Source organism: Anolis carolinensis, chromosome 2 (genome assembly GCF_035594765.1).
Source record: "Anolis carolinensis isolate JA03-04 chromosome 2, rAnoCar3.1.pri, whole genome shotgun sequence".
Classification (NCBI taxonomy): Eukaryota; Metazoa; Chordata; class Lepidosauria; order Squamata; family Dactyloidae; genus Anolis; species Anolis carolinensis.
The window spans coordinates 61,429,178-61,493,636 of NC_085842.1; the positions used below are offsets into that span (position 1 = coordinate 61,429,178).

Genomic DNA, 64,459 nt, shown 5'->3' on the forward strand with positions numbered 1-64,459 from the left:
CAAGCTAAAACAGTTAGAACTAGATGTTACTGTATATACTCATGTATAACTCTAACAATTTTAATTTAAAATGTCAGCCCATAGGTGTACTTATCCATGAGTCAATGTGAGTATTGTACCTTAACTCTCACACAAAAGGAAACAGTGGTGAAAGATAAGAGCTTATTTCATCCAAGGAGAACTTAAAAGAAGCACCAATTACTCTATCACAGAACTACTTCAGATCTTCTTGAATGCCTGGATGGGAAAATCATGCCCTCAAATTAAGTATATATGGTATTTACACATTTCCAGAAGTGGAGCTGTGTTTGCATGTGGCAGAAAAGATATCTCAAAGACAAACACATTTTATTTTGTGGATTATAGTCCATTTAAAAAATGCCCATGAAAACCTGTGCAAAACCAAACTGGTTTTTTACATAGCTAGCTGGTGACCAGAGATTGCTCTCTCTTTCCCTTGGGATATTTCCCAAGTTACTTCTCAGATGATTTCTTGATGTTTGGCTGTAATTGAAAAGTGATCACATAGGAGATATCCAGGCTAAATGTGTCTAGCTAAGGCTGCTATTTTTAACAGCCCGGTTCACTACCTCCACTCAGCGATCCTGCCTAAGCCTTTCCCCGTAACCACTCCTGTAAGCAAGATGGAACTCCATGTAACTACTGGGGATCCAGTGACTTCTCAGAGAGAGGGCGGGGGACCTTCTCTTACCACGGCCCGTGCAATGGGAAGCATCACTTGTGAAAATACAGAGGTACATAATCATGCCGAACAAGCGGAAATTTAAGCCTGGCTGGTTTAAAAATGACACCCTGAAATGATGCAAGCTCCGGAGCGCAACAGCTGTAGGGTTTAGCAACTGTCACTTGCAAGATCTTGCAACTCTTTGGGGGCTGCAGAGTTCCAGCCTTAATCTTCTGGGACTGTTTAAGACAAGTTTAAGGACCTTTTCACCTAGCAACCCTGTTTCCTGAAATGGGCTTCTTTTAGAGTGCAAAGGTAACAATTCTCAATCTGAAAATGTTCAAAGTACATAAACATCATGATTCCAATTCATTGAGGAGGTATTTGGCTGGCAAAATGTTTCTTCTGTTTATATAAGTTTCATTGTGCTGTACTAGTTAGGGATATATATGTGATTACAAAGAAATAAGTAATAGAGAAAATATGCTCCTTTTCTAATCAAGGAATGTTTTAGCTTCATATTTACTTATGATTTCAATGTGTGCTTCTGATTCTAAATATTATCTCCATTCAGTAATCTCCATGCTGTATATTTCCTTGTGCAAAAATGTTTCAGAGTCTAAAATTCTGGGTTTTAAAATATCTATCATGTAGGTTGTATTGAGACTACATTTTAGGGTCAGGTGTATGAGGATTTTCTTCAATTTATATATAGAAAGAATTTTAACATTTACTGAATATTATTTTACTCTTTGAGTACTCTTTGGATATACTTACAATGTGCCCTAATTTGATTACAATAAAATTACTGTAATTTAATAAACTCTACATATTTAGGGTTTTTTTATGTATAGATATAGACACCCCACCTACTATATATGCACACATATTTAAATGAGTTTAGTGGCACAGTTATTTTGGGAAGCATGACTTTTACATCTTGACCCCAGAATCCTCATTTTTCCCCAGAATATTGTGGATAAACTAATATTTTTATTTATCCAGGGCAACAAAGATGTAATTTACTCATTTCTTATTTTAATACATGGTCAGGAACAACTGTTTTAGATGTGGAAACTCTTGAGCCTCCAAATATTTCCCAAACAAAGTTGGATTTTGAACTGGATGAGCCAAAGCTCCAGTTGGAGAGATGCTCCATTCTGAAGCATAAACAATACCAAGCCTGATATTATCTGTCCATTCATTCATTCATTGCCTCTAAACCCACATTAAATATAACAAACAAATATCATTTAAATACACCAGGTTTCTCTTTAAAATAGTTTTAAAATCCAATAATTGTTTGAAAAGGATTAAATAACCAAAGCAGTTAATCTTTCTAATGGCAACCACATTAACAGTCCTTGGATTAAGTGCTACAAATCAATACACATGGACAGTATTATAATATCATTTCCCACACTGATCTCTCCAACTAGTTTTGCACACTAGTTGGAAGGGACTACAAAGGCCATTCAGTCCAACCCCCTGCCATTAATGGTAAAGATCAACCCTAAAGACTTTCTGCTTTTTTGTCCTTATAAACATTTCCTTCAAAGTTGCTGAACTGTCTTCTTCCATGTCAATTCATTCTTTAGCAAAGTATAAATTCTCTTCTACATTTAACTGAGGAGGATTCATGTCAAATCCATGGTTTTTTTTTTGTTTTGAAAGGATTAGTTCCCATCATGGATTTATGAGCTATCATCTCTGTTGTAAATCCCACTACAATACTTGAGATACGTGTAGAGAACACAAACATTTTAAATGCTATAAAATCATGCATCAAATTTTGAACTCATAAAAATGATTACAAATAGCTTAGTACATGGAAATTAGACAATACAAAAAACGTATGTGCAACAGATAGCAATGTATAGTTGGTAGAAAATTCATTGCATCCACACTGGTCGTCTTCATGAAAAAAAAAAGGTCAATCAGAAATTCTTACAATTATGTCCAGTATATGATAAATAGACGGTGCCATGTAGCTGAAAATGTGAAATAACATAATCATACAGCATTGGTGTCATCAATAAAGGAAGGGTAGTATTATGTCAAATGGACGAACGCTCCAATTTTAAAACAAGCAATTATATATTAAGAAATTGACTCACCATCTAAAAATAGCTGTCATGGTCATGTAGAAGCCAAGACTGACAAACACTAAACTTATTTTCACAACACAAATGAGGAAATAATTCCAAGTGAGAGAAGTTCAAAGCATACATTGGTTACTAATAAGACAAACACACACAACGATAAATATTTCCCATAAATATTTACTCCAACTCCTATTGGGATGCCAATAGGGAGCAGACTGTTGGTGACATAAGGAAGGGAGGGAAAGAAAGGAGAATATATATTGGCTTGCAGAAATACTGAACTCCCCTCTTTTTCAAAATGTTGCTTTCTAACAACTTGGAATTGAAATAGCTCTATCTGGCACAATTACCACACAAAATACTCAACATTCTGGAAAGGCAAAATTTTGTGTGTGCAAGAGATACTACAGTTAAGTAAACAAAAGCGAACTAGCACTTCACACCAAGTCAAGCTATGTGTTTTTGGGTTGCTGTGTGTTTTTTGGACTGTATAGCCAAATACCAGTAGCATTCTCTCCTGATGTTTCACCTTCATCTGTGGCTGGCATCTTCAAGGCAGGTCTGTAGCCAGGATTTTGATTGGGGTGGGGGGGGGGATTTTAGTTCGGGAGGGGGGGGGCTGAGTCTGCAAGAGAGAGGATCCACCCTAGCAAACCTTTTGTATCGTTATCCCAATACCCCCATGCATATGGGATATATTGAGCATGGTGATCAGATCATGATATGAATAAACATAACAGTTTAAATAATAAATGTAAGGCCTTCTCATGGACCACCCTCCGGCTACGTGCCTGTTCAGAGGTATGTACTTTTGATAGCATCTATACCTCACCATTCCTCCAATGAGTTCTGGGCAAACTACCACATGTGGCTCTCTACTGGTATAATCATGGCAGTTGTAGTTTGACAAGGTCTTCAAGTTTCTCTGCCAAAAAGTGTGGTGCCTCATTCAACTACAACACCTTTGATTCCATAGCATTGAGCAATGGCAGTTAAAATGATGTCAAATTGCATTAATTTCACAATATAGATGCACTGTCAGGCACAGCATGGAACTTTGTTCATGTACATCTATTACTTCAGATCTTTAAGGTGTCACCTACTTATGGCTTACTTTGAAAAGAGATTCTAAGCATGAGATTTTGTTCAGTTTTGGCAATAACATTTGCCAGGAATGTGGGCTTCTTATCTGTGATAATACTTTATTCCTAGTTTATTAACTTGTTGGGTGTTCTGAGAATCTTCAGCTGTTAAAGAGGGTAGATACTTTCAAAATAACTTTTTTTAAAATGACAAGGTAGAAATGTAAGGGTTGCAGAGGTGCAACAAACAGGGAAACATGCCATGAAAAGATGGAAAGATTGAAAATGGGATTGGATGTTTTGAAAGCCGCATTTCTCCGGCTTTCTGGTGTGCAGGACTGGTAACTATTTTTATTATGGTATAAATCAGGACCACATGTATGCTCATTGTTTACAACCATGTCTTGCATTCTTGGAAATTCTCAGATACCAACAGGTCATAGATTGGCCCCTTTTAAAATAAGGGGAAATGAGAACTTGTGGTAAGCTCTGGAATGACAGAAGATGCAATACAATTTGGGAATGGATGAGGGATAAAAGTTTGCTTTATGAAATGAGAATGGGTGGCACCCTAAAACCTGCAGTGTTGGTAGGTTAAGGTAAAAAGAGACTGGGGAACCATGATAGTAGTCAAGTGGGGATGTGATATGTAGAAAGATTAACACAAACTATTCACAATATTATCAATACCGTAGAGTCTCACTTATCCAAGCCTTGCTTATCCAAGTTTCTGGATTATCCAAGCCATTTTTGTAGTCAATGTTTTCAATATACAGTAGAGTCTCACTTATCCAACATAAACGGGCCGGCAGAATGTTGGATAAGCGAATATGTTGGATAATAAGGAGGCATTAAGGAAAAGCCTATTAAACATCAAATTAGGTTATGATTTTACAAATTAAGCACCAAAACATCATGTTATACAACAAATTTGACAGAAAAAGTAGTTCAATACGCAGTAATGCTATGTAGTAATCGCTGTATTTATGAATTTAGCACCAAAATATCACGATATATTGAAAACATTGACTACAAAAATGTGTTGGATAATTCAGAATGTTGGATAAGCGAGTGTTGGATAAGTGAGACTCTACTGTACCATGATATTTTGCTGCTAAATTTATAAATACAGTAATTACAACATAACATTACTGCGTATTGAACTGCTTTTTCTGTCAAATTTGTTGTAAAACATGATGTTTTGGTGCTTAATTTGTAAAATAATAACTTAATTTGATGTTTAATAGGCTTTTTTCCTTAATCCCTCCTTATTATCCAAGATATTCGCTTATCCAAGCTTCTGCCGGCCCGTTTAGCTTGGATAAGTGAGACTCTACTGTATGTTTAAAATGCAATCTTACATCTATTTTACTGGCTTATAAAGATGGTTTTCAAGTTATGAACAAGATATGTTCTGTAGGTTTGTTATTAAGTTGTTTTGAATATTAGTCGAGGCAGGTATATTTTTAAGTGTAACTCCAGATATATATACATACACATACATATATATGCACATACATGCTTCAGATAGCATAGAGAAAGGTTAGCACCCCTGTGGCTGGTTGTGGAATCAAGGATTGATTATAAAGCTTCAGTGGAGACCCCTTTTCCCTCGTCCAAGAGTAAATTTGACTTCCGAGGGGTAGATTTCTCTCACTTCCTGTTATCTCTCACCCATTCTTAACTATGAGTCATTTGTAATTTAGATGTTTGTAACTCAGGGACTGCCTCTATTAATACCACTGCATGCTCGTACGTATATTGCAGTCAGCACTTCATGTTCCCCTGGGTCAAGGGCACAAAAAACCATGAACTGAATATAAAACATTCCTATATTTTTTATCTGAGGCAATGTTCTCTAGGGATTTCTAGATCTAAGCCACCTAGATTCAAAAACAACTTTAGCCCAAAATGCTGCCTCCTAGAGCAGAGCAATTTTTTTTCAAATATTAGAGCAGTGCAGACCTTCAGGTCTTTCATAGGGGCTAAGACAACCTCTTTGCTTTTCACAATTGCCCAAACCTGATTTATAGGGTTGACTTTTAGTCTGCATTTAATCTTTTTCTTTGTTTTAGTGTTTGTTTGATATCCTCCAGCTTCCTGTGTTAGGAACTGTTCAGTATTCCATACTGGCTCTTTACCTAGAAGCTTCATTGAACCTTAATGTGCTTTTATGACTACTCTGTGATGAATGGAAGATAATTTTCACGATTTAAGAAGCAATAGTTCCTTTTTCATTACTTCACAGGACTTTTCCATTTATATGCCACTACACAATTGATTGGCTCCTTTGAGAGCCAAGTCAAGAAATGTTCCTCCTGTTAACAATGATGGCCAAGAGATTCTGGTAACTGTAGCCTAAAAAAGAGAAAGTGTCATTTCCATGTTTTACCCATGGTCCAGTGGCCACCAACATAAGAAGGTCCACAGAAAGTACTTTGCTAAATGTTCCCTTGACACAGAGTCAACCCTGATTAAATTGCTTCTTGGTCAACCACACTTCATGCATAGATGTCTTTTGTTCTGGGAAACTATTGAATTCTTTCTAACAATACGGCAGCCTAAAGTAATTTAAATAATAACAACAACAACAACAACAACAACAACAAATTGAATTTGTTACCACCACCCCCATCCCCACCCATAATGGCTTAAGGCAGGGTCTAACATGGTGAAAACAAAGAGATAAAATATAATCATATCCAAATGCACACATTACACAGAACAAAGACTGGCATCAATAACAATACAATGTAAATTTAAAATTCACATTTAAAAATTGACTGGTTAGGCCTGCCTAAAGAAACAGACCTTTAATTGTATCTTGAATGTTGACAGTTCATTTAGCTGTTGGAACTCTTCTGGCAGGTTGTTCGACAGTCTTGGGGCGGCCGATGAAAAGGTCATCTAGGTGATGGTTGTCAGTTGGATTCTGGATGGTTTGAGTAACTGTCCCTCAAAGGACCTCAGTGTCCAAAGGGGCCATGGGAGAAGGCAATCCTGTTGGTCAAGTGGACCCAAACCATGTAGAGCTTTAAATATCAAAACCAACACTTTGTACTTTGCCCAGAAACTAATTGGCAACCAGTGGAGTAACTTTAGTGTGGGTGTGATATGCTCACTCCTAGATGTCCTTGTAACTACTCTGGCTGCCGTGTTTTGAACTAAATCAAGTTTCTGAATTTGTGACTTCATCACACTCAATAAAATCAATGTGTTGTCGAAGGCTTTCATGGCCGGGATCACAGGGTTGTTGTATGTCTTTCGGGCTGTGTGGCCATGTTCCAGAATGCTTCTGGAACATGGCCACACAGCCCGAAAGACATACAACAACCCCAATAAAATCAATGTTTCTACACTTTTAGGAAATTGCTTCACACGATGCAAGTTTCAACTGTGGAAGTAAGATATTTGGCATTTCTAAAGTGTTGGTTTTTCCAATGATTCTTGAGTTGATTGGCAAGTGACTTACTTTTAGGGACAAACCAAATGGCCAGTTTCCAAGTGTGATATTAATCACTGTTGCCTGCTGTTATTGCTCGCTTATAAATAAAACGATGTGTGTGTGGGAGGAGCCGGAATGGCCATTTCCCTAGATTGCCAATGCAGAGGCTTGGGGAAAGGGTTAATTTAAAGCCACTTTCTACCATCAGGTGCGATGCTTTTTTTTTTTTTCCTTCAAAAGATAGTGAAATCTTGGAGGGACAATGGGTGGAAATCTCAGTGCAAATGACCCCAGGGAAAGTGCCACTTTAAGAAAGGTGCCTCTGTTTCAGCCAAGGGTCTTGAGTGCAAACGACCCTGGTGCTACCTTAAGAAAGGTGCTTCTGTTTCAGTCTAAGAGGTTTGAAGACAGGGGTGCTTTAAAGGATGCTTGTTTTAAAAAGTGTATTGGTATCTTTAAATGGGAGAAGTCATCACCTGCCCATGTGATTGAAACAAAACGGATAGTTGAGTTAGAAGCTGGAGGAGGCAATTTTAATCTGATGGGAGTGAGTAAATTCTTTGTCTTCTTTAAAGACAGAACCCCATGAAACTCCATCCTTTCCCTTGCTTTCTCCAGCTTAATGTGATGAAGTCTTTGGTACAGAGATAGCCCAATGTAAAGTGTATTGCAGAAGTCCAGCCTTGAGGTTAACAGCTTGTTCCTCCAGTTCTAGGAAGGGACACCGCTGGAGTATCAGCTAAAGCTGGTAGCAAGCACTTCTGGCCATTGTATCTATCTGAGCTAACAAGATGCATCCAGGGGCACTCCCAAGCTACTATGTTTTGAACTAATTGTAGTGTTAATGACTGTTCCTGGAACAGGCAATGGATTCTATTGATCTTGGAACCCAAGCATGGTCAGTACTTGGTTTCCAAGAGACCGCCAACAAATACCAAGTGCTGTAAGCTATATTTCAGAGGAAGGAACTGGCAAAACTGCTCCTGAACATTCCTTGCCTTAAAACCCTGTGAAATCCATAAAGTCATCATAAGTTGACAGGGGACACACAAATACACCATGACGTGACAGCCGAAAGGAGCTTCATCATTACTACTACTGAGGTGACTTGGTGATCATAGCCTTTGTCCCAAAGATGTATTAGATGCAAAATGTATTCTGATTTTGCAGTTCTTCTGCAGGGAAGAACTGCAATCGGTTACAGGAATCACATAAATGAATGAGTTGGACACACAGCACTATAGAAAAGAAATAGCTTATCAGACATATCCAATATTTCTAATAGATCATTAAATATAAGTTGCAGAACAGAAGCTATTAATGAACTGGGAGTTCAGTGTGTGGTCAAACAGGCTCTTTTAAACCAAAACACACACACATACTTTCTGCCTTCCTTCTTGGTACATTAATTTTGTTTTCTAAAGCCTATAAATTCTGGGCTAGCACACATGGAACATGATGTTCTCAATTCAGAAATGATGAAGTTTCACCACATCAGACTTATTAAATCCATTACTCTTGAGTTTATTAATCCCGTAAGGTCCACAGTACTGGGTTTCATTGGAATCTCCACTCTCTCAGTCCAAAGCCAAATGCACCAGGAATTAAGCATGAATGATATTTTTTAAAGAAAGACTATTGTATTTCAGAATATCTATCTATCTATCTATCTATCTATCTCATTTCATAAATACAGATCACAAACTAATGTTGTGCCAGGATTTTCCCTCCCAGATGAGACATTTAAATTCTACATTTGGCAAATTATTATGTATTGGCTTCCAATCAGAATGTGAAAATATCATCAAATTGCCAAAATAGCTCCCAAAGGTGCTGCTTAATTTAGCAGAAATGTGTTTGCCTAAAGCATTGTAAAGTAGTACTAGAATATGTTTTTTTAAAAAAATCTGTGTTTTTCAATGTAGAGATATTATGGTATAGTGATTTGAGAGTTGGGCTGTGAGTCTGGAGAACAGAGTTTGAATCCCTGCTTGGCCATGGAAACACATTGGGCAATCTTGAAACTGCATTATATGGCAGTGTAGATAGGTCATAGATGCACCATGTTGGTAAGCAGGAACTCTTTGCCTCAGGGTGTGGTGGAAGCTCCTTCCTTGGAGGCTTTTAAACAGAGGCTGGATGGCCATCTGTCGAGGGTATTCTGATTGTGCTTTTCCTGCATAGCAGGGGGTTGGACTAGATGGCCTATGTGATCTCTTCCAACTCTATGATTTTATGAATGCTAACACAACACTGACCAAAACTGATAAAACTGTTAATCACGATGGATATACAGTACTCAGTTTTTTGAAACTGTCCTTCACACAGTGTCCCATGGCCATAGACCATCTTGTTCATATATTATTCTTTCCATTGAGTAGAGCTGTAGCAGCATTGGAGAAAATTGACCAAACCAGCCACCAAATCTTTCTAGTCTTCCACCTCTGGCCATGCTGTTGATCTCAGTGAGCTGTGCTCATTTTGCCCTATGTCCCTATTTATTTTCTGATGGAGTTTATTAAATAATGTATTTATAAATATCACACCTACCCTATATTTCATTTTAACTATGCTAGACATCTTTTACAGTCAAACCATCCCAAACTTTTTTTTCATGTCAGGAGCAACTTGAGTTGCTTCTGGAGTGAGAGAATTGGCCGTCTGCAAGGACGTTGCCCAGAGGACGCCCGGATGTTTTGATGTTTTTACCATCTTTGTGGGAGGCTTCTCTCATGTCCTCGCATGGAGCTGGAGCTGATAGAGGGAGCTCATCTGCGCTCTCCCCGGGTGGGATTTGAACCTGGCAGCTTTCAGGTCAGCAACCCAAACTCAAAAACTGCAGGCTACAGATCAGGAATGGAACACAATGAGTAGCTTTCATTGATTCTTCCTTTTTATCTGGTCCTTTATTTTCCATATTCAGATTCAACAGGCTGACATAGTGCCAGATGTTTAGGAAATACATATAACCATATACTTTTTGTTCTGGAACTGGTTTGCAAGCTAAACATTCAATTTTCCTGGTTTTTGTGATGTAAACATAAAGCCAACTCAGCCTACAAACATGTGAAATGTAGTTTTCTTTCATAACTAAGAAGCCATAAGGTGCCTGCCCACAGGCGTATTAGACAGGGAGTTATTAAGGCTTTGATAGATCTTACTTGTAAAAGCCAATGTGGTCTAGAGGTCAGGCCTAGAGCTGAGAAAGACCCAGGTTCAAATCCCTCCTGGATGACCTTGGAGCACCCTATGCTTTCCTGGAGGAGCCACACATTCTCTTTCCACATCATTCGCTACCTGTATTCATTGCCAAAGGGCATCTAGTTATCCATCATTAAGGAGCTTTTCTCCAGCCTGCGCTTCCTCTCATTTTCACTGTAAACAAAGTATACCACAAAAGCAATTTTCAAACACTCCCTCCTTTCACGGCAGGCTTCCCTCCCTGTTTACAGCACCAGCCTCCTTGTATCTCTGGCTTGGCATTTATTACTTAGCCTGAAAATGTCTACCCTGCTGTATAGCTAAGAGTCTCTCGAAGCATCCAACTTGAAGTTAAAAGGCAAAATAATAATAAAACAGCAATGTGACAACTGTTTACAGCAATGAATTGGGGAAAGGGATTCTTCAGGGTTGTTTAAAGATGCTGCTTGATCTTGTTTTGATAACACAATTTAAAAATGCTCACAGCATGCAGAAACGCACCGCTTCATTTACCCTGTGAATTCAACCACCGGAGGCTCCTAAGATAAAAATAATACTTATTTATAACTCGCCCTATCTCCCCGAAGAGACTCAGGTCAATATAAAACATGGTGGGAAACATTCAATGCCAACACCAAACATTCAATGAGTTTGCCTTCGGGTCCCTACAAGTCAAAAACGACCAGAAGGCATACAACAAAACAATAAAAAGGGGAAAAAAATCCAGGATATTACTATGACAGTGAGATCATAGCACTATAACTGGGAGATTATGGGACCTAGAATCTCCAAGTACAAACCTTCCCCAGGCTCTACTGTTGCTGTGTGCTTTCAAAAGTGTTTTCTTGTTCAGAAGTAGAGCGTATATGTAACTCGCTTAAGGGAAATGGGTTTCTATGTCCTTCTGCGGATTCGAACCTGCGACCTACAGAATGTTAGACTAACACTGAAACCACTATGCCACGCTGGCTGTGTTATAGCAAACAAACGAAGGGATTGGATTGTGTTTAGCCACGCCCCCTCTCTGGCTGTGCCTCTCGCCCTGCCCGCTTCGCCTATTCAGCGTGGGCTTTCCCTTCTCACCCCCCCCCCTTGTTACGCGTCGAGGGGGCGCTTCCCTTTCCGCTCGTAGAGCTCCGTTAAAGGGGCGGAACCATTTCTGGCAACCGGGGGTGGGGGGACTTGGAAGCGGCCCGTTCCAGGTGTAGGCGAGGAGGCCACGCCCCCGTCATTTGCATCCGGCTCGCCGGGCTTTGCATGGCCCCGCCAGAGGTGCGCGATGCCGGGTTTGGATCCCAGGGGGCGATAGATCGTGGCGGGGAAAGACAAAGGAGCCGGGTGAGTGCCGCGGGATTGCGAGTCCCGTTCTCCCCCCCCCCCTCCCTTTCTGCTTGCGGCTTTAGATAGACAGCTGCCAGTGCGCTCCCTACTAGGATAATAGATGTTCCGTTATTTTATTCACTCCGTTTTGTGTCCTCTTCTTCTCTTTTCGTGATCATAATAAAGAAGGAGTGGTTTTGCTTTCCTGTATGATATATTTAGGACTGCAAAAAGCCAACACAACACACACATTTATATCTATGTCTATATAATCTATCTGTATATACTGTTTGTGTGTATATATTATACTATGAGTGTATATATATATATATATGGAGAGAGAGTATATAGTCCAGACTATAGATATATAGTAATGATTTCCTGTAGGAATTTATTATTATTATTTTATTATGACACAGCAAACAAGATAGATATGCTGGATTTCGTATCACAAAATCACAAGTCAAACACTTCCCAAACGTCTATGACTGTGTGATGTATTTTCGGATGATGTGTGCAGATCCCAGTAGGGTGGCCTTTTGCAGTTGGGAGATCGTGATTTTTATTATTATTATTATTATTATTATTATTATTATTATTATTATTATTAGAGATTGCAAAAAGCCAGCATACAAACATTTATATATATATCTACATAATCTATCTGTATATATCGTTTGTATATAGATATATACTATGTATATATATATATATATAGAGAGAGAGAGAGAGAGAGAGAGATAGTATATTGTACAGACTATAGATATATAGTAATCTTATATTGTGTGTATGTGTGTATATATATATATATATATATATATACACTCACACATGCACAAGGTGTCCCAAAAGTCTCTGTACATAAGAAAAATTAACAAACTCATATTTTATATATGTATATTATATTTTGTATTTATATTGATTTATATTTTTATGTTTTCAGATATACAACACGTAGAAATTATTTTGTAAACATTTTGTTATGAATATTATGTAAATGAAGCTACATTTGGCTACAATTTCCCAGTGTATGGCAGCTTTTGGGATACCCTGTATGTGTGTGTGTTTATATGTGTATATCCATCTATCTATCTGTATGGGCCGGAGCCCCCAATAGCACAGCAGGTTAAACTGCTGAGCTGCTGAACTTCCTGACTGAAAGAGCGGCAGTTTGAATCCGGGTGCGGGGTGAGCTCCCGCTGTTACCCCAGCTTCTGCCAACCTAGCAGTTTGAAAACAGTTTGAATAATGTGAGTAGATAGGTACTGCTCCAGCAGAAAGGTAACTGCGCACTATGTAGTCATGCCAGCCACATGAACTTGGAAGTGTCTATGGACAACGCCAGCTCTTTGACTTAGAAATGGAGATGAGCACCATCCCCCAGAGTCGGACACGACTGGACTTAATGTCAGGGGAAAACCTTTACCTTATACATAGTCTTTTTACAATCTCTAAATGGATGAAGATTAGGATTATCACTGTTTATATTCATTATCTAGTTAGACACACATTTACATCTATAATAAGCCTTTTTGTGTGGTTAAGAAAGGACTTCCTAAACCAGGAAGGATTTGCTTCAAAAGAGAAAAGGTTTTTATAACAAAGGAACAAAAAAATGGAGGAATGATGAAAGATGCTCAAAAAGTGTGAAGGAATCACATCATCTACCCATTCCTTTTTCTTACTGAAGGTTTTGAAATCTGTGTCAGACTATTATTAGGCCGCTCAAAAGGGCACAGAAATGTGTGCCAGATTTCCAGATCAGATATCGCCACAAAGGACTTGGGAAACACACCCACACAAAGTGTGAGCCTTCAATATTGTGTCAAATATTTGAGGAGGGTAAGTGTGCCCAGCAGGAAAAATTGCACAGATGTGCCAAGGCCAGACATCTTGTCATTGCAGTTCCCAGCACTTCTAAACCTGACCTGTGTTGAGGGACAGTGATGGGAGAAGGAGCTGAAATGCATCTGCTCACAGGCTTCCCACCCCTAATTTAGACTGCATCTGCACGGCCCTATAACCCAGTTTTAGAATGTGAATTAACTGCATTGATCTGGATTTTAGGGCAATGTAGACAGATATAATCCAGTTCAATGCAGTTAATCCACTTTCTCAAGATGGATTATAGGGCAGTGTATATCCAGCCTTAGAGGATCTTTCTGGACCATAGAGGGGCAGCTGTGGTACATCCACATAGACTCCCAAAATTATCCCTGCCCCAAGGCCTGGAAGAAGGCCTTGAAAAGTAGATATATTTGATTTGGAGGTCCATTTTTCATATGGTTGTCATATGCTGACTTGACCTTAGTTCACACACACACACACACACACACACATATATATAAACAGTGTATGCTGCACTCTGCAACCCATGTGAAATATTAATTGCTTTTTGGTCAGAAAAAGGGTGATCCAAGGAATCTGATAGTGTGGAGGACCAAAAAGTAGTTTTGAGAAGGCCACATGTGATCCAGTGGCCACACTGTTGCCCATTTCCATCTACTTACACAAATAAATAAATGCTACTACCAATGCTAAAGTTTTGGATAAGTACAGTTGTATGTAGAGTAACAGTGTAGCATGGAGAATTCAGGTTGATCTTTGGCTGGTTGCATTTGATGTGTAAACTTTACAAAACTGGTGTACCCGCATTTGATCCAGCTTTGTTAGTGGTTTGAGCATAGGGATATGATTCTAGAGACCAGCTTGGCCATGGAAGACTACCTTGGGCAAGTAACACTCTCTCAGCCTCAGAGGAAAACAAAAGCTAAGAACAAATATTGCCTAGAAAACCCCTTTGGAGGTTCATGTTAGGATCGCTGTAAATCAGAAACACCTTGAAGCCACACAAGAACAACAAAGCTTTTCCTTTAAGAAACTTAAGCAGATTGAATTTGAGATATGGACAGTTGAAACCAATTAAGTTTAACAGTATAATAGTGTCATGTGCCCTGAGACTTAGCTCCCTTCTACACTACCATATAAAATCCAGATTATGAACTGGATTATATGGCAGTGTAGACTCAGATGATCCAGTTCAAAGATGATAATGTGGATTATCTGCTTTGATAATCTGGATTATATGGCAGTGTAGAAGGGGCCCCAACTGAATGGATTGGGTGTTGTGTTGTCTGTGTTTACGAATTTCTCTGATGAAAAGTATACAAATGAAAATTTCTCGCTACTGGTATCAGTTGTTGCTGAGGTTATGTTTTTAATGATGGTTTACATGTTTTTATGTGGTTATGCCTTGTAATGTAAATGTATTTTATGATGTATTTTAATTCTTGTTCTATTGGGCTTGGTCCCCATGTAAGCTGCTCTGAGTCCCTTCAGGGAGATGGGGTGGGATATAAGAATAAAGTTATTATTATTATTATTATTATTCTCAAGGAAACAGGATGTTCAATTACCAAGATAAATCAGGTTACATTGGGAATAACACCAGGATGTTCACGCTCCCAAGTTCTGAATGCACCATGAAAAATATTCTCTAATGATCTCTCTATTTCTCTCTCTCTCTCTCTCCACCTCCCCCCCCCCCCCCCCAGCCCCTGCCTCAATTGAATGCCCATCTCACTGTTGACCCAAAAAGAAATCTTGAATTGGAAGGAGCAAAATGAAAGGTGAAGAGACCCGGCAACGAAGAAAAGAAGGTCGGACGCGCAATGGAGAGCGTTCGAGACACAAAGCTAAGAGCAAGAGTAAACAGAAAGAGAGCAAACTTGGCAGCCATGGGACGGAGGATGGCCCTTTGCTCCGTCCTCCAAAGCAGCCTGCTGAAGCCAAAGTGGCGATGGCAAAGCTTCAGGAGGAATCTTCCCTCGCCATTGGCCTGCAGGTGCTCCTGCCATACATGCTGGCGGGCATGGGCATGGTCCTAGCCGGGATGGTCCTGGATTACGTTCAGGTAGGAAGAACAGGAAGCCTTCTGTAGTGTGTCTGCGCCAGTGTGTTTCATTACTAAAGAATGGGCTTTGCCATGTGTCTTCTTAAGGTACTGCCAGCCTGGGACAAGTAAACCATCTAAACCCATCTTGTTTTGAGTGGACAATAAATTTTCTTTTTGCTATATTGACTATGGAAGTGTGACTTCAGATGACTTTCTTTGACTATATTTCTCTTGAAGTTGCAGCTCTGTATATTTAGGGATTGATTGGCTGAACTTAGTATATTTGCATCTGGATGAACATTTGTGGGTGCATCTTCACTGTAGAATTCATGCAGTTTGACACCACTTCCATGGTTCGGTGTTATGGAATCAGGGAAGTTGTAGTTTGGTGAGACAGCAGCACTCTTTGGCAGAGAAGGCTAAAGATCTTGCAAAAACTACAACTCCAATTATTCCACAGCATTGAGCCATAGTACGTAGTTATAATGGGTTCAAACTACTGTAATTCTACAGTGTAGTTGTGACCTGTAAGACCTCAATCTTACGTGCACTTATTTGAAAATGTACTTAGTATGAAGGCATGCAGTTATTCAGCCCACATATTTTTGTTCCAAGACAGAGCTTCTCAGTGGAGATAGGATTAGAACACTGCATTAGAAACCTGTCTGACTAGATACAAGCCAGGTAGAAAATAATCTAGGCTGAGTCCCTTTTATAGATTTCTTTTTCTAATGGATAACTTTGCTTTTCTCTATGTTTTTCTTAACTAATCTCTGGTGATTTGCTCTGTTTCTTGCATATTGTTTTCAATTGATTTTTGGAATTGCCTTGAATGCAAGATGTGTAGAAAGTGGCAAGGAATATATGAAATAAGGAGCTATTCTTAAAGTATAATTCTAAATACAAACAATGTCATCTTTAAAATTAACCTGGTTTAATTAGCATAAACATTTTTGACTGTAGCATAAATAAACGGTTAGTCTTTAACGCACCACAAGATTCTTTGCTGCCACATGTCTATTACCAATTCTGGAACTGTAAAAAGAAATATCTGAATAACTAGAAAAAGTGGAATGGCACCCTTACAGCGACAGGTTTAAAGTTTAAGAGCTTCAGGCCCATTCTAGGTGCAGTGGGTCAAACCAGTGGTTCTCAACCTGTGGGTCCCCAGGTGTTTTGGCCTACAACTCCTAGAAATCCCGGCCAGTTTACCAGCTGTTATGATTTCTGGGAGTTGAAGGCCAAAGCATCCGGGGACCGACAGGTTGAGAACCACTGGGTTAAACTCTTGTGCTTGCAGGACTGCTGACCAAAAGGTTGGCTGTTTGAATCCAGAGAGCGGGGTGAGCTCCCATCTGTCAGTTCCAGCTTCCCATGCGAGAAGTACATGAGAGAAGTCTCCCACAGGATGGTAAACATCAAACATCCGAATGTCCCCTGGGCAATGTCCTTGCAGATAGCCAATTCTTTCATGCTAGAAGCGACTTGCAGTTTCTCAAGTCACTCCTGACACAAAAAAAATCTAGGCTTCTACACTGCCATATAAAATCCAGATTATCTGCTTTGAACTGGATTATATGGCAGTGTAGAAGGGGCCCGTGTCAGGAGATGAAAGAACCAATAGAAAAAAGGGGGACCTTTTCCCCAGCACTTTATGTTGAGATTTAATATTCCTTTTCTAAAACTAAACAAGAATCATCACAGTCAGTCCCTTTCCTCCACCATTTGATTTATTTAACTGGTGCAGAAGCGGGTCAGGCTGCCCCTTATCTGTTTGACAGAATGACACTAAATGCCTTGTTGATTCTCCTGACAGCTTTCTCGGAGCTGGAGTTAATATTTCCCTCTGGCATTAGCCTTGTGCTGCTCTTCAGCATGAAGGAAAATCCAGTCGTTCCATAGGATTAGAGGTTCCACATGGTTCAAATTGGCATTACGTTCCATACTTCTAGGTGTTGATTTTGTTAAGAATTTCATATTAATTGGCACTGACCAGTAATAAGCTGGCACCAGGTTTTTAATTATATGCCCTTTTGAAATTATTAAAATAATTTTCTTGAATTACACCAGTGGTTGGTTGTTGTTGTTTTTTAAGTAAAATAACTAAGGGCAATCATAATGGATATTACAGAACTGTCTTGGAACTAGGGTCTTGCTTTGGTGTTATCTTTGATTCAGTCCTTGTTGATGCACAATCCAGTGACTTCACTTACCTGTGCTCCAAAAATATTCCCTCCCATCCCAGAAGTATTTGTGGGCCCTCTATGGCCCCTTCCACACAGCTGTATAAAATCCACATTGAACTGGATTATATGGCAGTGTGGACTCAGATAATCCAGTTCAAAGAAGATATTGTGGATTATCTGCCTTGATATTCTCGCTTATATGACTGTGTTGAAAGGCCCTAAGCAGGGCCGGCTGGAGAAAATTTAAAATATTAAGCGGTGGTGGGGAAAAGCGCCCCCCCCGCCGGCGCCGCAGGAGGCGTGGCCATGTGTCACGGGAGGCACATGGCCCCGCCTCCTGCGGCGCTGGCGGGCCCCGCCTCCCGCACCCTGGCCCCACCTCCCGCCCAGCGTCCCCTGGCCCCGCCTCCCACGCAGCGTGGGAGGCGGGGTCAGGGCTAGTAGCGCGGGAGGCGGGGCCAGGGTTGGCCCCACCTCCCACCCAGCGTGCCCTGGCCCCACCTCCCATGCTGAGTGGGAGGCGGGGTCAGGTCTAGTAGCGTGGGAGGCGGGGCCAGGGCACTCTGGGCGGGAGGCGCCCAGCAATTTAGGGCGACATGGCCGATCTGAGCTGTGCGCACTGGGCGGGAGGCAGGGCACCGTCAGGGCGGTGCCCCTCCTCCTGCCCAGCGTGCCCTGGCCCCGCCTCCCAGCGCTTTGCTGGGCGGCACGGCGGCAGCGGCGGCACTACGGGGCGCTGTCCAGGCGTCGACAGCGCCCCCTAGCGGCGTGCGCCCGAGGCCGTGGCTTAACCAGCCTCATAGGTTAAACCGGCCCTGGCCCTAAGTCATCTATTACACTCCTATGCTGTCCCTCCAGTAAAGTTAAATATAGGGTTTGCTCTTCTCTTCAGATATGTATTGTATTGTAATTGACAATTGACTCTTCTCTTCTTCATCTTTACCAAGCTTGCTGTTCTCATTTTCCTTCTAATCTATATAGTTTCTTCAATGTTGGTGTCCTCTTAGAACAGGCAGAAGGGCAGGCCCCTGCCCCAATAAGTTCATTATCTAAACCAGATATGAGAGATGGTTGCCCTCCAGAGGTTTCTGGACTGCAACTCCATCAGCCAGGCCATATCTGCCCACTTTTGACCTAAAGCTTGAAGCAAAAGAAAAGACAAAGAAGAAAAGGAAGGGGTGTCCTGGATAAGTGGACAAGCAATGTCCTTCCTTGGTTATTTCATTTGCCTCTGATTGGGCTTAATTTTCTACTCTGTTGGTTGATGCAAACTTGGAATAGTTCCTCTCTTTTTCGGGACAACAGTTCTCAGTTTCTCAAAGTGAGTGGGTCATGTTGACTGGACAATTTGGGGAATTGTAATCACCAAAAAGTATTTTGTCAATGCTTTAATGTAGGATTTTTTTTTGGGGGGGGGGGGGGAGTTGCCAAAAATTTCAGCAAGGGATTTTTGAAGAAAGTAAAAATAAGCAGCCTCAAACAGATGTTTTCATATGTGGTTTAAAACATATGGCTTAATAAATTTGAGTTATAATACTCTTTTAGGGCCAGTTCACAGGGCAAAATTGTACTTGAGGATGTGTTGAAACATTCTTCTGATTCTTTTCACTAGAACATCTAGAAATTACAGAAAATACAGACAGCAAATCAGAAGCTCGTGTAAATTGGTTGTAAGGATATGTACACGTTTTAGTGTTTAAGTGGGTAAGGAGTTTCAGACCCCTTCTATACTGCTGTATAATTCAGATTATCAATGCAGATAATCCACGTTAACTTCTTTGGACTGGATTATATGAGTCTACACTGCCATATAATTCAGTTCAAAGCAGTATAGGACCCTCAGTTGAATATTCTGCCTTCTCCACCTCACTGATGTGTTAATATCAGGTTAGTGTTTGTTGTTATATCAACCCCTATATATATATATCTATGATGTGAAAGATTATATAAGTATGGGGTTTTTTTTAGAAATAAAAGAATAACAGATAGAGCAGGTTATGTCAAAACAGACACATGAATTGATCTTGCTTCAACAAGATCAATTTGGAAGTTGCATGATAGACATCAGAGTAACTATCCCAGGCATGGGCAAACTTTGGCCCTCCAGGTGTTTTGGACTTCAACTCCCACAACTCCTAATATCCAGTAGGCTGTTAGGAATTGTTGGAATTGAAATCCAAAACACCTGAAGGGCCGAAGTTTGCCCATGCCTGAACTATCCCATTGCTGGCCAGAGCTTTCTCTCAGCTTTCATAGCAACTGGAGATTTGGAAGAGATCAGATCAGACCAGACAAGAGTGTTGATAACTCCGAACTAATAGCTAAATGCACATAGTCACTAATGCTACTCTTTCTACTTGGCTCCCTCGCCTTTGCAGAACACTTGACAGGGCATTATCTGGAGAGTCAGGAAAGGAGCAGGAAGAATAATGAATAATAGATAGTAGCTGCCAAAGCGACTAGAATTACATGTTCAGTAATTGTGCGTATGGTGTGCGTGGGTGGTTGAGAGAGAAAGAAAGAGATAATGTGCTGCCTCCTAGGACTCTTCCTATGCTTTTACCACAACTGCTTCCTTCTCTCTTAGTTGAAAGAGGATTATCTTTCGAGGGGGGGACAGAGGAGCCTGTGTTCATTCCCTTTCATACACTTGGCTGTGATTCTTCAGCTCACAAGAGATGATGCCCTGTGACAGCAATTCTTGGCTTTGACGGTTTTCATTGAAAGAGAATTTAATCACCACCCCTTTAAGATTATTTAATAGGCTTTTAATTTTAGAGCAAAGGAAGATGCCACCTTTGAAAATGACCTTTTCCCAGCTTGAGAGTAGAGGTGAGGGGGGTCACTTTTTACAAGCTGATTTGCCTCAAGGTAGTAGTTTTTCTGCTGGAATATATTGCAATCTCACCAAATGACCACAGTTCTTTTGGATTGGATTGGATTAAACCCTTTCCCACACTTAGAGTGGAGCTTGTAATAATCTTGTCTGTCTTCACCCCTCTAGCACATGACACTCACTCTTTCTCCCTTGGACCCTGTTTGCAAACTGCTTTAATGGCTATCTGCACAGTGGGACAATAAATGTAAAGTAGTTTGAAACTCTAGAATATACAACAAATGATTAGTATACTTTCTTCTAAGAATAGGATTCAACTTTTGAATTGGTCTAGGATGTTGATAGAACCAGCATTGTGTTCCATCAATAGATCTAGAAACTAGACAATAACTCTAGAAACCAAAGTTTTAAGCCACATTCAGCTATGGTAACCCACTAGGTAACTTTCAGAAAGTCACATTCTCTCAACCAAGGCAAAAAGCAAACCTTCTCTGAATAGATTTTACAAATAAAACTTCTTGATACAATGGCCTTGGGGTCACCATAAGTTGGTAACTGCTTGAAGTCATGCAACAAGAAACGATGTTACAGTATATAGAGAATGGAATGTGTATGTGTGCTAACTTAGGTGTGTTATTTTGTAACTAGTGCTTTGTATTTTGTAGCGACTCTTATGTCTTTTTAAACAGCCTATTCAATGGTTTAGGATGCTGGTTCCTTATAGGGGGATTGTGATAAAAATAAAATGTTCATTTCCAGTTATTAATAAATTCACAGGTTTCTTATTTCTGTGTTAAAGAAGTCTGCCTCTTTCCTGGAGACACCTTAAATCAGTAATAAAAAAATAATTAATTGTACACTGAGATCTTATGAGTCAATTGCCATTTTCTGACTGTTGATTTGCTGTCTGAGTTCTTTTTATGGTCCTGACGTATTGGTGGAGAGAGAGAAAGAGCAATAAACTCATTCACCCCAGACTGTTGAACCTTTTTATAAGGGACATGTGCTACTGCTTCCTTTCCTGACACCCAGCTTTAATCATTACTTGTTCCGCAAAACCACTAAGACAGAAAGAAATAGAAATCCCCTCACCTGAGAACAGCTAGTCATCAGTGCTGTACTACAAGGAGGCACTATTGTGGGCAGAAAAGACAAGATTCATCGTGAAGGTTGACAGTGTTAGATTTGTTAATGAATGGCATCTGGGAACCAAGGCATAGGCGTGCCCTTTTGGAGAGGATTCTGTGCTATATACTACTAGCTTGGGTTCTCAGTGGTGCCTGGGTTATTTGAAGAAGGCATTGGTTGTTTTGGGGTGTTAGGTAATATCATTTAGTTAATTAGTAACAGTATTTATTAGAAAAAAGCCAGTCTTGGCTTTTGTTTGTTATGAATGCTTCCATTAGAAAATACATAACAATGTGGGTGAACTACACTTCCCAGAATTTTGTGTCAATCCTCCCTAAACCAGGCCTATATGCACAACTAGCCATCTTGGGTTTGGTCCAGATCCGGCATTGCCTGGGTTCAGTGCTCTCTGGATGAGGGCGAACTCCCAAAATCAAGGTCACTTCCTACAAACCCCTGCAGTATGTTCAGTTGGTCATGGGGCTTCTCTGTGCCAAGTTTACTCCCAGTCCATTGTTGGTGTGGGTCACAGTATTGCAGAAGGCACTACAAGTCCCATAATCCATGGCAAGTTTGGTCCAGATCCATTGTTGTTTGGGTTAACAGTGCTCTCTGGATGTAGGTCAAGTACAACTCTTGTAAATCATGGTTAATTCTCCCCAAACCTCTTGTTCAGTTCTTGGTCAGTTTCTGTGTTAACTGTGTGCCACAGGAAAGGGTTAAGGTGGAGGCAGTGGGCAGGATCATGCAAATTAAGGAACCTTGGGATATCCATTCTGGAGGAAAAGCAGAACATCTAGGATGAAATTGTCTCCACATGAAAGCCTTTGGTAGGATGGGGAGCAGGATGGTGTTTGTGGAGAACACTGCCAGGGTTTGGGCTACATATTCATGGCACTCACTGTAACCTGCAATGTCAGGTGAGGGAGGGCCATTGGTGTCTCCTGCTCAGTGGGAATTATAGCTGTTTGTGGAGGCGGAAGGCTGTCTGTGTAAGTGGATACCTCCTCCACATACACCCATACACATTTTCACTTTTATTATGTGTATAAATAATGACCCCATCCACTGGTCAGAGAAGGAGCAGCAGAAAAGAACTTTTTCTCTATCCCCTTGCAGAAAGCATGTTCAGCCCCAATTGCTATTTACTCCTCTGTTTCCCCATCTGAAGGGAAATCCATTCTTGCCCCATGCATATGCAAAGAACCAAAGCAGTGCTGTGTGTCTCAAGTGCAAGAAAAAAAAAGAGTGCCTCTACCCCTGCATTCCACTTAGAGAGAAGGGGGGATCTGAAAACTTATTCAAAGAAGTGAAATTGTTCCATAGGAAGAGGAAATTGGGAGAGGCCTGTTCCTGTGCGGCACAGTAATTTCTAAAGGTTACCCTGTGAATTTCCATCTCAGCTGATATAGAGGTGATAGACTGAAGCATTTTTGAAAATATCTGTAGAAAGGAAAGTAGCTAGAGAAGATTAATCCTGTGATGTAATCCCAAGATATATGTTATTACAGAAAACATTAGCTAGACTAACCAGCCTCCACCAAGACATCTTACAGTATTTTAATTGGTCAACTGTTGCATTTTGGAGTAAACAGACTACCACAGAATGAGGTTAATGTATCCTCTGTGAAGTGGAGCCTGTGGGCAGAATATGGCCTAAGGGACCCCAACATAGGGCCCTACAGCCTCCCACAAAGACCCCAGATTTCTTATTATTTGGGTGGGCAGTTTTCCATCTGAAAACTGGCCAAAAATGCATACAATATGAATCAAATGGCAGTTTGTCTCCCTCAACCACTCACCAATCTCCCAACAAAATAGTCCAAAATCGGCCCAAATCCTAAAGTGATGTAACATCATTTCCACCATGCTGAAACACAATGGTGCGGGCAGAAAATAACCCTCACCCACTCTGTATTTGCCCACCCCTGTTTTGCAGTTCTGTTCTTAATGAGAAACTGGATCCTAATTGTGGCTAGTGGTAAAGCCCATTGGGGCACCCCAAAGCAGTCCTGGTCTTGTAACCTAACCAACCATACAGTCGCAGCAAATGAGGCCATGTGTGCTTTGAAGAAAAAAATAACCCTTTAAAAAAAAAACCCGGGTATATAAGCAGGTTTTAATTGGAATGTCTAATAATCCAAATTCTGTTTTAACCCACATAAAGCTCTTTTTACTTGGTTCATTACTGATCATATCAAGACTATTTATGATCATTACTGTTGACTTCCTACATTTGTGGGTTTAACTTTTGTGGACTATTTGTGAGTTTGATTAATATGGTCTTGCCAGCAATAGGTTCTCTAATGCAACTCTCTGGCAGAAGTTGACCATAGAGTCGCACTGGGGGACCTATAGATTTATAGAGAGGTGCTCTCTCAGGCTAAACATGTTTTTTTTTAAAAAAATTAGGGCTTTCCCATTCTCATGGGGGGTTGCACCCTTAACTAAACCCAGTAGATTTGGAATGGTGACTATATATCCTACCAGTGGAAAATTAGATTCTCAAGCCTTGAACAGGCAAGCTATGTCACAAACAATTTGCCATTCAGTATCCATGATGGCACAAAGTTCTTTATTCTTCATAGGAATATGCACTGAAATTTGCTCTTAAAGATTCAGATATAATAAAATCTCCCAACCAGAGAACTCCAAGTATTTAAACTCCCACACAGCTGACACAGTTTAAGCAATCTGGACCAAAACTTTCTGTTCCAATGCTGTCAAGGTCTTGGACCGATAGGATTCCTCTAGCCATCGTCATGCTTGTGCCCTTGCTTATGGATTGTAACAACACCATGGAGACAGTTACTTTTTGTGCCTTTAAAAGTAATGCATTACAACCCCTTGCAGACTTGTTGAATGGAAAGTAAAAACCTACGGAGAAAACTTTCCCCTTGCCTGGAGAACTACCTTAAATAGAATTTGTGCAGAGACTCTTATCATGGCCTTTGCATAGTAGCTGAAAGTTGAAGTGATGACAGCAGATAAGAGGATTAGCCTTTGAAGCTCATTGGCTTTTACCGTTTTTTTTTCTTTCTTCTACAAGTCAGTCATTTAGAGATAGAGACCGCATACTTCTGAACTCATACAACCTTAACACAGCTGGGGAAATGGACAGAAGAAAAGGGAACTGAGGGATAAAAATGCCCTTCCAGCCAGTACCTATTCCTGGCTTTTCCTGTTGACCTCTTCTATAATATCCGTAGCTTCAGTAGGATTAAATTCACTTTCTGGGTGACCTTTCTTAACCTTGAGGAAACAAGAGGGAAAACAAAAGAAAACTGAGGAATCAACCTACCCTCCGTCTCCTCGTCTAAGGGACTGTGAGAAAAGTTCAGCGTTTGGCATGGTGAGCCTGAAGGAGTTGTGCCTGTTGCAACAGTGCAGGCAAACGCTTTAAACCACCTTATTGTAACTTGAGGAGAAAGGACATCAGTGGCTGATGTATTCCTAGACAACCTCACACTCCTTGCACTAGTAATTCTGAATACTGTCGCTTAAGCAGGTCTCTCTGATTTCCAGCCAAGTGGAGATAGCCGAAGAATTTCTTTTGAATGTATTTATCCATTCGCATTTTAGCCATCCGATCCATTCCTCTGGATTTTTTTCCCTCGCTGGAGCTGTCCCAAAGCATAGTGGAATTGTGTTCCATTAAGTCAAGGGCATTTTGGAAAGTAATATCCATGCTGTTTGGTGGAGGACAAGAAGGACCTCAGACTTGAATGCTGGCACAATCATGACTGAAAAGAACCTTCAACTTTGAACTGTGCAGCCAAAAGGTGAGGCCACCTCCTTTTCTGGATCTCCTCTTGCTCTTCTGTTTTCAGAGCATGGGTTAATAACATTCAACCATGGTGGTCACCCAGTTGAAATTGGAGCTGTGTTTCCGTGGAAATAAACTCAGGGGTTTCACCTGTAAGTTCATCAGATCAGCCAGTGGATTCCTTCCAGAAACAGCCATCTCCATCGCTTCACAGATCTTTGGGCCATTCATCCTGGCAGGGTTGGGCATGGTCTTTGCTGGTTTGGTAATGGATCTTATTCAAGTATGTATGTTTTTATTTTGTTTTTCTAAGTGCACTGGTAACGAGAAAGTAAATGGCTGGCCTGCCTTAGTGGCATTGAACATCCATTTTTAACATGGCTATTTGATATCTAAGAGTAATGTAGTGTGGGGGAAGTGTCTTCTGTAAGTATGCCAAAGGCTTAAAGAGAGCCTAACAGACAGGGTCGATGAGATAAAACACCTCTCATTCATTTTTCAGGCATATTGCTGCACCTTACTGTCTTGGAGCAAAGACACAAAAGCTCAACTGATCAAAGAGTGTCTTCATTAGTTGTGTAATAATAATAGGTTGGGATAAAAGTAGTCATGTATGATGATATAAATTATTGAGAAATGCCACCTACACAAGGTTACTGATCTCTCAGGATCACTGCCAGGTAACCAAGGCTACTTTTACTCCCCTGAATTAAAGGGTTCAGCTGAAGGGGTGTCAGGGAATCTTCTACAGGGATATCAGAGGGTTAGAGGAGGCATACCGTCTTCTCCTGCCTTCTAGGATGCTCTTCCGGAGCAACAGGCCTACTCTGCCCCCTGCTTTTTCCTTTTCAAGGGACATTCAACTGACCTCCAGGGTAAGGAGCTTCCTCAGTCCTCATAGGACTATTTTTTGAATAGAGGAATATTTATGTCCATACAGTTTCATATAATTGCATATGCAACCTCCTTGAATAAGCAAATATTATTACTTTGTTTGGGAGCCAGTCTGTTTCACTTCTCTGTTGAGATATGGGGCAATCCTCCAGCCGTCTATTTTTACTTAAAGGTAGGAAGAATTACCCCTTCACAGGACAAACCTAGGTAGGAACCACCCATTGAGTGAGACTTATTGCATAGCATTGTCCTGTTAATTTTGGAAATCTTAGTATCCGCTGAGGTTTTGTTCCAAGACACATACACACATTTCATGGAGACCAAAATCCATGGATTCTCAAGTCCCATTGTATACAATAGTATAGTAAAGTGGTGTCCCTTATAAAAATGGCAAAATCTGTGTTTACTTTATTTCCAAGCCATGGGTGGCTGAATCTGTGGATGCAGAATCTGGGTATGGAGGCCCAGTTGTACAGATTCCCTGGCTTAATCTAATCAGCATCAGATTCTAGAAAAGAAAGCTCATTCCTGCATCTTAGGCCTTGTTTTGTATGTGTGTGTGTGGTGTATGTTTTGGAACAACACTGAAGATAATCTTTAGATGTTTAATGAACTAAGGATGTTCTTGCTATTTGTCCCTGAGCATCAACTGATGTGCTGCAATACAATAGGGGGAGGGGAACAGCTGTTTCATACATTACATATAAGGAATGGAAATCAAGAACTATTTACTTCTGGCAGCCTTGACCTAGCTATTTTTCTGCCCTGTTTTTTTGTGTTCACGCTCAGTCATTAAAGCCATACATTAAAAGGACATCACACTCTTGAACTTTGTATTCATTAATCTAGACTAAGTGTCCTGCATGGTTTTAAGCCACATGAATCACAAAACACCCAAGCTGTACTAGATACAAGGAATCACAAAATACGTTCACACAATTTATCACATACAGGTATACATTTCTTGTGTTATGAAAGGGCAGCCCGTGTTTATCACCACTTTGTGTAATAAACAGTGTCATAAGTGAGGCAAAGAACGAGCAATGCCCGGCTCTCATTTGAACTCATGTGCCTTCACTGGACTATTGGAAATTCACATTTCTTGCTAAGAGGATTTAAACTTGAACAGGTAACATTAAGGGTGAATTTGGTGAATTTTTAAAAAATCCAAATTATATATACCAGTAACTGTATGTTGGAAAGGGAAGCATTTGCCCCCTTGGAATTAACCATGTGGGATTGGATTGTTATGAGTTCTCTGGGCTGTATGGCCATGTTCCAGAAGCATTCTCTCCTGACATTTCACCCACATCTATGGCAGGTTGTGAGGTATATTGCAAACTAAGCAAGGGAGGCTTATATATCTGTGAAAGGTCCAGGGTGGGAGAAAGAACTCTTGTCTGTTGGAGGCCAGTGTGAATATTGTAATTAATCACCTTGATTAGCATTAATGGCCTTGCCAGCTTCAAGGCTTGGCTGATTCCTGCCTGGGGGAATCCTTTATTCAGAGGTGTTAGCTGCCCCTGATTAATTCATGTCTGTAATTCCTCTGTTTTCTGAATGGCATTCTTTATTTACTGTTCTGATTTTAGAGTTTTTTTTAATACTGATAGCCAGATTTTGCTCATTTTCATGGTTTCCTCCTTTCTGTTGAAATTGTCCAAATGCTTGTGGATTTCAATGGCTTCTCTGTGTAGTCTGACATGTGGTATTGCTTGATTTTTCCATTACAGCATTACCCACACCCATGTGCATACGTAACTTAGTATTGTTACTGCACTCAGCACTCAATATATCAAGCAGGTTCTGACAATCTTTTGTGATACATCTGATGTAGATCCCAGGCAAATAGCAAAGCTCTTTATGCTGCTTTAGGATGACTAAGAGGTAGGATCCTTCATTTCATCTAAGGAATAAACCCAAGGTCATCACAAGCCTTTTCATTATGAAGTGATGTTTGGTTTTTTCCTGAGTTTTGTGAAAATGACAAGGGTTTTTTTTCCTTTTTGAATTATACACATATTATTACAGGTAATTATACAGTAAGCTGATTTGCTAACCATTTATTGCTGATTGTATCATGTTTCCTAATTCAGTGGTTCTCAACCTTCCTAATGCCGTGGCCCAATACAGTTCCTCATGTTGAAGTGACCCCAACCATAAAATTATTTTCATATTGTATTGTTCTGGGCATGGCCCCATGTAAGCCGCCCCGAGTCCCCGTTGGGGAGATGGTGGCGGGGTATAAATAAAGATTATTATTATTATTATTATTATTATTATTATTATTATTATTATCCTTTGTCTGAACTGCCTGTGTTTATATATATGTACTATCTTGGAGATGTGACCCACGTGTAAACATGAAATTCATTTATTCTCCATATACACATAACCTGAAGACAATTTCATACAATATTGTTACATGTTACATGAAACAATGTAGGTGTACATTGAACCATTAGAAAGCACAGGTGTCACTGTCTCAGTCACCCATATGAACAAATTTGGATTTTGGAGTAGTTCAGATTTTGTAATTTCAGATAAGGGATTCTCAGCCTGTACCAAATTGATGGCCCATCTTTACAATGTACTAAAACGTTTCTTATTTCTTCCATTGAGTATAATCTCTGGTTTGTGCATCTTTATATCTTTAAAATAACCTTTCTCAACCTTTTTACGATGGAGGAATCCCTGAAGTATTTTCCAGATTTGCAGCTTTTTTTTCTTTTCTTTTTTTCTTTTTCTTTTGCAATCACATCCTCTCAGCTAATCTGTAGTGACTTTTCACAGAACACTAGTATTTCTGGAGATCCTGGTTGAAAAATCCTGATTTAAAAATTCATCTATGTCCTGATCAGAATGGTGGTTCACTGAACGATGTTGGTCCATACACCACTGGCTACAAGTTCTTAGTGAGTATCTGGGAAAGAAAGAAACTATTTTGTCTAGGTGGCCCACATTCAGTGCTGGTCTCTAGTGTGCCAATCCTTCACCTCATGTAAATCTTTTTGCTGGCATTGGCAATGCAGAACCATTGATGGTGGTTCTACATTCTGCAGTACAGGACCAATGAGAAAGGCCACTTACGTTTGTGGTAAAATATCAGGGAATACATGTATCACCCAACCTTTTGCTGTTCCTAACAGCTGCAGATCGGGAATGTTTGTTACTTTCCCCCTCAAGGCTTAATATAGCAACTCTAGCAGAAGAACATCATGTCCTTGAACTAGTAGCCAAAGTTTCCTACAAAGCTGGTCCTAGGAGTCACTAACCAGGAGGATTTTCAAAGGTGCCCACTCTGTTCTTGATAGAGTTCTTTAGCAAATGGGAACTTTCTTTGCCCATACATTGAAAAAAGTTGGGACAAGAATGCTGTTGGGAGATGAAGTTTGAATTTAGCTAGGTGAATTGCAGAGGAGAGAAGCTCTGGCAGTATACGTTGTCTATGTCCAATAGAATATGTCCTCTTTAGGTATTTTCTAGGTCCTCTGGTTTGACTATGATATTCTTGTACCAGAAGTCCTTCATTTCAATAGGGTTTACTATATACTCTGTAGATATGTGGGTCATATTGTATTAGCAAGGGATGGATCCTGGAGAGAAGACAAATGAAGAAGCAAGATTAAGTAAGCATAGAGAGATTTAGAGGAGGGAAATAAGATAGGCAGGCATGTGGAAGACAGAGAGATAAGCAAGCAGGAGGGTATAGATAAAAGTTACAAAAGAGAAGAAGGGAACTGGGTGAGAATTGAAGAAGGCAAGTGGAGAGCACAAGGTGCATAGTGCACACCGAGTCCAGGGGACCTGAAAGAAGCAACCTACCCTGTTTCCCCGAAAATAAGACAGGGTCTTATATTAATTTTTGCTCCCAAAGATGCACTAGGTCTTATTTTCAGGGGATGTCTTATTTTTCCATGAAGAAGAATTCACATTTATGGTTGAACAACAAAATGAACATTTATTATATACTGTAAAGTAGTTGTCATCACAAACCAGCATAATCAGACAAACTATGAATCCTATCAAGAATTTCTTGTTACTACCATTATTTACATGTACAACAATCTATGGTACCTCTTGCAGTTTAGGTTTCACAAGGTTTCCACGCTGATTTCTCTCTATTCTAGTTTCAATGTAGTCATGAATGATGAATAATATAATATACTATAATAATAATATGATAATATAATAATAATATAATTATATACAATATATTAATGAGATAATATAATATAGGATATAATATAACAGAAAATGATAATAATATGGTATTAATAGGATAATATAATAATGGGATATAATAACAGAATAGCATAATAATATAATAATAATAGGATAATATAATAGAATAATAGAATGGAATAGAATGATATAAAATATATTAATAGGATAATATAAAATGGAATATAATAATAATAACAGAATATGCTAATAATAATAAAATAATAATATGATAATATAATAGAATAATAGTATAGAATATAATGATATAAAATATATTAATAGGGTAATATAAAATGGAATTTAATAACAGAATAATAATATAATAATATGAAAATATAATAGAATAATAATAGAATAATAATATAATGATATAATAATAATAGAAAATATAATATAATGATTTAAAATATATTAATAGGATAATATAATAATGGGATATAATAATAGTAACAGAATATGATGATAATAATATGGCAATAGAATAATAGTATAAAATAATCCGTTTCATGGCATAGGATAGGAAGATGAGAGGATAATCCCAATGCGTCCTGTACCTTTAAGGAGCAAAAGCAGCAGGACGAAAGCCCTCTTCCTTCCCTCCCTCCCACCCTCCCTTGCCCTGGCTCCAGGAGCCAATCAGAAGCCTCTGGGAAGAAGGCAGCATGGCCAGGAGGGAGACGGAAGGAAGGAAGAAAGGGCAGCGCAGTAGCAGCCACGGAAGGTTTTTCAAGCCTCGGCTGGGGGACAGGCAAGGAAAGGCAAGGCAGGCAGGGAGGGAGGGAGGCACAGAAAGCAAACACTTTCCCTCCCTCCCTCCCTCCGGTGTGTGTATGAGTGCTGGTTCTGCCCGGCAGCCATGCTTCCCAATGGAACTCTGCTGCAGCCTTAGTTGCTAGGTCTTACTTTCAGGGGAGGCCTTATATTTGGCAATCCCCCCAAAACCCTGCTAGGTCTTATTCTTTGGGGAGGTCTTATTTTAGGGGAAACACGGTATGTGTTGTAGGGAGGCTAGAACAATGCCCTTGCTCTCCCTCTGTTTCTTAGTGATTCTCATTTGTAAACTTAGAATTCTGACTCTCCTTTCAGCATTCTTATCTTTTGATCTAATTCTTTGTTTTGGTCACATTTTTTCCAGAAGGTCATTTGGAACATAATGTTCAGCCACTGGTTTATATTTTATTTGTTTTCTAAAATGAATAGTCCACAATTCATATGACTGACATTATTTTGCCAGCTGTCAGTTGTCCCTGTGATTAGGCAAATCAAGTAGCATTAAATACAACAGTGTTACAATTTCCGGTATTGCTCCTCCATTAAGTAACACCCAAGAAGGAAGCAGAAATGAAGTGTGAAAATCAAAAGGGATGGAAAGCTTTGCTCAAATGTTTAACACTTCCTAGGCAGTTGAGACTTCCTAACATTTAGACAGAGAGCAAAGGCACTTCCATCAGCCTTATAATAGGTAAAAATAATATTTATCTTTATTTCACCTGCATTAAAATCTATCTTTTTTTAAAATAAATAACCATTATTAATTTTCTACAATTCAGAATACATTGATAGATAGGTGTTCAAAAATCACAAAAAGAGGGGTAGTGATGGTAGGGATATAACAAGGGAAAATAGATAGGAAGGTAAGGTAGGCCGGAGAGGGAAAGGTGAAGAACGGGAGGGAGAAAGAAAGGGAAAAATAGAGAGAGAGAGAGAGAAAGAAAGAAAAAAGAAAAAAGGGTAATAATAATAGAAATAAGATGAGATAAAAATAAGGGAGGATAAAGGGAGGAATAAAAACCAGTATAAAAAATGGCTTCCTGGCATCTTCTTCAGGGTGTTCACCTTTTCCTTCTTCTTCGAATCTAATCTTTCCTTTCATATTCATCTCTCCTTTCCTTCCCCCCCCCCCACACGTTTCCCTTCTGATGGATGCTGTTTTCTTGTTTCATCTATCTCTCACTTTTATTATATATATATATATATATATATATATATATATATATATATATATTCTTCCCCCCATCTGTTTGTTTTAAATATTCCATTATTCTACTCCAGTCGACTAAACGACTGAGCAGCAGCAGCTGTTTCTTTTATTGGATCTCCTCTATTTGTCAGCATTATTTTATCCCAAAATTTATTTTGATCTGTAAAGCCTATTTTTTATCTTTTTTGAAATGTTCTCCTATTTGCCAATATTGATACCATGAAATGTTTTTATCTAGTCTGTTCATTTCTTGTTGGGGAGAAATTTTCCATTCTCCTCTTTGTTTTTCTAATATATCTTTATATCCTAACCATTTATTCCATCCCAATATTCTTCTTTGTGAGGTTTCTAGGGGTGATATAATATAGTTTGTTTTTATATTTCTCCCAGATCTTAATTATAGTGGATCTCACAAAATGAATCCCAATTTTTTTTGTTCATTCCATACCAGATGTAGGAATGCCAACCTTGTCTTAAGTCGAATCCTTCCAAATTCAAAATTTTTTGGTTTTCTAATTTAATCCAGTCTTTTGCCCACATTAGGGCACAGGCCTCAAAGTATAATTTTTTGGTGTGGCCAGTCCACCTCTCTTTGTTTCGTTAATAATATCCTTAAATTTTATTTTTGCTTTTTCTTTTGCCATATAAATTTCATTATATCCCTGTTCCACTTGTTTAGTAATTTTTGATTCCTTATTATTGGCAGGTTTTGGAATAGAAAGATCATTTTTGGTAATATATCCATTTTGACACGGGCACTTCTTCCTAATAAGGACAAATTTAAGTTTCTCCAATTTTCTCGGTCGTTCTTTATTTCTTTCCATTTTGCTATATAATTATTTTGTAGCAATTGTAGATTTTTGGATGTCAGTGTGATTCCTAGGTATTTTAGTTTTGTCTCTATTTGAATATTCAATTTTTCTTTTAATTTTTCTTATTCCTTCTTTGATATGTTTTTTGTTAGTGCTTTTGTTTTTTCCATGTTAATTTTAAATCCCGCTACTTCCCTGAATTCTTTTATTATTTTTAGCCAATTCCCTATATTTTTCTCTGGTTCTTCAATTATACATATTATATCATTGGCGAAAGTACTGATTTTATACTCCTGCCTTTCTATTGTTGCACCTTTCAATTCTGTTTTCTCCCTTATTTTATTTAATAATATTTCTAATGTTAGGATAAATATTAATGATGACAGGGGACATCCCTGTCTAGTTCCTTTTTCTATTTTTTATTGTATCAGTCTCCTGTCTGTTTACTAGTATTTTTGCTTCTTGGGTATTGCAAATTGCTCCTATTATGTTTTGAAAATAGTATCCCATATCCATTTCCCTAATTATAGATTTGAAAAATTCCCAATTTACGTTATCAAAAGCCTTTTCGGCATCTAAGGCGAGGAAGAGAACTTTTTTATTTTTTTGTTCATAATATTCTATCAAATCAACTATAATTCTAACATTATTGCTTTGGTGTCTATTGGGGAGGAATCCCAATTGTTCCTATTTTATCCAATGGGTCAGGAAGCCATTAAGTCTCTCTGCAATGATACTGCTAAATATGTTATAATCCACATTTAGCAGGGATATTGGTCTATTGTTTTTAACCTTTTCCTTGTCTAAATTTTCTTTGTGTATTATGCATATCTTAAGTAGCTTTGTGGGAGAAACATCATTTTGGAGGGATTGAAGACTTATTTATATATTTATTATTTACATTTAAACCCCACCTTTCCTTGAGTGAGTTCAAGAGGATAGTATGGATCTCTCAGCAAATCATGAAGAATAGCTCCATAATGCAAAATAATTTAGTAACCAGGCTCCGACAATAAGCTTCAGTGGACACTTATGGAGATTTGGTTAACCAGTTAAAATTCATGAGTAAACCAGTTTTTAAAAAAAACTGAAAAGTTTCAGGAGGGGGAGTGAACCCTTAACCCCCCCCCCCCCCTTGGCTACAGCCCTGGCCCCAGATCACCTAGTTAATTTCATGGCTCTGTTGGGATTTGAATCTGGATCTTCCAAGTCACAGTCTAACCATATTTTATCATACATCAAATATACACATTCAAAAATCAGAATTGTACCACATTTCACATTTCATTTCTTCTAGTTCTGTTTTTTTCTGGAAAATGATATCACTGGTATGGGTTCTTAGAATTCTGCTCTAAAGAAAGCATATAATAGTAGAATTGAACCAAAGCTTTTTTAAGTTAGTTTTGACATAGCTCTTTATCCACTCCTCTTTTTCTTCTGTGTTTGATTTCTCCATATTTCACTCACTCTGTATCCTACTTGTAAATTTGATTTCAGGCTGAATAAAACTGCTTTAGTAGCACTAACTGAATATTTTATTTCACTAAGTAATGAATGTATATATGCTGTACTGGCTTATGACAATTTGTCTTGGTTACCTTCATCCTTACAGATCAACTAAGGCTCGTGTTCTTTGTAGTTCAACCATAACATAATAGCTCTACATACAGAACTTCTCTACGAATTGTATGGGAGATAAAACATGTCACTGGAAACATTTTCATCCCACATCTCTTGTGATTACAACTATTAGTAAATCAGAAATGCTGGAAAGCCATTAATATTTTCCCCATGGTCTAAGCAGCCTGGAAGTGACAAACCTGCAATCAGTGGATGGCCAAACTCTGCAGTCCAACAGCACTCAGAGGGACACAAATTTTCCACTCCTGTTGTAACGCATAAGGATCAATAGTGCTGGGCGAATCAATATCCTGCACTATTCCTCCAACAGTTCCATTTCAAACTGAGAAAAACTGATTCAATAAAACTAGTTGAACATATTTCAATAAAGTATATGATAGCTATTTACATGGGCAACATATCACATTTGACTACTTGTAACTGATTGAGAAGCAAGAGATTTTGCGAAACAGAACAAAGTTTACTAGTGCATTCCTCGTGTTTAGCCTATTTGTCAATGCTTATCTCTTTAGAAGAATAACTAGAATTTCATGTCTTGTATTTAGCCATCTAACATGATTGATGACTGAACAGCAGCCTACAGAACAGCGAAAAAACATACAAATTTTCCACCCCATATCTCTGATCAATATGACCATTCTCATTTTATTACAATAATCTTTTTAATAGAGACTTGTGTTTTTAAGAAAACATCTTAAAGAGAACTACAACAAATGTTCATTATAGATGTATTTTTGTTGCTCTGACAAAGAATCTGCTGAGGTCAAGGAACAGAATTGTTGTATGTTACATTCTTTGGAAAAAGACAGGTTGCGGTTATTCCTTGGAGTTACATTGTGGGGAAATGCAAAGGTCATTAAAATTTTACATTCCCCCCACAGTGTAACTCCAAGGAAGATCTGCAATCTCTTTTTTACTAAAGAATTATAGGTTTTTCCAAAGATCAGAAAATGGTATGTACAGAAGGAAAGGTGGAGCCCATGGTGATCTCATTGGTACTACTCAATATCTTCCCATGACTTAAATGCACTCATCCATGATATCCCTAAATGCGTGTGCACAATTTCAAGTTGGTGACAAAGCTTAGTGCTGTGTGTTGAGGCTTACTTTTGCATACATGTTTATTACTGCAAAAGGTTGTGGTTGATATGACAGTGGAGCTACATCCTCTCTGTTCTATTTCTTTCAGCACTGGACAGTGTTTAAGACAATCACAGAAATATTTATCCTGATTCCAGCTCTGGTTGGCTTAAAGGGCAACCTGGAAATGACTTTGGCCTCTAGACTTTCTACAGCTGTAAGTATCATTATTGAGATTGTTTCTTCAACATGCAGACCTGTGTTCGTGATAGATACTTGGCAAGGAAAAATGTGACATTTAATCAAGAGGGCCCTCAATGGCTTATTTGTAAAAGTGGATTGTATTTGTTTCTTGTGGACTTCAAGGACTATGTTTTTGGCGGCCATTAATAGTAGAGTAGACATTATCATGTTTGTGTAGGATGGGCATGAATTGTTTTCCCATTCTTTTGAGCATAAACAGTACTTCTGCCATTATTCATTTATTATGAAAAGTATTTATGTATCACCTCCCAGTCCACAAGTGCTTCCCAGGCAACAAACAAGTAAAACCCGATTGAAGCAATACCAAGATAAAAAAATATTAATGCACATTAAAATATCTTCATTGAATGCCATGTTGAACAACATTGTTTTGGTTGCCCACCAGAGGCTTAAAAGAGATGGAGTTAACCTAACTTCTTTGGATAGGGAGTTTCACAGTCTCCAATTGCTCTCTCTTGCTCTAGTTCATTGTTTATTATAGATGCTTATTTGAAAAGAAGAAAAATGTTAGGAACCTGTAGTATTTTTCAAAGCATGGCAGGGTAACAGGAGGAAATATCAACAGTTCCTCCCATGGTAGCACAGCGATTAAAGTCGCTAGCTGCAGGAAAGGCTGGTGACCTACAGTTCGAAGCCGTAAGTCAGGACGAGCTCCTGCTAGTCAGTCCTAGCTTCTGTCAACCTAGCACTTCAAAAGCATGCAATGCAAGTAGATCAATAGGTACCACTTTAGCAGGAAGATAAAGGGGTGCTTCACATGCCAGCAAAAAAAAAAAAAAAGACTGGGGATGTCTATGGACAGCAAGGCTCCTTTGGCATGAAAAATGGCACAAGAGCACCTCCCTATGGCTGGAAGTTGAGTAATTCTTATCAGATTCTGGAGATGGAAAAAGGGGGAAGGCCTTTACCTTATCTGTGTATTGTATGTCAATTTTCATGTAAAAAGGCATTGAATGTTTGCCTTATATGGGTACTGTAATCCGCTCTGAATCCCTCTGGGGAGATAAAGCGGAATATAAATAAAGTATATTATTATTATTGACACAACGACATTGTATGACACAGCAAACAAGATAGATATGCTGGATTTCGTTTCACAAAACCACAAGTCGAACACTTCCCAAGTGTCTAGGACTGTGTGATGTATTTTCGGATGATGCGTGCAGATCCCAGCAGGGTGGCCTTTTGCAGTTGGCAGATCGTAATTTTGTCAATGTCTATTGTTTCCAAATGCCGGCTGAGATCTTTTGGCACGGCACCCAGTGTGCCCATCACCACCGGGACCACCTGCACTGGTTTCTGCCAGAGTCTTTGAAGTTCAATCTTGAGGTCCTGATAGTGGCTGAGTTTTTCATGTTGTTTTTCATCAATGCGACTGTCACCTGGGATGGCAACATCAATTATCCAAACCTTGTTCTTTTCCACAACTGTGATGTCTGGCGTGTTGTGTTCCAGAACTTTGTCAGTCTGGATTCGGAAGTCCCACAGTATCTTTGCGTGTTCATTTTCCACGACCTTTGCTGGTTTGTGATCCCACCAGTTCTTTGCTGCTTGCAGGTGGTACTTGAGGCATAAGTTCCAGTGGATCATTTGGGCCACACAGTTGTGCCTCTGTTTGTAGTCTGTCTGTGCAATTTTCTTACAGCAGCTGAGGATATGATCAATGGTTTCGTCAGCTTCCTTGCACAGTCTGCATTTTGGGTCATCAGCTGATTTTTCGATCTTGGCCTTAATTGCATTTGTTCTGATGGCTTGCTCCTGGGCTGCAAAGATCAGGCCTTCTGTCTCCTTCTTCAGGGTCCCATTCGTGAGCCAGAGCCAGGTCTTCTCCTTATCAGCTTTTCCTTCAATTTTGTCAAGGAACTTTCCATGCAGTATTTTGTTGTGCCAGCTGTCAGCTCTAGTTTGTAGTGCAGTTTTCTTGTACTGGTTTTTTGTCTGTTGTGTTTTGAGGAGTTTCTGATTTTTGACTTCAATCAAAGCAGGTTTTTCACTTTGCTTTACATATTCTGCCAGGGCATGTTCTTCTTCTTTGACTGCTTGTTTTACTTGTAAGAGTCCTCTGCCCCCTGATCTTCTAGGCAGATATAGCCGGTCAACATCACTGCAAGTGTGCAGAGAATGATGAATAGTCATGAGTTTTCTTGTTTTTCTGTCCAAATTGCCCAGTTCCGCCTGTGTCCAATTTATAATGCCAGCAGTATATCTTATGACAGGTATGGCCCAGGTGTTTATGGCCTTGATTGTGTTGCCTCCATTGAGCTTGCTTTTGAGAATTTTTCTGAGCCTTTGTGTGTATTCTTTGCTGACCACAGTTTTCACATGTTCATGCTTGATGTTGTCCAGCTGTAATATGCCCAGATATTTATAGGCCTCTGGCTGGTGACACTTTATTGTTTGGCCATTGGGCATATTTATGCCCTCACTTTCAATGATTTTTCCCTTCTTCAATGCCACTGTCGAACATTTGTCCAAACCAAACTCCATGTTGATATCAGTGCTAAAAATTCGGACAGTGTTGGTCAGAGACTGGATTTCAGTTTGCGTTTTCCCATATAGCTTCAGATCATCCATGTACATCAAATGTGAAATTTTGTGAGAATTCTTAGATGTTTGGTAGCCGAGATTTGTTTTTTGTAAGATTGTTGACAGAGGGATCATGGCAATAATGAAAAGCAGAGGGGACAATGAATCTCCCTGGAAAATTCCTCTTCTGATGTTGACAAGTCCATAGCTTTCATTTCCAACAAACAGTTCAGTTTTCCAGTGCTCCATCATGTTTTCAATGAAGGTGCCAATGTTTTTACTAATCCCGATGGCGTCCAGGCTGTAATTTGTTCTTTCACGAGTTCCAAAGCTTCTTCAATTTTTCTGGTGTTCAGCCAGTGCTTTCGAATCAGGTATTGCTTGATTTTGTATATTATTATTAATATACAAAATCATTGTATATTATTATTAATATACAAAATAAGTATATTATTATTATTATTATTATTATTAGCTTACAAGGAGGCGATTCAGGGTTAGATTTTTTTAAAGAGATATTGGTGAGATGCTATAAAAAACAATATCAAATATTCTGTTTGTTAGTCTGGACAGGACTTCAGACTGATCAAACTCTGGCCTATAAGTTTGTCTTTTCTTTTTCATTTGTGCTATAACTACTTTTTCTGGACAGTAAAACTTTTTATAGCCTGAGCAGAACAGTTTTGTTTGTTTCCCTTCTTATGTACTGATGATGAATAGATTAATATTTCAGATCCATCTGTCTTGGGCAAGATATTTGCAGCAACTGCAGTCTGTGTCCTTGACAATCTGGCTTCATGTATCAGTTTCTCTCATGCTTCTGCTCCTGATAGAAAGAGAAGAAAATGCATGCCCTGAAGAGGGCCAGTGTAAAAGGAGGCTGGAAGTTCCAGGGTGGGAACAGTGAGCAGCATCTTCAATATTGCAGGTTCAGTCTTCTGGTTGGCACTTTCCCCTATCATACCTGTCTGTTTGTGAGATATAAGTGTTTCCTCTTTTGTCTTTGAGGCTAACACTGGAAGAATGGATGATACACAGGAACAGTGGAAAATGGCTACCTGTAATTTGGCCTTGATTCAGGTAAGCACATCTGAACTTTTCCTTGAGACATCTGGATGATATTGCTAACATTCTACCTTCTGGGTGGGCTGATGTTTTTTTTTTTTTTGAGGGGGGGGATGCAGAAACTACAGTTAGGAGTCCAAATAGCCAAGCCCTTATCTAGGCTTCTGTGCTAGCTTCATTTCTGCAGCTGACAATGTGCTCCTAAATGTACACTAAGTACTGTACATTTAATCTAAATCCCATGGAATTTAATGTATCTTATTCCACTTAGGTGCTCTACACCACTGCTTCTTAAACTGTGGGTCCCGAACCCAATTGAAATCCCCACACCTCAATGCTGGGGTCCCAATTTTTATTAATGTCACCTAATTGCTGTTTTAGACATTTACATGAATTTGCAGTGTTAAAAGGGGACTCTGCAGAAAATGCTTCAGCTGTACCTCATAAAAAACAAAAATCAGCCTGTTTAGCAAGCTTTGCAAATGCTGTCTTGTTATCAGTAAATGTGTGATTTTCGTTCTTATTTTATTAGCTATATACCCAGGGTCATTAAAAAAAATCTTGGGCCAAAAAGGGACTCAAGTGGGAAAGTTTAGGAAACTCAGGTGTAGGTGATATTTTAGAGAAAGAGCTCTCAAAACCACCCCGGGTATTCCTTGTCTAAGAAAACGCTGTGAAATCCATGGGATCACCAAAAGTCAACAGACAACTTGAAGATACATACATATTACGAATACATCCATGTGTACCAAAAAAGGAATATACCTGTATTCTTTGATAGTTGTGTCCCTCTAGAAATTCATTGGTACAGTAGAGTCTTGCGTATCCAACATAAACAGGCCAGCAAAACGTTGGAAAAGCAAAAACGTTGGATAACAAGGAGGGGTTAAGGAAAAACCTATTAAATTTCAAATTATGTTGGGATTTTACAATTTAAGCATCAAAACATTATGTTTTACAACAAATCAACAAAAAATGCAGTTCGATACACGGTAACGTTATTTAGGAATTACTGTATTTAAGAATTTAGCACCAAAACATTACAATATATTGAAAAAAGGACTAAAATTGGCTACTAAAAATTGACTACAAATAAAGATAGAATTGCATAAAATGAACTTACAGTAGCAACATCATTGGAAATTAAATCCATAAAAAGCTCAGTCCTTGCTGCCTAGAGAAACAGCTGTGGATCAGGGCAGGAGGCAAACTGCGTTGGATAATCCAGAACGTTGGATGAGTGAATGTTGGATAAGTGAGACTCTACTGTACTCCATTCTGTATACTGTTGTTGGTCAGCATGAGTCTGAAAACTGACCCAGATCCCTTGGTTTCCATTCTCCAAAAGCAAACACCCCATTAATTGAACATTACTATTTGTTGGTGTTGGTTGAATTTATTCCCTGGCCTTCCTATTAGAGTTCAATGTAGTTAATAATTTACACAAAATCACAGTTATAACCATAGATTTTAACATTAATAGAAATCCTTTATTATAACAATATCAAATTATCAATATATAAAAATCACAAATTGAAGTATCTTCTAAAATGCAATAAAAATAATAGAAAACCACAAAATAAGACATATATTAAATACTTGATTATACCCTAAGAACTCATTCTTAAGAAAACATGATTATTATTTTTAAAGGGACAATTTATTCTATGTAATTTTTTCAAAGGAAGCCTTCTTTCGTATCTAAATATCATTTTAAAATCATTTGAGCTTAATTGTTCAATTGAAAGAGGATACCTTTGAAAATACAAGATTACTGTATATTATGGGAACTATGTCATCATATGGATATGTTAATCACAATTGAAAAGTGACTGTACAACTCAAATATGTTTGGTTTTTTACCATCAGTTTCCACTAAGAAGTGCTCTCACAAGACAGGTTAAAAGATGACAGAAATACAAAGAAGCAATTAAAATAGAATTACACACATACAAAAACACCAACAGAAACATCTGTATTAAGAAATGTGAATTATTTTAAATAGCTAGCATCCCTACTACATTTTACATATTTTCACTGAAGATTAGCACTTTTTCAAAGATCATTTTCCAATCTCAGAAAGTCCTAAGAACTGGAGGAAAGTGAGGAAAGAGTGAATGGCAGAGCTTTCCAAACTGTGTGTCATGACATGTTAATGTGTTGTCTGCAGTGTATAGTGTCATGAGAACATAACGAGAAATAACAGATCATGGAAATCATTTTAAAAAAATATATAAATAAAATCAAATATTTTTCAATTATAAAGGTCTTTATGAGATGCATTTTGTTCCCAAACATTTCATTATTACGATTTTATATATGTATTATTATCTCTTATAAAGAGTTAATTTAACCACAGGTTTGCTGATAAAACTGAATTACTGTGTCTTAAAATGGTGCCAGTCTAAAAAGTGTGTCACCAACATAAAATGTTTGGAAAACTCTGGTGTATGGTGTAGAGGTCCTCAATTCTGACTCCAACTAGAATTGCCAGGATCAATAGTAAGGTTTTCAGTGTAGAGAAGCGGCCATAGTACAACCTATTTAACATAGTGCCACTTCTGATAGAAAATGTCCGTCTTTATTCACCAGAGGGCAGTCGTGCACTTTTTGAAATAGATGTTATGCATGCAGACAGATAGTAGTCATCAGACAATGCTTCCCTAAATCTTTCTGTCCTTTGCTGTTTTGGCTCTCAACAGGTTCAGGCCACAGTGGTGGGACTCCTGGCAGCTATAGCGGCAGTTTTTCTGGGTGCTTTGTCCAAGGGGTATGTGGAGCTGAACCAAGCCGCCGTGTTATGTGCAAGCAGTTTGACAACTGCCTTCATAGCTGCCCTCTCACTGGGTGAGTTTGTTCGAACTCCCTTTATTCCTCAGTCTCAGCGTCTGACTGCCAGCACCGATGAAAGTGTGTTTCTATTCCTTTCCACAGAGGGTTTATTCTCTTCTTTGGTAACAGTTCCACAGAAATGTCAAAATTCATCTGGAGCTGTTTTGTGTGCCATCTCTGGAGGGAAGAGCCTGGCACCTGAAATGTATCACTATCAGATAGTGCAACACCCATACATAATAATAAATAATAATAAACTTTATTTTTATATCCCGCCCCATCTCCCCGAAGGGACTCGGGGCGGCTCACAACAGGGACAAGCCCGAAACAACAACACAACTATTTGACAAAAATTTAAAACATTCCAACGATACACAAAATAAAATAATGGACAATACATTAAAATCCAAGCAGATAAAATCAGAGTAATTAAAAGCATCTCAGCATGTCACACTATCCCTAAGTAGGAAAGCATATAAACATAGGATACTGCCCTACACTAAGTCAGAACATTGGTCTGTTTAGCTTAATCTTCTCTACATTAATTGTAAGTGGTTCTCCAGAGTGCCAGACAAAGGTCTTTTATGACACCACTTGGAAATGTCAGGATTGGCTGCGAAATGGAATATCTATCAGTCTTTTGAAACCTTGAGATCTAGATTCAGGTTCCTCACATCAACACAATCCTTCCTTGCTATTAGCATTTCTAAACAGAATAATATAATTCTATACAAAGGTGGGGCTGGGCATTGGAGAAGACAACATGGCACAATGTAAGGTGCCAAGGCTGGAATACCTGGGAGATAGTGTAATCCCTTTCACTAATCAGGGGTGGGAAACTTGTGCCTTTCCTGACATTCTCTGGAAATTTTTCATTCAATTTTGACATATTTTGCAAGAACCTAAGAGAATTAAAATTGTTTTAAGCAAAATTCATTGGCAAACAACTCTTCTGGATCAACCACTATGATAATTATGTCTTTTAAGGATAATTCTTATGAAGACAATTCCCATCAAAGACATTGGTTCCTGCTTTTACCCAAATTCTCTCTGTGGCATGTGGGCCTTCGTGTGAGAGATTAAATTGGTTAATAAGCAGGCATGGTTACCTACCCCTGTGTCTTTATTTGAGGGAGTGGAGATTTTATGTTGTTATCTTTCTGGAGTTCCCTATAGTCAACTTTCTCTTCACTTCCCCTAAAGATTCTCTTAAGCATTGGAATTCAAAGTGTTTGAGAGGGGAGAATAAGTAGGCAACCTTGTAATCTTGCCACTTATGTAAATAAATATGTATCCACATTCTTCTTAGCATCACTTCATTACATAGATATATCAACATAGGCACACAATTTTTATTTCATATCTTTCTGTGATGGAGTTTACATTTTTCTTACTAGGCTTTTCACAAATTCATCTTTTGAGGAAATGTCTACATATCAGCAAGGTGTCTATGGAAGAACTTGGGCATCTCTTCAGAAGCAATTAAAGGAATTCACATTTTATCTCAAACTGGCATTTATCTACCAAATAAGAAGTGAATTTGACATAGTCTAATTTACTATCCAGAGTTAGCACACATGCACTCTCACTCTGTTGATAGCATTGCCATGTATAGTTTGCAACCTAAGAATAGCATAGTAGGCAGCTGGTGAAAGCAGCTTTATGCGAAGCCTTTGGAAGCCATTATGAATAGGTTTTGGCAAGCCTTAGGCCAGCTTTGACAGAGATTGCAACTAGTTTTTTGACATTTCCCAGCCAATATTTTTACTGGGGCTTTCTTATCAGGCATATTCAGTCATTGGACAGGAACAACACAAAACTCAACTGCATTTCCATTGTGGCTTTCTGCCCTCAGATGTGACTAAGTGCTCTTGGACTAATAATGTGTACCTGCTTGGAGTTTTAAGGGACATGTAACTGGGCTTATGTCAAGGCCACTACTTAGATGACCTACTTGTGTCCCCACTTTTTACTATAGTTCTCACTGAACAGCTGCTGTTTTCTCTTGTCATGACTTAGCTTGGCAAAATGCCCAGATTCAGATTCTGAACCTGCACTTCTAGCTCTTCTCTGTCTAAAGTACAGACATATAATCTCTGTATAAGAAGCAAGAAGAATGGAAGTGGATAAAAAGGGAATATGGTAGGACCTTTAAGACAAACTGGTGTTTATTTTAGATTGAGCTTTCATGGATTTAAACACACATTTTCAGATGCAGTACAGAGTGATGTTAAAGCTTTCCAAGGTTGAAGAACCACACTGATGATTTTACAACACTGGAAAGACAAATACAACCTTGTCTATCACACAGTAGCTCTATGAAAAAAGAGGACATGGTTCCTGTGCATTTAATAATAATGTCAAAGAGAAAATTTCAACCATTCTCTCTTATGCGCAACTATTAAAGGCACAAGAGCTCTCTTACATGTAGCCGCCCTATCTTACTGCCTCAAGTACCATATCTTCAGTTGTTTCATGAACAGGATTTAAAATTATTCCAACATTTTAGGGAAATGTTAGGAACCTTTTTCCAATCCCTTAGTCTCCTCCTCTGATTTGTCTTTTTTTCTCCCTAGGTTTGGTGATGATTGGTGTGATCCTTGGGGCAAGAAAAGTGGGGATAAACCCTGACAATGTTGCCACCCCTATTGCTGCAAGCCTTGGAGACCTGATTACCCTTTCCTTGCTGGCTGGAATCAGCAGCACCCTCTTCAAGTATATTGGTAGGTTCATGAGAAACCTCTAACAAGGGGGGCAAGGGGTAGGGTAGAAGCCTTTCTCGTGGCAGCAATCCATGTAATAAGAAGCATGATCTTAGGTCGAATAAGAAATATAGTACTGAATAGCCTTGTTGGGTCTGGCCAACAGTAAAAGCACCGTTCAGTTCATTTAATTTAATGCAATGGACTCTGAGCAACTAACTTAAGAACTGCTGGAGAGAACCTAGTAGCAGAATTCCTGCACTCTAAGGAGCTTGTGAATGATCTTAACCTTTCCTATTCTCTATGTGTCTGATAAAAGAGAAGCAGATTATCTGTGTCCTTTTTGTGTAGACCAGGAATGGGCCGGATACATCTGATAACATTATTCCTTTGCATCCCTTTGCTATATTTTTCTTCATGAATCCATTCAAGTTAGGATGTAAAATTCTTGGTACACATCTTAGTGCAGTTTTCTTAGGACTTGAAATTTGCCATAAAAATTAACCCCATGGTATTTGGCTTGCTTTTTGTTTTTAATCAGTTAAGGATTTTCTTGGAAGTATATAGCAATAATTATCCAAGGTGTATCTCAAAATTAAGAGGGCATCACGTGGTATGCTCAGTGTTTTTATATCATGTTCCTTCTCTTATAAGCTAACAAGCATCTCATATTCTCATAAAAAAGGAAAATATAAGAAGACTTTCCCAGTTCTTCCCACGTGTGCTTCAGAATGCTAGAGAACCAGTGTTGTGTTATTGTAGATAGCATTTTGGATCGGAACCAGGGAAAGGAGGAAGGCAGATAGATAGGACTTGAATTCAACTGGATGACTTTCAATCAATCACAGGAACATTGGACAAGCCCAGTATTGTCAATGATGATTTCAGGGAAGATTCTTTCCTGATCCTGGAGAGTGAATCTGGTAACTCCCGCATGCAAATAATTCACACTATAATTGGGCTATGATCCTTTCCCAGTCCATTCTTCTAAGTCTACCTGTCTCAAAAAAGATAATCGTGATGGGAAATAATATTCTTATGTAATACCGTTCTTCTATTACGTAAAAATGTAAGAGATCAACATTATGAGGGTTAACAGAGACAAAGGAACTCTGTTCTCCATCACTGTATAGGAAGATTTCTGAAGATGTAGCTGAGTACATCATATCCCAAAGGCTGCCCATATCCTGTTAGATTCCCATACTTCATACCCAAATGGTCTTATCTCTCTGAGAGGATAGTATCATCAATGTTGTTACAGGTCAAACATTTTGTCCTTTCCATACCTCCAGTTACAGAACCAGGGAGATGATAAAGAGTCCTTTCACCCTTCCTTTTGATGCTGCTGCACAAGACAACAGGCTTTCTTCCCTGTAGCACTGGATATGCGATTACATCTTGCCCAGCTTTTCCCAAAGGGAACTGCACTTCTTTTCTGGGTGATATAGTTTCTGATTAGTACAACATTTGTGATTAAAAGCCTTGATAACTCCATATTTCTAGCCTCAGGCATTGACTGCACTTAAAAAAAATAAAGAACAGATTCCAAGAATGCTTCATCTGCCCCATTACCTGCGAAAAGTGTTGCAACTGGCCCATCTTTGGACCAGTTACAAAGAACAGATGGAGAGCCCTCTTAAGAAAGAGCATTAGCATATCAAAAACCCTGGCAGATTCCCCATTGCTTGGAGGTGCTTCTGAAGCTTCCCTCCTTCTGCTTCTGAGTCTTGCTTGTTTTCGTATAGCACAGCATCCCCTCTCTTTCTTCTTTGTAAAGTTCCTTCTGCTTCTAAAGGTTATTTGAAGGTTACATTTCTTCAGAAAAGAAGAACAGAATGAATTGATTCAAACATGAGGTATATCTCCAAGCTCCTGAAGCCCATCTATAAAAGAAGTGATAAAGATAGTCAGGAAAATATGGCTATAACTATTCCAGTTCGTATTGCTGGTCATCATTATAATCTTTTTTTGTTTGTTTATTTGATTTGAACAATATGGCAGCTGCAAGATTAGTTTTGGATTCTTCATAAAAGTATATGTGAAGGCAAAATTCAGATTCCATGGAACTAAGAATACCCCAAAGGAAAAAGATACAGGTCACTCCATACCAGAGATACAAAATAGAGTAAAGCCCACCACATTCTCAAATTAAGGTCATAAGATCACACAAAAGTGAAAATATGTTATTTTTAATGCATTTTTAAAACTGGTAAAACACTTTTTCATCTTCCAGCATGACTCTGTTCTGCCAGATGTTGAATACAGAGATGTTGTGGAAGACCTATAAATTTTTATTTTGAATCAAATCTGTGAACAATAAACATAACAAGAATAAGCATTTCAAAGCCCCTGTAATAACAAAATATAGCTACTTGTAGACTTAGTATAAATGTCAAAGCTTTTCCTTAGGTCCAGACTGTGATAGGTCCAGGATAGCCAATGGTAAGGAATGTCAAAAGTCATAAATGGTGCTCATTTGGTTCTCTCTGGATTTATCCCACATGTATGAAGGTTGGTTTTTGACTGACATTCCTGCTCTGTCTCAGGGGTGCACCAAAAATTCAGGAGACAGTGCCATCAAAAATGAAACATCCCAAAAATTTTCATAACAAAATGTATTTGACCCATTTCCATCTGTGTTAATTCAAATGACCACCACTGGAATTTGCACAGACTCAACATAGACTGAATCTGCATAATATAATCATGATATAATGCAGTTCCATGCAGTTAAACCACATTATATGAGTCTGCATTGATCAATGTAGATGGTGTCCCACTGTCTTTGTCTGAAGAACACTGAATCAATACACACAATCCTCAAGTCCTGTGGCATGGAAACACTGTTATAATGCCTTCCTAATACCTACCCAATAACAAAGGGGAAGGTGCATCCTTTTTTCACTGTGCTGTGAACTTTTTTTCCAGACTTGGTTCAGAGATGAAACTCAGGATCTCAGAGACGTATTCCCAACAGTTCCACTGCATGAGACATATGTGACAGTTACAAAATTAAAAGTAACTCTATATCAGTTGCGGTCAACTATTTTTACTGTACTCTTCCTTCATTTGACATATATAACATGGATTGGTTAGTTTGCTGCTCTCCTGCACCCTGCTTTAAATACTTCCAGTCATGTGGTCTTTGGCTTCTTTTTAGAAGTATCAGGTTTCTCCTCTGCAAATTAAGAAGCTAATTTTAGATGCCGAGTCCTTGACTGTGACAGAATTACTACTTTGATGCAATAATGAGCTTGTTACATTATCCCATGAGAGCCTTCTGCATTTGGATAAGGTTCCTTAATTTTTCACCTTCAGGTAATTCTGCTTGAGCCAAGTCCTTGCTAGCATGATAGAAGGGCTCCTATTTAAAGATTAGTCACAAATCCGATTAGTATACTCTGGAGTGATGTTTACACAGACGTTAAACAAGAAAACACACTGGACCGAATCCAACTAAAGTTAAGTCTTGCTGGGTCCCATTGAAAGCAATAGGACCTCCTCCCATATAAACTCATGAATTTGGGATAGTAGATCACTAGTTGCTTCTTTTATGTTGTTATTCCCCTCTATTGTTCATTGTTGGGCATGCTGTAAGAGTATTGCTTTTTTTTACGCCTAAATTTTGTTTTTGTAATTGTAATGATGTTAAGACCATTTTGGAGATCTTTATGTATGGAAAGCTTGGGTGTATATAGTTTTATTGCATCACTCCCCATTCCCATTCTCTGTGTTAGGTGCATCACATTTGTTTGTTTATATCTGTATTTTTTTAATTTATTTCGTTATGTATTTATTTATTATTTATATTCTGCTTTCCCCCATAGATTAGGACTCAAAGTGGCTCACAATTTAAGAGAACAATAAAATTAAAAGTGTACAAGTTCTTTGAAAGTATTAAAATAGTTACACCAATTACAATATTAAAACAGTATTTTCCAGAGTAAAATCTATTAATAAAATGAAATTAAAAAAGAAAAAGCTCTTTAAAACATTTCATCCAACAGACATTCTTTTAATTTATATTTAACACATTCTATTCTGCTACCTTTACTCCTTATACATTTACTGTATCAGACAGCTAATGCTACCTTGTTGTAATAAACAGTGATGGAAGAAAATAATGCACATTGTATCATTTTAAGGGTGCCTAGACTTTGCTACTTTCCGTTGTATCTGTTCTTTTCCTTGAAAAACTGAATGATTTTCCAAAGAAAGTACCATTATGGAATCTCATAGAAATGAAGGAGAATGTTACTTTAGGATCTCTTTTTCCTTGGCAGATGTGAGATACCTTTCCCCCATGATCTGTGCCATCTTCATTGTCATGATTCCTCTGTGGATTGCGATTGCCAGGCAGAGTCCGCCCATTGCTGAAGTCTTAAAGTCTGGATGGCAGCCAGTCATTGTTGCAATGGCCATCAGCAGGTAAACATTCTTTGGCAGGGAAGAAGTTTATTGGGCAGACTGGAACTTGGCATACTGAGTTCACTTCCTGTCTCTGATATCTGCCCATGAAAAAAAATCATTTTGATCTCCTTTTCACTATTGTTACTAGAGATAGCTTCTTACTGTGTTAGAGGTTATATGGTGACAAAATCAATTCCATATAGCGATAACAAACATTTTGGGTGAGAATCGTTTGGTAGCCAAAACAACATAATCCATACTCAGAAAGGAGGTATCGGCAAGTTTGGAGAAACAAAAATGTCTGGAGAAGTAAAGAAAAAACTGGGGGAGAATTAACTGAGATTTGTTGTTAATTCTGACTAATGACTCTCCTGCGGTTTCCTTGGGGAGGTTTTCCATTACTTTTTTCTTGTGCTGAGAGAGTGTGATTTATCTTGAGTCACCCAATGGTTTTTCTATGGCGGAGTGGAAATTAGGATCCTGGTTTCCTCAAATCTTAATCCAATACTCAGACTAGTTCACCACACCGCCTTTCAGTAATTGGGATGCAAGGTGGTGACCAAGTATGACTGGTGGAGGAGGAGAAACCAATGGAACACAGTGTCCTAAATAAAGACAATGACTCATGGATTAGTCCACACTTTGATATAATATGCTGGTCCCAATGGCCTGCTCTAAACATATACATCAGGTCTGCATGACATGTTGCCTCGACTCAGCTCTCACAAGGATTTGGTGCGGCCCACAAAGGCTCTGAGCCTAAGCCTTAGAGAAGGCAGTCACACGCAGCACTATAGCAAAGTAGCAATGGGAACTCGCAATTCCCTCCTCCAACTGTTTTATCTCTACACTTTTCCTTTCTCTGTGCATCAAAGTCACAAATTAATCTGTGACAAAGAAGGCACCACTGATAGATCCAGTCAAGATGCTGGAAGTGCTAGTTTCAGCAGATAACATGACCTGGTGAGATTGTTGGACTCAGGTTGAAGTATTGGGGAGTGAGGAATGAAATTTTAAGGGATATGGAACCTTTATTCAGGGAGGTTGGAATCTTGGACCCCAGGTTATGTTAAAATTTAACATTAGATTGGCTGTTTTAGAAGGAGAAGGAGACGGCAAAAAAGAAGAGCCCCAGTTTTTGCCTCTGCCACTCTTCCGTTCTCTTTGCCTTTGTCATTATCTTCTCATCTGATGGCAAAACCACCAACTCGGCATCGTTTGCTTGTGAGGGAGAAACTTGGCTACACGGTCTTCCTTTCTCCTTGCTTCTATCGTCTCCTCCGCCTCCAGTGGAAAAAACCAACTCCCCGCCGTCTATTTCCCTCACTCGTGAAGGAAAAATGTACTTTCCCCATGAAGCTGTTGTGGGGTCTTCATAGCAAAGCCAAGTTTCTCCCTCTCAAATTAGGGAAATGAATGATGCAGAGTTGGAAGTTTTTTTCTCTCTGTAGAAGGAGATGATAGATGAGCAACCCAGAGGCCAAAAGAAAGGAAGAGCAATGGAGGCCAGAGCTGAGGTCCTTCTTACCCTCAAAAAAGGACTGAGGGAAAAGCACTAAAAACCTATTTGTGGTCCAAAGAGGTGTAGCTTATTTAATTTTGGCCCCTTACTACTGCCAAGTTGTGCAGGCCTGATATATATGGACCTAGGAAACTGAGTTACCCTTGGGCACATCATTGGTTGCAATATGAAATAATGCTGACCTCTACATATGAATGAGTGATCACAAAATGAATTCCCTACAGATCACTTTCTCACCACTTCAAACACAGTTATTTTAATGGATTGTGCTATTATTGATATTATTCTGTCAGATTTTGGATCATGTCCTTTGACTGCATTCTCTGCAACTTTATTCATTATTTTTGTCAGCCCATTTCTTCATAGATTTTCATTTCCTGAATCAAACACTATGTACCCTGTTGTTGTTATGGTTTATTTTGTTTTATGATGTTTTATATGGTTTTTAAATTATTGTAATGCAATGTATTTTATGGTGTTATATATTAACTTTGTTTTACTGAGCTTGGTTCCTATGTAAGCCACCCCGAGTCCCTTCAGGGAAATGGGGCGGGATATAAGAATAAAGTATTATTATTATTATTATTATTATTATTATTATTATTACTACTACTACTACTACTACTACTCTGTATACTAATGTATAAGTCTAGTATTTTAATCAAAAACCCACTAAAAAACTGGGTTGACCTATCCACGAGTTAATGAAAGTACCTTAACTCTTATCATAATACATGAGTATTATTTAATCCTAAATGCCCCATTCTGTCCACTTTAGCTTGCCCATCCCAAGTGTTATAGTTATTGAGCTATTGTAATGTCTGTACATTGCATTTTTTTGTTTAACTACTTCTATCTTCCTCTCATTCATCTTTCTCACATTCCATGTTCCTATTAAATGTGTTGTGCGCAACTTTGGACTTTTCTTAGACCTCTGAGCACACCAATGGTTGAATGTCCTTTTGGCATCATTAGTCACAGTGTTGCTCGTGCCTTCTACTGCACAGTATTCACAAGTATTAGCTATTAGGTAGTGAAGACTGATGGATAGTTTATTCATATTTGTTTCTTTTTACAGCCTTGGGGGGCTTATCTTGGACAAAACAATAACAGACCCAAATTTTCAAGGCATGGCTGTTTTCACTCCTGTGATCAATGGTAAGATGGCATCTGGATATTGGAGTATAATCTTTCATTTTCATATTAATACACAGTATAATATATAGATTGTGAATTAATGGAGGCTGCAAACAAGTTGTATTATCTTCCTCATGATTATATGACTAAGGATCTCAGTTTTTTCAGTTTCTAGGCAAAATAAGCCGTGATTTTCATATATATGGAAATTGTACAATTTTCCAAGTGTTGTCCAACTACCAATTGATCAAACATACTAGAAGTTGCACTTCAACAATATCTAGAAGGTAATGGAACCACCACCACCACCTCTCTCACACACACATACACCATGCTGTAATGTGTAATTAAGCATTATAAAAAATCTGTAAAATTTAAGTATTCGGTCACTAGAATAATGTTCAGTTTCATGAATTATGTTTGGTTTCATGATTACATTCATCTCCATTTGGGAGGGGCTGTATCTCAGTGAATTAGGTCAGTGCTCTGTATGAAACTCCAGACTGGGATGGAAAAGTCTCTCCCCTGTCTAAACCCAGAAGATCCACTTGGATTAGTGAAAAATATACCTTACTATAGAGAATAATAACTCAAGGTGTCACTGGAGTATGGGTTTGCAATGTTTGAGTTACTCCATACTGCACCATGAGAATTTGAGGTTAAACAGAATGATTTGACACAAATATAATTTTAAGCAAACATGAAATTCTCTCTATATAAAGCAAAATAAAACTGTGTTACAAAAGGAATATCTATAATAATAGAAATGCTTGTGTCTGCCACCACCATAGCTCCAAAACCATTAAACTAGTTATGTGAAACTTGGTGTAAATACCAAGATTGGAGGAAATAGAATTGTTTTAATGGATTAATTAGTTTTAGCTAATTAAAATCTGTCTGTAGCCTGCAGTGTCATCTTCAGTTACTAGATGGAAAGATTTCTATAAGCACAACGCTGCAACCCATTCATTTCTCCAGACAGCCCCTGCACAGCTCCATGAAGTGCTTCCTCCTCCAAACAATTCAAACCATTAAATAAGAGTTAGAGAGAGAAGGAACAGGTCCTGCTCGGAACTCTTCAAACTGTTGAAAGAGGAAAGGGTCAGAGAGAGACAGAGAGAGAGGAGGTGCTGGCAGGTAAGGTGTGGCGGAGGAGGGTAGGGCTGAGTATGGTTTGAAAACAGGCTGGTATGGAGAGAGAAAGAGATCAGTAAGATTTTGTTTAAAATGAAGGAAGGGAAAAAAGAAAAGAAGGAACAAAGGAAAAATGAAAGTGCACTTGGTTGAGGGATGGAGACACTAAAGGATTTGTAACCCTCATGAATTTTTCTAGTATGAGAGTATTGTCATTATTATTTATTCATTTTTATCCTTCTTTTTCTCATGGGTGGAATTCAAAGCGGCATACAAAGGATTAAAATACACAATTACATATACATCAATACATAAAATAAACAGTCAACTAAAAATATCATACATTAATTTAGAAAATAACCCATTTTGAACACCCCATATATAACAGTTAATAACATTACAACAACTACCATTAAAAAGCTTCCCTAACCTCAGGCCATTGAGGTTATTTGTAAAATAAGTTATGTAGCTCCTACAACATTTCATTTTCATAAGGTCGTGTCACAGTTGCCAGGACCAACAAAGAGTTCAGAGTTGAATATTACCAGCCATTATCTGGCAGTGCTTACTATCATTCATCTGGGAAGGCCTGGCTCCACAGGAGTTTTAATTTTTGATCAAAAAGCCATTAAAGAGGGGGCCAATCATACCTCTCTAGGAAGGGACTTCCAGAGCCGCAGGGCCACCACCAAAAAGGCCCTCTCTCTTGTTCCCACCAACCACACGTGCGATGGTGGTGGGACCAAGAGAAGGGCCTCTCCCGATGATCTCAGGGCTCGAGTGGGCTGATAGGAGGAGATACGGTCCCATCAAGTAGAAGCTTGATCTTATCTGAGCTCAGCATCTAATCGAAAAGGATTTTATTAATATATTATAACCCGGTTTCCTCCTCTACTCCCAACTCCTATGCATATTCACAAGTAAACCCACAGTCTCAGCACAAGTGGTTCTGACAAGGAATGCGAGATTCCATACATATTTCAGGCAATGCTGGGATGGTTCTACAGAACAAACCTGTTTGCTGGGTGAGACAAGTGGCTTCTCCACTTAGCCAAAATGAATCCTTTGGAAATAATAAAATTGTTATATAATTTTGTCCAACTGAGATGGAACTGATTCACTTGCTCATAAGTTAATATCTGATAGCTCTGGAAGAACAATGTGTTTGTGCTCTGCTGTACTTTATAACTGGTTTAAAATGAAAAGAGTCTTCAGGCTCTGTACATTTCTGAGAAGTGGAACTGAAAGCAGCTGTTGGATCTTCTCTGAAAAAGTTGTGCCAGATACTTCATGGAAGATATACCTATCATTGCCAAAGATTATGACAGCCACTTCATGACAGAAGTCTAAGAGCACATAACACTGATATTGAGTACCAAAAGGGGAATGCTCACTGGAGCCCTTTTTATTCCATTGTGTTTTTACTATTTTTGGAGGTATGTATGAGAGAGGGTTAGGGGGCACTCTGATATGTGCCCAAGTGGTGTAAATCAGCCACCTTCCCATTAGTTCACAGGAAAGGAATGTGTGCCCTTGAAGGCCACACCAAAGCTTCAGTTAGTGCAAAGTGCTGGTATAAACATCATTTTTGGTACCCCACATTTAGATCAAATGCCTCTTTTACTGCATCATCTATCCATATTCCTAGGGAGCACCATATCAGTGTGTTTCAAGATAATGGTCCATGGACAGATACTAATCCACAATCTGTTGACTTCCAGTTTACTGGAAATTTCTGAAAGGGAGCGAAAATGAACAATTTAAAGGGGGGAGGTCACATTAGATAGCTTAAGAAGCACTTCCCTCCCCAGATCTGCATTTGTCACTGCAGTTTAACAGATGTGCTCTGTATTTTTGCCTTGCAGGTGTTGGTGGCAATCTGGTAGCTATCCAGGCCAGTCGTATCTCCACATTTCTGCACTTCTGGAGCATGCCTGGAGTCCTGCCCCACAAGATGAGGCAACACTGGCCCAACCCATGTACCACCTTCTTCACTTCAGGTAAGGAGAACTGGTTTTAGCCACCAGTTCAAAGCTATTCCCATCCTAGTCATTTTTATGGACATTGGACACTGCATTTTTACACAATCCTTGAGGTGAAGAGTATTGACAAAGAGAAAGGTCAAGAAGAAGTGGCAAGCAAGCAAGATGTTACCTGTCTGTTTTGCCTTATGTGACAAATAGGTTGTGGACATTTTTCTGCAGAAAAAGTTTATCAGGAAGGAGGTTAACTCTCCCCTCTAATAACACTATAGTTTTTCTAAGAATCGGTGGCCTCAGCCAATTCAAAATTTCTAAAATACAGCACTGGCAGAACCAGTCACAGAATGGAGGGAAATTCTAGAGATTTTTTTGTCTTTTCATTTGAAGCAAGGAAATCACAGTTTGGGCTAGAGTTATACATAGAGTCTCTTTATGTTTCCGATAAATGAACCCAGTTTGTTGACATACCAACCAAAAAACTATGATGTGAAGGGTGATTTTCATTGCAGAAATGGCAGGCAAAAAAAAGAAACCATGATAGTTATCCTTGTGCATTGGCCAGATTTTCCCCATTCAAGTTTCCTCCTCTAGTTGCTGTTTTTTTCCACCCTAAGATTCTGGGTGTGCATTTATTATCGGGATGTGGGTGGGAAGTGGGATCAGTTGGTGAGAAAGTAGCAGGAGAAACTGAATAAATTGGAGTTTGACACCCTGCTCTTCAATCCAAACTGGCAAATGAAAACAGAACTAATGACATCAATTTTCTCATACTCCCTCTCTTTCTTCATTCAAGAGACTTTAAATGGATTTGCAAAGTTAAAACAGTAAAGATCTTCAATTAGCAAAGAAAAGCCACAGGAGAAAGACCAGACAAATACTAAGTGAAGATCTTTACTGTTTAAACTTTGCAAATCCTTTTAACCTCTCCTGATGTTGGCTTTACCTGCAAATGGACCATCTGTTTATTTACTGTGATGCATCATTATTAACACTTTTTCACTCTCAAAATATATCTTTTTTACAGAATACAAATCTTTTAAATGAAATTATAAATATTAATAGCAAACTCAATTCTCTGCATGCTGCCCTTCACATAACCTAACAAACATATTAATGCACCAGAAGGAGTGCACCAGAGAAATCCTGGAGAAAGCCACTTCGTTTATCCACATTTCCACCCATTCCTTTTGCTGTCTCTGTCATTTTCTTATTCTGTATGCAATGATGAATCCTTTTCGTGCTTTTCAATTTCTTAGTTGACAGATACCTTGCTACTCAGCTCATCAAATGCATAATAATTGCCAGAAGACAACACAACATTTGAAGAGGACTTGTGTCTTGTTCCATCCAGTATAACTGCTTTTCCTTCTCTGCAGGAGTAAATTCAAAGTCTGCACGGGTCCTACTCCTTCTGGTGATCCCAGGGCACCTGGTGTTTCTCTACACCATCCATGTCTTTCAGGCAGGCCACACCACACTCACGGTCACTTTTGTGGCATTTTACTTGATGGCTGCTGTCTTGCAGGTAATTATAAATTGACTTGAAGCATAAGAATGGGCTCTGCAGTGTGTACACTGTAACTGTCCATGGCTGTATCAGTTACCACTCCCGTATTTCTGCTTGCAGGTGGGGATTCTGCTGTACTTGGCTGACCTTCTTGTGCGGCTGATGTGGAGAAAGGGCTTGGATCCAGACAACTTTTCAATCCCCTACCTCACTGCTTTGGGAGACCTCCTGGGCACTGGGTTCCTGGCACTTTGCTTCCGCTCTGTTTGGCTGCTCAATGAATTGAAGCCGAAACTGGGAGACTAAAGGAGACTTCTGCTACAAGGTTGACCTGCCTGCTACTCTGCAAGCAAAACACTCACTATGGTGCTTTTGACACGGTCTGACAGGGTACTGAAAATAGGACGTCCAGGTCCTTAAACTGGAGTGGATTGGATACCCTTCCCCCATTGATCTCAATTCTACTTAACTGTGAAGTCTGGAAGATATCTGTCAATGAAGTAACGTCTGCACAGACTGCAGTGTTTGAAAAGAAACACTGTGCTCCAGCCTGTGTTTCAACTGGTTAAGAGGTGTTATTTCAGTGTCCTGGTTGGAAAAGCCCATTGAGATGAATGGGAGCCTATCCACTGTTCTCAGTGGGGTTTAGATTGTATCCTAGATGAGGATGTTGCACTGTCTCTGCCAGGCATCAGCTGGCAGTCAGAGAGGGCATTTTACTGTCTGTTTTTCTTCCTTATGCTCCCACAGAGAAAGAGTCGGAGGTTCTTCACATTGTGCACCAAAAGCTCTGCATCCGACACCGAGGAAACCAGACCTTGCACTACAGTAGCTCAGACTCTGCTTGACAATACCTCATGCACAGTCATAACAACACACAGCAATCCATGTACTGTACTTTGCATTAGATTTCTCTGTGTTATTTTCTTTAATTCATGGGGGGCTTGTTTGTGGTTGTTTTTACTTGCAGAATTTTGATATTGTTAAGATTGTGACACTGAGAGCGAAGTATAAGTTAGAAAAAAAACAGCAGAATATAATTGGAAGCAAAGGAGAGATATTTAATGGCCAAAACTGAATATTGGAGTCTTTTGCTATTGTCTGTTTTTCAAGCGTTTTACATCTGCATGCCATTTTAGCCAGAGCAACTTCTTACAGAAACAGGAAAGCAAGTACCTCATTTGTCCTGGGATTTTTTTTTTAGCATATCTGTCTGGTCCAAAATAGAAGTTGAGAACCACACCCACCTCCATTTTTAGAAAGAAGCTTTCTGTTTGCACTGGATAGCCATTAATTTTTCTGTGTTGGGGCTGATCAAATGACAATGAAGATTGAAGTGTCAGACTTTTAAGGTGAAGGCAACTAAACTTCCTGTCATTCTCATTCTGTTGAAAACCACTTGGAGAACATGGACATCTTTGTGCATATATACTAGTACAGAATACATGCTTCATGGAGTGAATTCTATGCATTATATTCTGAAGGCCCTCCTATGGGTAGAAATGGGTTTTCCTTATGGACTATTCAAGGTGGACTTCACTGTCTATAGAACAAGCCTTTTTTACTTTCAGCCCTTTAGGAATTCTATGCCAGGGAAGAACTGTTCACGGTTGTCTTTAATCATTAAAAATCAGATGAGTTTTCTTCTGGATACAGAGCTGACAGCCCCATGCTAGCCAAAACCAGGAAGACAGAATTTGCTACTCCCTCGAGTGGCAAGTTTGATCAGAGTGCTGCTCTCTCCCCCTCATTTTTGTTATACAATTTCAAATCTGATGACTTTTTATGGACACATATGAAATAAAATGTAAACATTGTTAGTGCTTTCACTGTTTCATTTTGTAAACCTGCCCAAGATTTAGGAGGCAGTAGCCCAGAGTTGACAGCCAAGAATTGTATATTGTTGGGTGGGACTGAAATATCAGCCACACAATTTCCTTCCAGATGAGATGTGAAGTTGGAATAAGCCCTGAAACTGAGCAGGAAAGCAGACAAGAAACAATACCTTTGGCCAAAGGGCCTACCAAGCCTCAGCACTAGTTTCAGTCCAAGCTACAACAGCTCTGGTCAAGATAGACAGTTTATTCCAAGCATCAGTATTTTATAGAACTTCAAAGCTATGCAGATGACAAACTGCACATGAGCGATGTCTAATATATATGTGGTAATACTTATCTGAGGTCTTGTGACCAGACCAAAATGCATCCAGAAATTGTTTGATACTCAACGTCTGGGACTACATGTAACCATAAGTTCTGGTTGTTAACCATGGGCATATAGTACTGTAGTTACAGCATTTATAGCATAACACAGATGACCGTGTTCAGCAATGTCAGCTATTTTCAAAATGAAGTTTATCAGGTTCGCTAAAACAGATGAGCATACAGCTAAACCTTTAATTTCTATTTTATGCCAACAATATGAACATCATGGGAAGGGGAAAGTGTTGCTATGGCTGGCCTAGAGAAGCAGGGTTCTCCTTTATTGTACCAGGATACCTAATCATCTTCTATAGCATGCAAGGACAAACGTCGGCTCTCCAGGTGTTTTGGACTTCAACTCCCACAATTCCTAATGGCCAGTAAGCTGGCTGGCATTTCTGGGAGTTGAAGTCCAAAACACCTGGAGGGCTGTAGTCTGCCCTTGCCTGCCCTATAGTAATTACTTGATCAATTCACATGTCCCCAAAATGTTTGGTTTGCCAGCACACCCTCTCAGTGCCATTTAAGCACTTCTGTGGCTTTAACAGAGCTATATATTGCTAGTGTGGCAGCTGCCACATTGTCTGTTTTTAATTACATCTGTCCTAATTTGTCATTTATTCACAGGGGCTTGAAACAGTCCCTTCTTCTGGAATCTTAACAAGAATCTGTCTCCCTTTTAGTACAGAAACAAAAAAAGGAGAGAATTTTTTTCTTGTCCAAACCTACTACAGAGTTTGTTTCCATCTTGGGCACAGTCCAAGGTGAGCATCTGTCCAAGATTCAGCTGTGATTTTTGGCAATTCCTACTCATTCAAATGAGCCTTGGGCAGAGAAGGCTCCTTGGTGTCAAATATTCGATGGAATGCTTCGCTGCCTGAGAATCAACCCAGATCATCTCTAGACCTGGCTTGGGGATTGGTTTTCAGCTGGCTCATGCTGTGGAAAGGATCCTTGAAACCATTTCTCCTATATGGGTTAGCAGTTCATCTCATGCCCTGTCCCAATAATAAAAAGGTGGACTAAATTTTTGAGGTTGGTTTATTGGTTAGCCAAGCATACTTAAGAGAAATGAGTCCCTTGTTAGGAGAAAAATAGCATTTTGGGCTCGTAAAATTCCAGGTAATTACATGTCTTTCCATGTGTCTTAGGCAAAGTGAGGAGTCCATCCCAGGTGGCACACCCTGGGAAGCAGCAATGTGAGCTCCCCATCCACTCTCCCTGAGTGTTTTCCTTCTTCTGGAAGAAAAAACTGTGCGTGCCTGTCCTGCTTCTGTCTCAACTCTAATGCTGCTCATAGGAGCAATGTTGATATCAAGATAGTCAGGAAGGCAGTTGATACAGTCAATGATGGAAAACAGCCAGAGATCCTGTGTATCAACTCCAGTTGTAATAAATGGTTCTCCGGGGTCTGATTCTGCACATATTCACCTTGCCCCTGCATGCATGGCCTCCAGAGACTTGAGAACAGGGGAGAACCTCACCATACTCTCATTTACTTTCTTCCTGGCAGCCTAGGGCAAACTGAAGATTGCTGATCCAATAAGGAAAGAGCTTGGCAGGTCATACCACTGTCTTCAAACTGAGCTTTTTGAACTCCAGAATTGATAGTTGGTTGATTGTTATTATTGATTTCTGACCAATAAACAGATATTACATGGTATTCTCAGTTGGGATTCTTTGGGAAACCATGGTGATTCAGAACTTCCCATCATGAAGGGGATGGGAAACATCACAAAGACCCAAGGTGGCTTACACTGTGAAGAAAATAGAATATAGCAAAAGTCATAATGCCAAACTTGTGTGTACCTATGCAGCATGGATCTGGGCTATTTGAGGGCATTTAAATGATGTATTTCTGATCAGAGCATGGCTACTGCCACCAGACACATCTGTTGGGCCCCACTCAAGAGCATCCCTCAACCTGGAGCTGAACTTGCATAGTTGAGAGTATCTAGACCATTTCCATGCTAGTCTACTGTGTCATAGTTTATTTACCTTTTGGTGCTGGGGTGACGTGATAAAAGTGTCCCATTAATGTGGTATATTCCAATTAGGAAAAGCTGAGGCGAGAATGATTCAGTTGGCATGATGTAAGGTAATAATTCACTGGCATGGCTTCTTAAATGCTAAAATTAGGCCCATACAAGAAAACTCCTGTGAACAAATTGTCTTAGGCTCACTGTGAGTCAGAAACATCTTGAGACAAATAACAATGGGGTTTGTCCGGAATGGCCAGTGTCAAGAGATAGCCCTCCATGTGTTTTAGACTTCAGTTCCCAGAAGACACTGATGGCATGGCCAGGGAAGGAGATTGAGAGTAGTTATGAAAAACATCTGGATGAATTAATGTTCTCCGTCGCTACTCGGATAGATACGTGAACAACTTGGGCAGTTGCCCTCTTCACATATACCTTGTCCTTTCATTCCAATAGAATTTCTTCCTCTACTGCCAGTGCTCCTCAGCACTCAACTGTTGTTTTGTTTCTTAATGAAGACAGTCACATATTTGGTTGCCTTGAAAGCATTCAAAATACTAGAATTTTGCTTTGAATGGTGTGTGTGGGGAGGTACTAATCGAATCTGGAATCTCTGTTTAAGTCTTTGCTATTGTGTATCATCTTGTTCCAATCTAGGAGGAGGAGAAGGCCTGTGAGAGGTGCAGCAGAAAGCAGTTGTTGGTCCATCTTAGAAGACCAAACGGTATTGGTATTGGTGTGCTTCATAGTCAGGCAGCACACAAATACACACAATCATACAGGCCAGTTTGGCACAAAGCTCAATGATCTCTCAGCAAACAAGCATGACAGGTGTTATTCTTCTAGAGATTATCCAAAGTGTGAAGTCTAGTATTTCATAGGCTACAGTTAGGATAAATTAGAGTAGACTATTGTGACATAATTGCATAATGTGAAAGGTACCCTGACTTAAATCAAGTTCTGCTGAACATTGCACCCAACCCCTTAGTAAATAAGAGAAAAATGAGACCGACAGGACCAGGCAGCAGTGGTGATATGGAGCTGTGAAGAGGCCCTTTTAGTCAGTGATTTTTGAGGCAGCACCCAGTGCTTGTCAAAAAGGTGTCAGGCAGCCTTTTGAGTAGGCCAGCCCTACCTTGGGTAGAAGAGGGAAACAGACTCAGGCAATTTTCCAACTGGAGGACAACATTGGCAATTTTCCAACTGCTTCTGGCTGTTGGGGAACAGAACTGTACGTACTACAAACAGTGTCATTGTTGAGTCCCATAACCACCCCTGTCCCTTGTAATTGTGGTGCTTGCCCATGTTCTGGGCAACACAGCTCAAGAAGGATGTTGTCAAGAAGGATGTTCCCAGAGCAGGGGACCACGACAGTTAAAGGTCTGGAAACCAGCCTTATGAGGCTTGACTTGAATTGAAAATTATGACTAGCTACTTTGCCTTTAAATCTAGGATGGCTTCCCAGTCACGTTGTCATTTTTGTAGCACACTCCTCCCCAACTTCCCATCAGCAGGAATACTTAGAATTTGTTTAAATTTGCTTTTAAAACAATAAAGCTAGTCCAAACTCCAAGACGTTTATTAGGGCTATTTTTTCTTGTCAGGTGAAAAGATTAAATATACATTAATAAACTGTGGAACTCATGCCAGAAAATGGACATATATAAAGAAACAACATTAAAGCAAACAAACAACATTAAAGCAATTTATGTGGCTTTCTTGCAGACTATCAATTCTATTCCAGGTATTGGGGGATTTTGGGAACTGTAGTTCAAAAAAGGAAATCTTCCTAATATGTTCAACTGTTTTTCACTATGGAATGATGGAACTATGCTTCTACTTTAACTGCCAGAATCCTGGGATTTGTGGTCTCATGGAGCTCTATGACTGAGAATGCTCAATGTTCTTCCCTAAACTAAAAATCTCAGAATTCAATAGCATGTAACCATGGGAATTAAAGGGAAATCATAGCTCTAAAACAGTCTTTACTGCATCTTGTAGTAATTAGGTCAGTTTTACTGCATCTTTGCAGAGAGAAACTAAGATTTATCGTGCGGCTAAGTGTGCTGGTATATTTCCTGAAACAAAATGATTCAAGTACCATTCAGAGAGCTCTTTTGGACAAAGCACGTTTCCTGCTGAGAGAAAGACAGAAAGCATGGCCATTTGGTGGCTGTTTATTGATTACTCCGGCCTGAGAAAAGGGGCCGATTAAATCTGTTCTACGCAATGTGCTCCAATCTAATTGACAGAGATTGAAACCACATGAGGTTTTCCCGGCTGCTCTGCAGAAGGAGAGGGATAATAAATGATTTCACTGAAGGCTGCTCCAGAGCAAACAGACAAAGTGAATTAGTATCTTTCTTCCAATGACAGCGAGTCAGGGGCCAAGGGTTTCTGCGATCCCTGGATTTCACAACAGGAGGAAGGTGGATACATGCTGGAGAAAAAGTGTGTAAAAATAAGCCCTCATTAGCTCCAAAGACCTCTTTAAAGTGTCAGGTCACTGCTACAAACATGCTTCCTTCTTGCTAGCTTGCAGGCTGTACAAGAGTCAGCTGGCTTCTCTACCTTCTGAATACAATATAAACTTGGTTCTTTGCCCAACAGATTTTCAGATCTTTTGACTGCAACCACTGCTGTAGGCCAGCCATCTGTTGTCCCCTTTGCTCCATTTCCAAGGGGAAGGAGATGCATCTGTTTGTCAGCTGCTGTTAAAGGCAAAGTAAATTTCTTTGCAAGAGTGCGTGGAAACCTGCTGGGTGTGCCTGGGTGTGTAGGTCATAAAACTAGTACTCTGCAAGCAGACCACACAAGTGGTGGCATTCAAACATGACTCAGTAACATCATTCTCATTACTGAAAGGGATTTGGACAATCTAGCCTAGTTCAGATTACAAATAATCTGGATTACA

The 64,459-nt window shown here is 39.2% G+C and overlaps 1 protein-coding gene across 4 annotated transcripts; it reads left to right on the plus strand.

Moving 5' to 3' along the window:
* Nucleotides 1-815: 815 nt before the first annotated feature.
* slc41a3 (solute carrier family 41 member 3) lies at nt 816-59,182 on the plus strand. 4 transcript variants are annotated; one of them, XM_062969801.1, is made up of 11 exons: nt 816-1,000; nt 15,393-15,751; nt 36,394-36,501; nt 40,083-40,154; nt 42,842-42,986; nt 45,548-45,694; nt 49,957-50,101; nt 52,684-52,763; nt 55,742-55,876; nt 57,235-57,383; nt 57,486-59,182. In XM_062969801.1, exons 2-11 carry the CDS (start codon nt 15,461-15,463, stop codon nt 57,669-57,671), a joined length of 1,458 nt encoding a protein of 485 aa, XP_062825871.1. In that variant the 5' UTR covers nt 816-1,000; nt 15,393-15,460; the 3' UTR covers nt 57,672-59,182. The 4 variants fall into 4 exon arrangements, with proteins under 4 accessions (XP_062825871.1, XP_062825870.1, XP_003217783.1 ...); XM_062969800.1 differs by lacking the exon at nt 816-1,000 and adding an exon at nt 11,629-11,856; XM_003217735.4 differs by lacking the exons at nt 816-1,000; nt 15,393-15,751 and adding an exon at nt 24,957-25,932.
* The last annotated feature ends 5,277 nt before the right edge of the window (nt 59,183-64,459 follow it).

Excerpts from the sequence above, each read along its gene's own strand:
- slc41a3 (XM_062969801.1), top strand. The coding sequence starts at position 15,461 with ATGAAAGGTGAAGAGACCCGGCAACGAAGAAAAGAAGGTCGGACGCGC. Across the intron at positions 42,987-45,547 it reads CATAGCTGCCCTCTCACTGG|GTTTGGTGATGATTGGTGTG; the intron begins GTGAGTTTGTTC and ends TTTTCTCCCTAG. Across the intron at positions 57,384-57,485 it reads TGATGGCTGCTGTCTTGCAG|GTGGGGATTCTGCTGTACTT; the intron begins GTAATTATAAAT and ends TTCTGCTTGCAG.